This window comes from Dipteris shenzhenensis, chromosome 7 (genome assembly GCF_047967505.1).
Source record: "Dipteris shenzhenensis isolate YYH24624 ecotype China chromosome 7, Dip_SZ_1.0, whole genome shotgun sequence".
Taxonomy (NCBI): domain Eukaryota; kingdom Viridiplantae; phylum Streptophyta; class Polypodiopsida; order Gleicheniales; family Dipteridaceae; genus Dipteris; species Dipteris shenzhenensis.
In genome coordinates, this window is record NC_141602.1 from 18,369,769 (window position 1) to 18,441,857 (window position 72,089).

The 72,089-nt window shown below is 40.0% G+C and overlaps 1 protein-coding gene across 2 annotated transcripts; it reads left to right on the forward strand.

Annotated features, from left to right (window-relative positions):
- The first annotated feature begins 35,872 nt into the window (after positions 1-35,872).
- Positions 35,873-58,129, forward strand: LOC147900040 (beta-amylase 2, chloroplastic-like). 2 transcript variants are annotated; one of them, XM_087376801.1, is made up of 12 exons: positions 35,873-36,250; positions 36,603-37,213; positions 38,734-39,012; positions 42,513-42,590; positions 52,114-52,317; positions 52,679-52,864; positions 53,331-53,495; positions 53,715-53,975; positions 54,114-54,332; positions 56,434-56,653; positions 57,371-57,664; positions 57,750-58,129. In XM_087376801.1, exons 2-11 carry the CDS (start codon positions 36,893-36,895, stop codon positions 57,385-57,387), a joined length of 1,950 nt encoding a protein of 649 aa, XP_087232927.1. In that variant the 5' UTR covers positions 35,873-36,250; positions 36,603-36,892; the 3' UTR covers positions 57,388-57,664; positions 57,750-58,129. The 2 variants fall into 2 exon arrangements, with proteins under 2 accessions (XP_087232927.1, XP_087232928.1); XM_087376802.1 differs by having other exon boundaries at positions 36,606-37,213.
- Positions 58,130-72,089: the final 13,960 nt, after the last annotated feature.

Consider the following 72,089-nt stretch of genomic DNA (forward strand, 5'->3'; position numbering starts at 1 on the left):
CACGGGACTAGCAAGGGAGTCGATTGCCTCAGGGCAAACCTTCACAAGTCCTGCAATCAGAGGAGAACCCACATTAATGTGAACGAACAATCCATTGATGAAGGAGGAGAAGTAATGATAGATGATTTCATACGGAAACAAAGAGAAATCAAAAGATCTGCAGACTTTTAACAAAAGCACCACTTTCTGTGTCCATGTATTTAGTTGAACCTTCCATTGCATGAAATGAGAACACGATGAATAGAGCACAAGAGTACGATCGATTGTACCCATCCTACCAATTTATAATGACCTCAGAAGATATTCGACTAAACGAGATATCCGTGATGAGATGGACACTTAATTGACAGGAAGCAATTTGCATGTTTCTTCGTTCGGTGCGATTATGTTTCTTCCTCAGTGGCACCGAACGAAATGCTGGAGCGGAACAAGACAAAATGGCGCCGCACATAATCCTTGCATTCAACACACGAATTTGGAAGATCCTTCAATTGAATGCAGAACGAAGAAAATCCATTTAATAGATGTCTCTCCAGTGCACAATAGAGGTCTCTCCAGCGCAATGCAAGCTGGGACGATGGAAAGAGTGTTCACAGAAAACTTGCAAACTATATACAATGAACCTCAAACTATATACAATGAACCTCCAACATTTTCATTTTTACCAGTAAAAAATATTTTCTCAATTTTGTAAAATCTGCAAAATTTTAGGTAATTTAGTTATATTTTAGCTTAAAAATCAGCAAATTCTCGAGAAAAATCTTCTAATTTTGAAACCCCAAGTTTTGTGATTTGTTGAGAAAAATGTTTTCTGTGAACACTGAATGGAAAGAAGAAGAGCTACCAAAATTAGGATTTAATACCACATGCAAACGAGGTGTCCACAAATAAGACCATACCACGTGGTCCAATCACAAAAATACCAAGAAAAATTCAAAAATTTTGCTTTCCCCAAATCAAAACGATACTTAGGCTACCCACACAAGGCAGGCCAAAAATGACTTGGCAAACAATGGTAGAATAGACACAAGGCTAAGCGATGAATGCCATATCTGATAGTCAACTGCAACAAAGGCAATGAAGGTAATTACACCGACTAGGTGACACAAAACATACAATTGCACACAGCAAGCAAAGAAATACATCTAGAAAGAGTAATCACATACGACCAATGCCTATAAAGCAAAGAAGCCCAATGCAAATGGATGCCCAAACTTCAAAACAATAAAAACCATGTAGTGCTAGTGCTGCATCGAGGCTGCATCTCCATCGATCACCATTGACCTCGAGCCTTCTCCAAAGATCTTTAAAGATAAAGTTTGAAGATTGGGTTAGTTAACACTGGATCTAGACTTAGCTACACAGTAGGTTGGCCACCTTAGCCACCTTACCCACAAATAGGGTCGCAAAGCATGATCTAAAGGAGGAGAGAACATTAAAAAGTGAAAACTCTTAGAAGGCATGTTGGTCTTGCTTATATTTCAAAGCTAAGGGTGATGAAAATGAGGCAATCGAGATTCAACACATATGAGGTGGGGAATAATCATTCAGAGTGGTAGGTAAGCAAATCTCGGTGAACAAAGAAATGGTGTTGGGAGGTAGCAAGCTAAGGGTGTCCACTTCCGGACCACTTACGGGGGAGTGTGACACCCCCTCAAGTGAAAATACAAAGGTTTTGCTTCGGTGTGAAATACCTCGATCGAGGTATCGTCTCCAATGAAATTCGCACACGAGGACAACTGAACCAAGCCAATACCTCGATCGAGGTCCTTCACTTTATTCCACCGAACCGAGCCTATACCTGATCGAGGTATCGTGGCAAGACACCTATACCTCGATCAAGGTATCGTGGCAAGTCCACATACCTTGATCAAGGTATCATGGATAGATGACATGGGTCATGTCGAATACCATGATCGAGGTATATGGCATCCGACATGGCAACTCACATACCTCTATCGAGGTACCATGGCAAGTCCACATACCTCGATCGTGGTATGCTCGATCGATGACATGGTTGCATGTCAAATACCACGATCGAGGTATGTGGCATCCAACATGTACTGTATTGGCAGCTGACATACCTCGATCGAGGTATCGTGGCAGGTCTATACCTCGATCGAGGTATGCTGGACCGATGTGTATGTGGCATGTCAAATACCACGATCGAGGTATGTGACATCTGACATGTACTATGCTGGCAGTTGAGATACCTCGATCGAGGTATCGTGGCATGTCTATACCTCAATCGAGGTATGATGGACTGATGTGTATATGGCATGTGAAATACCACGATTGAGGTATATGGCATCGCAAGTGGTATGCTGGATCGATGATGTATGTAGCATGTCCAATACCACGATCGAGGTACGTGGCATCCCAATACCTCGATCGTGGTATTAAATTTTCGTATATAAAGAGAGGGACCCCCTCATTCTTCAAACCTCGATCGAGCTCCTCCTCATCGAAATCAATGGAATTGCAGAAGCGACAGAGAAGGACCGATGGATAACGACGGAGCGATGGAGATGGACGGAGCAGGAGATTCCAAGTAAGGTTTTTTTAATGTAGCATTTTTTTTTTGTGAAAATTTATTTAAAATGTAGTTTATAGGAATGTCTAATTTAATTATAAAATATTTCAAAATTTAAAATGCATTTTAAAGTTTTTTAAAATTATTTTTTTAATTATGTAAGTTTTTATTTAAAATGTGAAAACGTATATATTTTGTTTTTTAAAATCATCTATTAAAAAAAGAGAGATTAAAGTAGTTTTTATGTTATTTTTCAAATTATAGATTTTTTTATTTAAATAAAAAAATGTTTAAATTTTATTTTTAAAAATCATCTTTTAAAAAAAAGAAAATAAGAGTTTAAAGTAGCTTTTATATTATTAAAGTTAGTGAAGTTTTTATTTAAATGTCAAAACGTATATATTTTGTTTTTTTAAATCATCTATTTAAAAAAAAAGAGATTAAAGTAGTTTTTATGTTATTTTTAAATTAGTGAAGTTTTGAATTAAATATAAAGACATTTATTTTTATTTTTTTTTAATCATCTTTAAAAAAAAGAAAATAAGAGTTTAAAGTAGCCTTTATATTATTTTTCAAGTTAGTGAAGTTTTTATTTAAATGTCAAAACGTATATATTTTGCTTTTTAAAATCATCTTTTTTGTTTATTTTAAAAAAGAGATTAAAGTAGTTTTTATATTATTATTCAAATTAGGGAAGTGTAGCATCTTTAACACAAAGTTTGAAATTTCTTTGAAAATGAAATAAGACCAAGGATGTACATCTAAATCCCTTTTTCAATAACACCATTAAATAACTATTGTGTGTGCATCTGCCATTGAAGAGTGGAGCAACTTAGAGCATGTAGGGAGTGCATGTGTTGCATTTGCAACATAGCACTGTTGTAGGCATAGCCACACATTTGGCCCATCTACCGTTAGGTGCATAGGATGATCCCAACGACATCCTACCTCATCAAGGAGTACGTGACTAAGTGTAATCAATCAAACAAATAGGATGATTTGAACAACACATTCGCCTACACATCATTTTCAAATCATATGGTGCGAGAGGTTGATGCAAGGAGAGGGTAGATCATGTGGCTAGCAATCCCTTTAGGTGGCACGTGAAACTATAGAAATAGGGAACTAGGGAAGGTTGTAGATCTATGTATGGATATAGTTACATAGACAAATACAAAGACTTATGTGATTCCATGAAACCTTGTCATGAGCTTTTGCAAAAATTCAATCAAAATTGGCTGGCTAAAAGTTTTCATTATGCAAATAGATTATTAAGTCCCATTGAATAGAATATTAATTTTATTTACCCAAATAGAATATTAATTTCCATGTGGCTTTTTGTGCATGCGCTAGCCACCACGTAGGTTCTGGCACCATTGTTCATATGCAGATAACGATTTTGAGAGCTGAGATGAGGGCACTGCAGGATGCTAGGGCACCCCCTCACTTGGTTGCGAATCTCGATTCAATCATTAATGCTCTAGGTCGATTCGACACAATTGAGGACGTTTTGGATACCTTTCAGGCACAGGCTGAGGCAGAGATCGGTGGTCATGGCTTGGATTGGAGAGCCATTCGAGAGTTGTTTGAGCGTGAGTCACCTCACAGGCAGGCCTTAGAGGATATGTTTTGGGATGGTCACAGTGAGGCGATGCGATCATAATCAGGGCATCCCTTTTATATTTTACGTTGTAGGTGCACCCCGTCATAGCAGCACACATTTATCCGAGGTATCTTGCTACGAATGGTGATCGATTGCCTCACAACCGTCAGATAGCTAGGTCATTTGCCATGCAACTATACACCGAGTTTGTGCTTGGTCATCGGGTAGACTACCTTAGTACCCGTCCAGGGTCAAGAGCAGGACATGGTAGGATGGGGCATCAGGAGCGTCAGACTGCAGGTGTTCGGCATCGACGCGAGGCAACAGAGCTGCACACTATCCCTGCACTGGCATTGTGAGCTGTTGGAGGATGGATTAGGGGGGATGTTCATTCAGTGGCCTCATCCTTGCACGACATGGTCTCTGCCCTATCAAGATCACTTTCGATTCCACCTCCCACATCTATGGAGCCTCCCACATCTACACCACCTCCCACATCTACACCGCCTCAGCATGAGTTGGATACTCGAGACACACGGATTGCAGAGTTGGAGGCATTGTTGGCTGAGTCTAGGGTCAAGGTTAATTATTCTGATTATTTTAGTTTATTTTTTTGTTGTGTGTTTTGAACTGAAGTTTTTTGGTTCATTCTCACCATGTATGCGACATGTTTGCTTGGCAAGCACATCTATTGCGATAGGATATGGAGTCTCATGTACGACAATTGGAGGCAGATTTGGAGGAGCATAGGATTCGGACATGCATAGCCTACCATCGAGCGGAGCACTATATTTTGTAGTTGAGACATATTAGTCGTGATCCATCTCGCCATAGGATCCACCCCAGTGTGGCCCGATACCCCGCTCCTCCTGTAAATGTGTCGACTAGGACACCCATAGATGCACCAGTCATAGCCAGGCTTCCTACCACCACTTGCATCCTTTACCATGAGGATTTTGACACCGTAGGGTGGTTTAGACTAGGGTGCAGCCACATTGCACATCTCCATTGCATGACCTACCACATGGTGGCATGATCAGAGATGGCAGCATTGGCTCGTGTAGCATGCCCTCCTCTTCATCAGGATAAGGCTGGCCCATTTGATCTAGGAGATGAGGCTGGCCCATCTGATCCGGCTTTGCCTGAGGGCACACAGCGGACGGTTGGGCAGCAGGTCATATAGGAGCCACGTCAGAGGATGACTAGAGGATCATATGTGGAGTTATCAGATTCTGATTCACGATGATTGTTTAGGCTTCACACATATCTTGTTTAGGGATGCACTTTTGCATGATGATGATGATGATGTACACATTCATTTTGGTACTTTCATGATGTTGTTCTTACTTTTATGATGTAAGAGCATTTTGGTACTTTCATGATGTTCTTCTTACTTTATTTATCTCAGTTTATAGTTTGTTCAAATATAAGATAAACATTTAAAATTAGGAGTATCATTTTGAATTTCAGATATCTCAATTCACACATCTAATACATAAGGTATTTTAAAAATAATGCCGTGGGAAGTAATTGTAAACATTAAGCATTGAAAAAGTGTTCAAGTATAAGGTCTCTCTCTCTCTCTCTCTCTCTCTCTCTCTCTCTCTCTCGTGCTATGAACTTTATCATTTTGAATATCATATTGAATTTCGTATATATCAATGCTTGCAATTATCACACTAATATTGTTACCCTTGCTTTTACTTTCCATAGGAAGGTGGAAGTATTTTTTCAAGAAGGTTGATTTCTTGTGGATGTACTCATGCAAATGAGGGTACTCATGGAAATGAGGATAAATGCCACTTTGATCAAACTAAGCTAGCATCCCTTCCCCATCACTCCGACCTTCCTTAAAGAAATGGGATAGAGTGTTGTATTTATTTTCTATGTCCCATTGATCAAGAATTGGGACAAGACTCCCACATGTACAGACTAAGTTCTTTTTTATAAAGAGCCATTAGTTGTTTATTAAGAGAGAAACTAAGACATGGCACTATAAACCAAGGTATCATTTTTTATATTCTTCTTATATAAAAAAGAAGGCCATTTACCAAACAAGGGGAGAGGATTGCCATGGTATTCCCCTTGCCTAGAAAGATGTAATCTAATTACTACGGGAGCTAAATTGTTGTTATCTTATATGATATAATACCACTTCACTCCTCCTTGACTATGGAGCAATAATCACTGGAAAAAAGCACAAATATGATACTTTGATATTTTGTGACTTAAATTTTAAAATTGATTGAAAAACTCTTCTACCTTTAAGGGAGAGAGTAGGGCATAATTATTAAAGCTATGGCTCAAGGGGAGCCGGCATGACCAAAATATTTGTTACATCCCTCATGATGGATCAAGGTAGCAGTCACTAATATGATCCTAAACAATTTTGTGACTTTGTCTCCTTAGTTAGAACTAGTTCTATTGATAGTTTGTGATGGTAAGCTCTTGAGTAAACCAGTGGGTTAGATCTCGAGTAGAACTTTTTGCCCAACCTTAGTGCAAGTGTCATGGATTACTAAGCCTACCCTAAGGAAGGATTATATAAATGAGATTGGGGGTCTTTAAATACTTCTTATTCAATCCACCATATAGTAATATATTCATTCTAATGTTTTGCCCTTTGTATATCATAATTTACTTGCATATAGTTGATCTGACCTATTTCATCTGAGAGAGTTTGTAGCAAGTGGCATGCCCATTGACAATATTTGGGAAGGGAGAATATAAGAGCCACTAAGTTATTTGGTTTAGAAAGTATAACATAAAATGATACATCACTCAAATTATTTTAAAATAGGGGAGTTATAGCCCCCTATTTTTTTAAAGTATATATATAAATTGAGCATGTTTGATGTATCACAAAGTAAAAGGCGCCAACATCCATAGGATTTACGAACTGCCACCCACCAAAAGTGGAGATAATGAGCCATTAAAAAGCAATATGTGGTGCATAACTAAGGCAACAAGATTCTACATTCATAAGATCGAGGAGAGGAGAAGCCATCTCACTTGCTATCAAACTTCAAAAAAACATGTGCCAAGCAGAGATTTTTACCAGGTGACTACCTTGGAAGTGGAGAACATGCAACTCAAAATACTTTGGATTCTTCAAACAAACATTGGTTTCTAATTTTATATTTCCAAAGCTTGAGCATGCCCTCAGTGGTAGGTCAAAATGGCACTAAAGAAAATTATATGATTTTGGGAAATCAATGGAGCCTCAAGTGTGATACTTGTGATTGCCCTTACTTTGTGCATTATTTTTTTCTCTAAACTTGGCTGTTTACAATATGCATGGGATATAGAGGATCCTTGCAAATAGATTGTCCCCTTCACTTTTGTCTTTTGACACCTCTTTAGAGAATTCTGGCTCTAGGATCGCCTTTTGAATGGCAGCCCATACTAAGTGCCAGAAAAAGGCACCATGATCTACTGTTAATGCTATATAATACTAGATGATTTGATGTTGTGACGAGCTTGAGTAATGTAGCTCAAGAAATAGTTTTTGTTACCTTTAGATGGAGCTAAGCCACCAATGCGGGTCACAACGCACTCCATATATCCTATACCCAACATATCAGGAACTCTCAAAAGTTTTGTATGATAGTTGAATCATTATATCCTCCAAGGAGATTGGATGACCCCAACTCTTCTACCAACAATAAGCATGATAATGCACTACTCTGTTAGGAAGCTGGAGGTCATATGTTGTTTAATACTTGTAGTCACTCCTAACATTTTGCTAGATCATCAAGGCTGTCATTCTTGTATAGCAGCCCTCCTTGTGCATGGGGTGTGCTGCCCCGGCAAGATTAGCTGAATGGCATTTATGCTAGCATGTTTTGAAAGGAATTTTGAAAACAAGAAGGAGCTCAAACTAGTCCTTGAATATGCTAATCATTGTCTATTTAGCTACATCTATGCTTCTGGCATCTTGATGAAGTGTTGGAACCTCAGAATTAGGAGACAATATGTTCATTGCATGGAAGGACTCGCTAGCAACTGACTAGGAACATATGTTTCCTCACCTTAATCTTGGAATCCTTCTACCCCGATTTACTAGAAGTGTATTGGGATAAGGTTGACTCTATCTTTTGTTACAAAATGCGACATGCTCGGGTACTACATATTGGGAAGAGTTTGACTTTGACATTCAAATAGCATATGCTTGCCAGGGTAACATAGAAGGATGTTAATGTCCGCCTGAGACTTGAGGTGAACCCCCAAGTAATGTTGACACTTGAGTAGTGTGTTGTCTTTTGAAGATATTATGTGACCTCTACTCTTTATGGCCAAGTATAGCAGATTGTTGGGACAATCAATATTTTAATCATTGTGGGTTGCAGCAATGAAAGATGTCACTACAGGAGTAACAACTCTAAAAAGTTAGTCATTAAATGTACTTGTTAAAACTTTGTTATACAATTGTGCTGATTGACAATCAATCTACTACTACATAGGGACCTGGCATTGTATTAGACTTCCAATTTCATTTCATTGTATTTAAATTTTAAGACAAGACTCTTTACTTGCTTGCACCCGTGATGCTTATTTGCTAGATGTTAGATGTTGAGCACCCTGGTGCTTCTTTACATTATGAGACAATGTCTATTGTTTCTTTTTGGTTGCCCATCATCTCTTTCACTTTCTTGCTTATGTTGTGATCTCCATCCCCAAACTCCAGGCACCCCAATCCTTTCTTTATATATTGGATACTTCCTTCCTTTGGTATAAAAGAAGAGTTTGTTTTAGTTAAAAGCAATCATGTTAGCCTCCTTCTTAACTGTGAAGGGTATTAATTTATAGCCCAAGCAATATTGGAGTCCATTTGTATAATTAAACTTTTCTTATGATTGCATTACTCAAGATGAGGTGACTAGTAAATATCCATAGATTTAAGTAGATTCAGGTTTGCTTACCTTAATTGTATTTGACTATATAACTTATGACCACTTTTTTTAGATTATACCACAACCTATGTCTAGCATGCAAATCTATAAAGTTTTTCACTATAAATGGTGTTTTTACTTGATAGAAGAGCTTCATAGAATATCATTATATATTCAAGATGAGCTTGGGTTACTTGTCCTTTCAATTTTATTACATGGTCTTGGGCAACACTTTTATTTAAGTATGTGAAGTGCACACATGTGTTTGTTATCAAATTAGAAATGGAATGGCTCTAACAAATACTTAATGGGATGCAAGAAAAGATAGATCACTGTGACATTTTAAGCCCTTCCTAGTTTTCTCATGTCATAAGGCTTAATGGAAAAAGGGACATTTTATGGTAAAATTTACAATCTCTCAAGGATTCTACTTCATTCTATTTTTAAATTAGTCTTACTAATGAAAAATTGAGAATGCCAACCTTTAATTAAGCTAAAAGTAAGAATAGAAATACCAAGATTTGAACAAGGTTATTCTAATTTTTTCATGTAATAAGACTTAAAAGGGTCTTTTTAGCACCAAAAAATTTTAGCCTTTAAAGTATCTATCTTATTTCTTATTTCACTAGACCTTAGATTCATTTTGAAAAATTATAAATGTCAACTTTTGATTACCTTTGGAATATAAGAATGTCAAGATTTTATGAATGTTGATCTATATAGAGTGGCAATGATAACAACTCTGTGCGAGCGTTGATGCTTGACTTCCACAACTTAAATGAATTGTTTTAACTTTCATTTGGTGGTGATGGTGTCAAGTGAGTTGGTAGATTTCTTCTTCAGATTTTCAAATTAGAATTTGTGTCATGGTATTGTTGATCATATCAAATGGTGTTGGCAACTTTGAGGATAACTTTTTGGTGGATTTCCTATGATATCCCTTGATAAGAGATTTTTTTTATAATCCAAGAGATTTTGAGGATTGACTTTTCTAGATGGAAGTCCTAATTACTTTGGGATAATCATATGCGATAAAGCATCTTCATAAGTCTTTTTTAGGATTCTTGTATATAGCCCTTGATTTCTCCAAGGAACTATTACAGTTTATGATTCCAATAATATGGAGCTTTGTGTGACAACCAATAATATATAGTTTAACCTTGTCTGATGAAACTAGACTAATCTTACACTTAAAGTATATGGAAGGCTTCTACATATGCTTGAATGACTTAGAACAAGAAGTTTTTTGATAATTTTTTGATGGTCATATTCATATGTATACTTTTTTAAGGCAATTTTATTTGAAGACTATACATGCAGTCAAAAATTGGTTATCCTTGCCTATGGTAAATGGATGGAATATGAAACTGGGAAGTTTGAAATACCTTAAGCTTTTATAGTTATATTACTAATTTTATAGCATTTGTAGGAGCTACTTTTAGAATTAATATGTTTTGATACTTATATGGAATTGATTATTTTATGAAAAGTTATAGCAGGTTGATCGTTTTTTATGTTTTTGCAAGGGCTTTCTCTCAGACATTGTAATGAACTATTTGATTTAATTTTAACTCAGACAAATTTTATTTTTAAATATAGAATGGTGATGAAGTAGTGTTTTAAGGTGAACACACAATTGTATTACTATTATGAGGTGAGAAAATTCTTATAATTGATAATTATGCTTGCTTATGTTGAATAGACTTTTTTATGGCACCAAGATTTTAAAGCTCTTGATTACTCAAATCCGTTGCCAACACCTTCATTTGGTTGCCAGGCTATCATGTCAATTTTTAGTAAGAAAATTCATAAGATAATTATACCTATGGATAGCAAGAGTTAAAGGATCACCTTGAGTCGAATAAGTTGTTGGTTATGCAGCTTTCTATGAATGACTAATGCAAGATATTGGTGATTAGAAGGAGAAAAGTTGACAAAGCCTAGGAAGTTATCTATTAGTTGGCTCTCTCTCTTGATTAACTAATGGAAGATGATAATGTTGCCCTTCTAAAGTTTGCTGAAAATCCCTTGACACGATCAAAAATTTATATGTTTATTCCAATCTCCCCCTCCTGCTGGGTCACTATCCTCAAATAATTTGGGCTTGAAATGTTTTTCTATTCTAGAAAGTTCTTTCTCGAACATCATGCAACATAGCTATTGTGATCTAAAGGGGTTGCAACTCCAATGAGATACAACAGACTATATTTGCAGACCAGTTGATGACTACCATGATAACCCAAGAGAAAGCTCTTCCCAAACAAGATTGTAATCTTTTATTTCGTCCTCAAGCTTTGAAAGCTAAACTTCTTGCTCACAATAATAAAGTATGGAAGCTTCATGACATGAAGCTACTTTCCTCATTTGCATAAGAAAGATTGATTTTTATAGCTCTTTTGGATTCTTTAAAGATAGTCAAAACTGAAGCAAAAAGATAGGTTCTGAATTGAATAGCATTGTTTACAAATGAATTTAAGGGTGCAATCCTTTTAATATGACTATGCAATATGGTATATGGCTAATAAGTGACCGGTATTCTTTTTTAATAAGCCATGAAAAGTTGCTTTTAACTCTTTTCTCTTATTCATGAAGTCAATTAATATGATCCAGTTTCGTAAGGCATCTCTTAGTTTTTTCTATATGAGAGAAGGAATCTACACTAACGATAAGGAGAACCAACATTGAAAATATCATTTAGATACTTTAGTGTCTTTTCTTCATCTTGAATATATGATTTTAACACCTTCCAAAGGTGCCCATCGGGGAAAGGGCACCTCTTGGTGGTAAAAAGGACATTAAAAAAGAAATTAGATAAAGTAAATTGTAAATAATGCTAATATTAAAATTTGTGCCTATTTTCTTGCTTCAGCTTTGACTATCTTTGAAGAATCTACAAGATTAGCAATAAAAATTCAGGTTTTTGGTGCAAATGAGGTAAGTAAGTTCATGTCATGAAGCTCCCTTACTTTATATTATGAGCATGAACTTCATCTTCTAAAACACAAGGAGTGAAGAAAGGATTAGTATATGTTTGGGCGAAGCTTTTCTTTAGGGTTAGTGTTGTAGTCATCATCAGTCTTTTGCACCTCATTGGATAACCCCTCTAGATAGCATTATCATCTTCCATTAGTTGATCATGAGAGAGAGCCAATTGATTAATAATTTCCAAGGCTTTGTCAACTTTTCCCCTATCAATCGCCAATATCTTACACTAGTCATCTATAGAAAGCTACATAACCGACAGCGTATTTGACTTAGGCTGATCCTTCAACCCGTGAATATCCATGGCTATAATTGTCTCATGAATTTTCTTATTGAACATTGACATGATGGCCTGGCAACCAAGTGAAAGAGCTGACAATGAGTCTGAGCATTTGAGAGCTTTCAAATCTTGGTGTCATAAAGAGGCATGTTATAACTATCAGTTATAAGAATTTCTTATCTTATAAAAGTATGTGTTTATTTTAAAGCACTACTTATCACCTTTCTATATTGCAAAACAACATCTATCTCAATTCATATTAAATTAACAATTCACTACTACAAAGTTTGAGAAAAAGCTCTTATAGGAATGTAGGAAAGGATCAACCTGGTATAACTTTCTCCAAAAATATATATATATGTATAAATATCAAAGCATAATAGTTTTAAATAAACATTGTACAATTAGGAATAGAAAAATCTCAAGGGGTTTTGAATTGCTTAGTTTCATATTCCATCCATTTACCATCGGCAAAGATAACCAATTTTAGATTGCATGAATAATCTTGGAACAAAACTTTCTTGAAAAGCCCTCATACAAATATGACCATCAAAATACTATAAAAAAGCTTCTTGTTCTAAGTCACTCAAGCCTTCCATAAATTTAAGTGTTAGAATAGTCCAAGTTCATTATATGAGGTTAAACTATACAAAAGCTCCATATCGTTGAAATGATAAACTACAAAATGGTTTCTTACAGAAGATAAGAGCTATATGTTATAAACCCAAAAAAAGACTTATGAAGATGCTTTATCCCATCTCATTATCCCAAAGTGACTAGCACTTCCATTTGGAAATGTCAATCCTCAAAATCTCTTGATCATCAAAAAAATCTCTTATCAAAGGCTATAATAGGAAATCCACCAAGAAGGAATCCTCAAAGTTGCCAACACCATTTGATTTGATAGACAATCTGATGGCAAAGATTCTACTGTATAAATATGAAGGAGAATTGTACCAACTCACATGGCAGCATCACAACCAATTGAAGGCTAAAACTTTTAAGTTGTGAAAGCTCTACTTCAATGCTAGTACACAGTTTTTTAATATCTATGGAAAACAAGTCTGCCAAGCTTTGATTAATGCTAATTTTGATACAGTGGTATTTAAAATTTCTCAAAATGAATCTAAGGTATATGTGAATAGAAAGTAAGATAGACACTTTTAAAGGCTAAAGCTTTCTAGTCCTAAAAAGGCTATCTTAAGTCTTATCACATTAAAAAACAAGAATAGCAGTGTTCAAAATTTGTATTTATATTTGAACAAGACTATATTAAAAATTTCTCAAAATGAATCTAAGGTATATTTGAATAGAAAGTAAGATAGACACTTTTAAAGGCTAAAGCTTTCTAGTCCTAAAAAGGCTATTTTAAGTCTCATCACATTTAAAAAAAAGAATAGCCTTGTTCAAAATTTTGTATTTATATTTTGGAAAATAAGATTGCCAAGCTTTGATTAATGCTAATTTTGATAGAGTGGCATTTAAAATTTCTCAAAATGAATCTAAGGTATATTTGAATAGAAAGTAAGATAGACACTTTTAAAGGCTAAAGCTTTCTAGTCCTAAAAAGGTTATTTTAAGTCTTATCACATTAAAAAACAAAACTACCCTTGTTCAAAATTTTGTATTTATATTCTTACTTTTAGCTTAATTAAAAGTCGGCATTCAAGTTCCAAGCTAGGGCTTATGAGAAAGCAGAAATAAACTACAATCCTTAAAAGATCACCCCTTTTTCATTAAGCTTTATGACATGAGAAAATTAAAAAAGCCTTAAAACATTGCAATGATCTATCTTTTCTTGCATCCCATCAACTCTTTGTTAGAACCAATCCATCTCTAGTTTGATAATAATAACTATGGATATATGTGGATACTCTGACAACAACAAGCATGATAACACACTAGTCTATTGAAAGTAGAGGTCATATGCTACTCAATACTTGTAGTTATCCCTAAATTTTCCTTAGAGTATCAAAATCATCATACTTGTAGTATTTCTCCTTGTGTAGGGGGTGTGCTGCCAGCAAGAATGGATCAATGGCATCTATGTTAGTACATTGTGGAAGGAATTTTGAAAAAATGAAAGAAGCTCAAACTACCGCATGAACATGCTAATCACTTTCTGTTTATCACATCTATAATGGAGATATCTTGATCAAGTTTTTCACTTAAAGGTCGATATGCTCAAACAACAAATAGTAAGGGACAATACCTTTGCTGCATGGAAGGGATCGCTAGCATCTCACTAGCCAGATATGTCTCCTTACTAAGCAGCCTTGAACTTTCTACCCTAAAGGGTTTAGTAGACATGTAGTTGACTATCTATTTCTTTACTTTTATTAGAAGATGAGGCCTTCAAAAATATTTCATAATGGGAAGAGTTTGACTTGATGTTAAATAGTATATATGTGCTATTACAATAATATAGAAAGAAGAACGATGTTAATCTCCGAGTATTGAGGTGGACCCCCAAGTAATATTGACACTTTAGTAGTAGGTTTCCTTTAAAGACATTCTATGACTTCTACTCTTTATGGCCGAGTGTAATGGATTATTGGAATGATCACTACTTAATCATTATGGGTTATAGCAATGAAATATGTCACTACAAGAAGTCACAGCTCTTATCGGTTATTCAATCATTAAATATATTTGTTAAATTTCATTGTGCAATTGTGCCAATTTATAGTCAATCTACACCTGTGTTGGGACCTGGCATTATATTAGACTTTGTCCCCCTTGCTTTATGACTATTATGAAAATAATGACATGTTTGCAGTTGATCTAACAAAGGATAGCATTGGGAGACAACTAAGCATCATATACTTCCTTACATTTCATTTCATTGCATTTAAATTTTAAGACAATACTCTTTAGCTTTCTTGCACCCATGATGCTTATCTGTGCTAAATGTTAGATGCAAAGCATCTTACTGCTTCTTTACATTATGAGACAATGTTTTGTGTTTCTTTTTGGTTGCTTATCACCTCTTTACTACTTTCTTTCTAGTATTGGGATTTCCATCCCTAGACTTAAGGCACCCTAGCCGTTTCTTTTGATATCAAATGCTCCCCTTCATTTAGTATGCAAGAAGAGTTTGTTTTGGTCGAAAGTAATGACATTAGCCTCCTTAACTCTAAAAAGAATATTATTTATAGCCTAAGTGATATTGAAGTCTATCTACATAATTAAGTGCATTGTACAGTGGTTGCAATAGAGACCAGGTTACTAGTAAATAGCCATAGATTCAAGTTAAATAGCCATAGATTCAAGTTTTCTTGCCTTAAACTATCTAGCTTGTGACCACTTTTTTGAGATTATCCCATGACTTATGTCTAGCATGCAAACCTATAAAGATTTTTGTTAGAAATGATCTTTTGACTTGATATAGAAGAGCTTAATCAAATATCATTCTACATTGAAGATAAGCTTGGGTTACTTGCCCTTTGAATTTTATTGCATGGGGTCTTGGGCAACAATTTTACTTAAGTATGTGGAGTGCCTGCATGTATTTGTTAATGGACTGGCTCTAACAAAGACTATATAGGATGCAAGAAAATATAGGTCATTGTAGCATTTTAAGCCTTTCCTTATTTTCTCATGTCATAAGGCTTGATGATAAAAGGGCCATTCTATAATAGAATTTTGTGTCTTTAAAAGATTCTATTTCATTTCTTCTTTCTTATAAGCCTTAGCCTAAATTCTAAAAGTTTGAGAATTCTAACTTTTAATTAAGGTAAAAGAAAAAATATAAATATGAAGATTTGAAGAAGGCCATGCTAATTTTTTTAACGTGATAAGGTTCAAAAGGCCTTTTAGGATCAAAAAATTTTAGCTTTTAAAAGTATATGATCGAGATAGAGTGATAAAGGTAACAACTGTGTGACAACATGGCTTCACAACCTAAATGAATTATTATAATTTTCATCTGGTTGTGATAGTCCCAGGTGAGTTGGACACTTCTCCTTTAGATTTTCAAAATAGAATCTTTGGCATGGTATTATAGATCAGATTGGATGCTATTGGCAACTTTAAGGATTACTTCTTGGTGGATTTCCTATGATAGCCTTTGATAAGAGATTTTTATGAGGATGGGACCTTGCGAGATGGAAGCCCTAGTTACTTTGGAATAATCATATCACATAAAGCATCTTCATAAGCCTTTTTTGGGTTTACTGTATATAGCTCTTGACTCCTCTAAGAAACTGTTGCAATCTATCATGCAAACAATATGGAGCTTTTTGTAAAAAATGAATAATATGTAGTTTAACCTTGTTTAATGGACGTGGAGTGATCTAACACTTAAAATGTATAGAAGGTTTATGTACATACACTTAACCGACTTAGAACAAGAAGCTTTTTTATAATATTTTGATGGTCATATTTATATGAGGACTTTTCTAAGGAAGTTTTGCTCCAAAACTATACATGCAATATAAAATTAGTTACCTTTGCGTGTGGGCAAATAGGTGGAATATGACAATGAGGACTTTGGAATACCTTGAGCTTTTCTGATTCTATTCCTAATTTTATAGCATTTGTAGAAGCTACTTTTGGAACCATTATGTTTTGATATTTATGTGGAACTAATTACTTTATGGAAAGTTATACCAAGTTGAATTTTTAGTGTATTTCTACAAGGGCTTTCACTCAAGATTTGTAGTTAACCATTTGAGTAAATATGAACCAAGATCTATTTTGTTTTGCAATATACAGAGGTGATAAAGTAGCGCTTTAGGATGAACATACATATATTGAGAGAGAGAGAGAGAGAGAGAGAGAGAGCTTTTAAAATCATTTGAAAAATCCCAACTAGCCAACAAATGACTCATCCAATGTCAAGCGAAGGATTAAATTAAGATGTATGACAATACAAGTCAAACCTGATACCAATTGATTTTCTTGTAGTGAGCAGCAAAGACGTGGTCACAATGTGACTACACACATGCACATGCACGCATGCGCACACACACACACACACACACACACACAAAGAGAGAGAGAGATAGAGAGAGAGAGAGAGAGACAGAGAGACAGAGACAGATGTATATCTACATCAGTAGACATTAGGACATGTAGGCATATTGGGACCTATTTTGTGCATTTTGAAATTACATGCAAATTTTCCACAATGAAAGTCTCATTTTAATAAGAGGGTAAATGCCTTCAAAATAGATATAAGGCAATGAGTCTTAGCATGTTCACACTTGAATGTGGATTATGTTTTAATAAGCTCGCACTTGAACAGGGGCTTTCAAATGTTTTCTCAATTCAACCAGCTTATTACAATTCATGGGGAATGTTTGTAAGGGGTTTCTTTTTTATTACAAAAGCTTCAAAGGATTCATCCTTGTTTCAATTTAAGCCATTGATAGGCACCAAATTGTGAGATTTAGAAAGAGGCTCATACTTGAACCCAAGCCTTGGAGAAAGAGTTGACAATCCATCATAAGCCGACATGAAACTTTCTCACATAGTGAGATTGTTGAAAGAAACTCCTCTTAGCATGCACAATCAATGCAACTAAGGTCACACAAGGGGGAAATGGATTCATGCTTTAAAGATATCTATATTTTCATTTGGTCTGTTGTAATAAAAGACACTTGTCTATTCATTTTTTAGAGTAATTACACACTAGGGTGCAAGATAAGACATGTTTTGTAAAAGATAGAAGGTTTAAGACATAGTGAGATTTTTTGCCAAAAAAGAAGAATTAAAAAAATTGTAGTAGGCAATAAGATTTTATAAACATTTGTGAAGAAATAGATCCAAGGGGCATACTATATTCTGCCATTCATCCCGAATCAGTGCGATGGATGCAATGCACGTATTTATTCTTCCAAAAGGTCAAATCTAGCAAGAGGACATTCTGATTGTTTCTTCTCAATCCAACACAGATACTCTCATAGCTTTGGCATTTGGTGGTTGTTGGGTTTATTGTTTAATTTTTGAAGCAAAGGTTGTGAAGGTTTCATCAAGAAGAAAATGGGAGCTTAAATTCATGAATTCATTAGGGCATTAAGTTTTAAATATCTAGAAATGAGATTGAAGGTTTACAGTGGAGATTCTCGATTTTTTGGGATGACAAGTTCATTAATATATTTTTGGACGTTAAAGGGATTCAATGTGCCATAGATAATAATTAATATGTCACATTAGAAGGTATTACACCATTTTCCTTGTCCATGTTTTTTGTGTAAGTTTTTATCAATAAACTTTCAATCTTCCTTTTCAAAGTGTTATGGAAAGTTGCTCTCTCAAATTAGATGAGGTAGAAATCATTAAGGGACAAAAGTTATTGGATTTATAAATCAAGCTTTTGATGAAATTATTACTACTAAAGACCTTCTCCATCAAATTATCACTTAGGCAAGTAGCCGCAAAGGATGTAGGTTCATGGAAAATAGTTCTAGATCCCCTCATTTGATCAAGAAGCGTGGCAGTATAACTACACATCTCTCATTCTTTCATGGGGCCCACAATGAGCATTGAGGTCTTTAATTTTTGCAATATAGTCTTTGAGGGACTCTGTTTCTTTTTGTTTCACCTCGTACGCCCAAAATAGAAGCTAGAAGTTTAACATGGAATGGGTGAACTTTGTGGCATCTAGCAAGCGATCTTAAAGCTCTTAAGTGTCTATATGGTTGTCATCTAGGTACAAATACAAAATTTGTACACCTATATTGCATGGTTAAGAAATAACTAGAGAAAGACTATACCTATAAATAGGTTTCTAATGCCACTAGATGCTATCAAAAGTGGTTCTATCAACAGAAAAAAAGCTTTCCCTTAGATGTTTGGGGTCATCTTGCAGGGCCTCCCTTTGCCTTCTCTTCTTAGGCCAGGGGAGCTAATGTTGGCATTGTGCCCAAAATCTATAATTCTTCACAGCTTTTTCATCAATTGCTTGTGTCTATCCCAATCCGATCCTCCCCCAAAGGCTCAACTCATGGGGTCTACATCTTGTGCTACCATCTGTCAATGTGAGGTGGTTTGTTTGCATGGCACTCTTACAATTGTTGACCCAAGTAAGGTGATGGATGAGAGGTGGCTCAACTAATACTATGAGGGCAGGCTCTCACCAGAATGCATTGTCTTGGAGTCCCGAACCCTCAACACTTTATCATGCCCCATCCAAGGCCTGAAGAAGGACTCCTCTGGTATTTTGGGCACTTTGCGACTACCCTGATCCAAGGAACCCCATCATCTGACAAAATTGAGGTTGCTATATGTGGGGACTTTAGAACTAAACCAAAATACCCTCTGATACTTTGGACATCAATAGCAAGTATCTATGACCCATGATACTTGCCTTCCTAGCATATACTGACTCATGTTGTTTGTGTTGGATGGTGGCAAGTACAACCCTAATTTTGAAGTAAACTGTGAAATGAACCTTCCTTAATAAAAACTTGAAATATTTAATTTTGTGGATTATTTTTAACACTGCTTAAGGTGGTAATAATATAATTCTTTTACTTGGGCATCTTTTTTACTGCATTTTTTGAACTAATTGCATCTAATGTTTAGGAATAATTCTATACGATTTGAAAGCACACACACACACTCACATCTATTTCTAGGAGTAATTCTATAGAATTTGAAAACACAAACACACACATGTGTGCAAGTGCATGTATGCACACACACATGTACACACGCATGCACATATGCACCCACACATGTGCTAGCATGGGTTCATGCATACACACATGCACCCATACTAACGTATGCACAAAATTGCACCTAGCCTGCACTAGCGTAGCACATCTGTGCATGCACACATGCATGCATTCACTCTCTCTCTCTCTCTCACTCACTCACTCACTCACACACACTTACTATCCCTTCCTCCATTGGTTTGGTCACTTGCTCATTAGATCTGCCCCCAACAACCCCCCCCCCCCAACTAACTCACTCACACACACACTTACTATCCCTTCCTCCATTGGTTTGGTCACTTGCTCATTAGATCTGCCCCCCCAACAACCCCCCCCCCCCCAACCCCTCTTTCAACTTCTCTCCCTAGTATTTCCCTCTTTTCACCCACTCTCCATTCATTTCCCTCACATTTCCCTTCTTAATTATTCCCTCATTTTCTTCTTTATTTATTCTTATTTCTCTTTATTTTCCTTATTAAAAGCCTTTTTAAAAATTTCTACCCTGTTCTTTCCTAATTTTCCTTTAAAATCCCATTATTACTTCCTATTTCTCTCTATATTCCTATTTTTAATTTTCTTTCTTAAATCATTCCTAATTTCTTCCTTAAATTGTCCTAATTATATCCCAAAAAAAATTTCCCTAATTCTTGTATTTTTTCTATACTTATCTACCTAACTACACTAACTATCTAAACCAAACCTCCGAACCACCCTTCACTCCCTAACTTCCCCTGCCAAACTGACTACACTTCTACCTAACTACACTAACTAACAAACTAGCCAAACTTCCTCTCTCTCTTTCTTCCCCACCGCCTTTCTCTCCCCCCCCCACTCCGACTATCTATTCTCCCCGACCCGCTAGTTTCTTCAACCCCCGACTTCTCTAACTACCTCACTCCCCTCACCTATTTAAGCCTCTCCCTTCCACCTCCTTCTCCCACTTGCTCGTACTCCCTCACAACCCCTCGGTTGTCCCGTGGCCCTGGCTATCACGCTACCCTCACCCCCGTGCACTCTTTATGGGTCTTTAACCCTCTGACTCTGGACCTCGGTGTTGTGGCACCAGCCCGCTTCTCCTCGCTATCCCCGCCCATGTCTTCTGGATCTTGGAGCTTTGGACCACTGCTACACGTATGCTGCGACCTTTACCTCCTTTGCTGTGGTACCCTCGTCGCTTGTGCCTTCCGTGCACAATCAGGGAGACTGCGCCCCCCTCCTTCTATGATCCCATGTTCTCTTGCCTCCGTAAACTCTCACATTAGTCGCATATCACCTATAGTATGGAGTCACTTCCGATTCTATTCACAAGTCTTTCTTTACTTTACAAACCGTTTTTTTGTCTCTTTTTCTTTGTTTCTTTATTCTTTGATTTACCCCCCCCCCCCCATTTTTTCCCCTTTATTTTCAAGACCGGTTTCTTTCTAATATTAGTCCCTTTCTTCCTCTTGACTTATATTTCCATCCCCCTTGATTTTTATTTCTATACCTTTCTTAACCTTTTTTTCGCTTTTCTTTACTAAAATTCTACCTTTTAATCTAGTATATGACTCTCACTTTTTCTATGAAACACTATTATTACCCTTTATTACTTATTATTGTTTCTTTATAAACACTCCTAACCTCCCTAACCCTTTATTTAGAAACTCTAAACTAGTCCTTCTTATTTGCCTTTTTTATTAATAAAACTTTTTAAACTTTCTTCCCTCCCCGTACTAATACTCCCTTCTCCTAATTGTTCTAACCATTCTAATAATTTTTACCCCAACTTCTGGAATAACTAATCTATTCTTTACCATACTCCATCCATAGTCTTAAAATTTCCACCTCGCATGCCTTTCTTATTCTCGCCCTTTTACTCCTAATTTGATTTTAATTTTTTCTACCCCATCCTTCTCCAAAATCCAATTCTCATAATTTTCCACATACCATCTTAGTGATTTCATTAAACCCTATTTTTTCCTGCATATCTCTTCTTTTTCTCTCCATATTTTTCCCAAATTCATTACCTTTGTCATACACTCTCACTGTCACCCCAAGCAATCCCTCAAAAGCTCCATCAAGCTTGTTAAGTCTAGGTTTAAGTTCACATTTTTATTATGACACCAATAACAAGGGAGGGGTGTTTATGACACGTGTCTTCCCAACTAAGGTTTAAGTGGGTTCTCACCACGTTTGTCTTGTTTGATGGTGGCAAGTAGGCAGACTCCCCTCTTCAATAAAAGTGATGCTTGCCAGGACTTATCCAAGCTCAACTTCTATACAGTTTTCACAAAGTCATTTCTACAAAAGGGCCCACTACTAGTTTCCTTTATAAATAGGGATTCACCGACTTGTACAAACTTTTCTATTAATGCAATTAGTCCTATTTCATTGTCTAGCTTCGCTCTTTTGTCTTTTCACTATGCAAAGGGGTGTTGTAAAATCTTCCACACACACACACACACATGCACGTGCGCACGCACGCACGCACGTGCACATGTACACGCACACATACACTCACATGCACATGTACACATGCACATGCATGCACACGTGCACACACACACACACACACACGAGAATCATATGAGTCATTGATTACGATGTAAGTTGATATAATATTTATCCTACCATTTTTGTTTCTATCATTGCTTGTTGTGGGTCTATTTCTCAAGTGGTCATTTTGCTTTTATTAGTTAAAGGACTATTATTCAAACCCAAAAAGAGTTGGCAATGCCATTGTCAATCATCTTCATGAAAATGGTGCATCATCCATTGACTTTAGCATATACAAGATGTCTTATGCCTTTGCTAAGTGGATAAAGGAAGAAGAACAAAATCAATTGGATGATTTCTTTAACCAAAATTTTGATAAAACACAAATGCCAATTTGTTGAATGAAGAATTAGAGTAGTCATACATAATGTTCAAACATGCTATTGAAGATTGTTTCTTTTAGTTCCTTGGTAAATTTTGGATGCATCTTCAAGGTCTTTGCAAGAACCGATAAATGAAAAAATAGCTGCACTAGTGTGTGTCAAATACCAACATTTGCATATAGAGCATGATGATGCAAATGATCATAGTGCAGGTAATATTTTTCAACAAATCAAGGAGGAGGAAAAGCTAATAGCCTTACAGTTCCAACATTCCAAATTAGACGCTACATAAAGGAAGACCTCCATCAACATGCAATAGAGTGTCTTCAAAAGGTGGACAAGATGCAAAGGGTAAATAATAAGAAAATAATGATAATAATTTTAGAATTTTGTAAAATTATTGTCTTACCCATGTACAAAAATAATATGCTGACTGCAAATGAGATTCATAATTTCTACCTGCAACATCAAAAAGGAGGGGGGGAAAAATGTGATTCGTCATTTTACACTACATAACCTTCTTCAAGGATGACCTAATTTTTGTCTTCCATTGACACTTCAATCCCTCGTTGATGGCTTTAAGAGCAATGTCTAGAGTGGTTATAGGTAGGACTATTGGTGATACTACCCAGAAATTGATTCTCATAAAGGGAAGATTCCTCTTAGCAATTGGTACTCATGTCAAAAAATCTAAATTTTTAGGTTACCAAAGAACTCTTGCATAATAGTTAAAATTAATTATAGACTTTCTACATTGGAGGTTGAATATTGTGAGTAGTTTTCCTAAAACTTTATAGACTTTCCACAACTAAAATATGAAGATTGCGAGTAGTTTTTCCATCTAAAGCCTTTTGAATGCAAGGAGACATGCTAAATTAGAAATCCTTTTGAAATGTGAACCAATACTTTTTGAATACATGTATATCAAAGATATGAATACTTTTTAGCAACATCATTTTATTCCATGGATAATATTCTCAAGCTACAAGTAGGAGCTTTAAGTACTTTGGCTCCAAATTGATTGTTCTATGTGCTCTTCGTCGTGGAGTATTTATTTCTTATAGAGTCCTCCAATATATATGCTTTAATCTAATGTTTATCAAACATGCTACCTCTATAAGAGGTCTCTTGTAACTACCTTTTCTTTCACATATATTTTTTCAAGGACGCCTTTGGAAAACAATCTAAATAATTCTTGAAGAACTAGACATCACCCTTTTATGAAAGCTCCTAGTGAGACCTTTTTATGAAAGCTCTTGGTGAGAATTTTCCATGGCGTGTGCATTCCAAAAAGCCAAGCTTCCATACTTCTTCATAAACCAAAATCCATGTTGAAAAACTATATGTTGCAAAAAAGTTTAAAGTCATAAAGCTATTCACGTAGAAACTTCAACTTCTCAAAAAGAGAAAGTGAGTAATGTACTGTGTACTAAGTGAAATGAGACTCTCCCCAAGCTAGTTTAGATGGAGTGCAATTCAAGATGATGATTAATGGCATGTACTAAGTGAAATGAGACTCTCCCCAAGCTAGTTTGGATGGAGTGTAATTCAAGTAGATGATCAATGGCAATAGACTCAAGCTCTATTATTACCACTCGCAACTCATATCCCAAATCCCCCCTAGTTAGAACTAGATTTTTCCATGCACACTCACTAGCATATGCACATTTTTGCACATATAGTTTGAATTAGGTTGTTGCACGTGCACTCATAAGCATATGTACGTTTTTGCACATATAGGTAGACCTAATCAATTTCAACCTAGGGCTCAGAGGTGATGATTGAGTCCTAGTTGCCCTATGAAATCCCACAAATAAGCATACGGTTAGTCCCTACCTAGTCGTTAGGTCATGTGCACTCACACGATTTTGAAGAGGCACATAGTATTTTGTATGATGGAGGAGTGGTTCAGACTGTAGGGGTAGGAGCTGTGGATCACACACAAACACATTGGTACTTTCTAACTACACAAGGCTATTTTCTAACAAGATTTCTCACAGCGGTAGTAGTACCTAAGGAGTAGCTTAATTAGATCGCATGTTAAACCAGTGCACCGGCTGGCTAGGTGTGGAGACATCTTTTCTAATGCCATGGTATTAAGGGTGGGGATAGAGCTACTCATGCCTTTAGTGCACAGTTGCATGGACTTGGATTGGTGAGTTGCAATGTGCACAGCCTTTATGATTGAGTAGGTCAGCAACAACCACAGAAGCAGATGATTCTTCGTCAAGAGTTGTGTCAGCAACAACCATAGAAGCAGATGATTCTTCGTCAAGAGTTGTAGAGGGTTATGATAGGATGGATGGTAGATGTCCTCTTGATTCAAGAGCACATTCAGCCACACACATTGCTGGATTCTCCTGCAAATAGAGGTTTGACCCCCATTGGGAAGGAGCAGGGGTGTTTGTACTTCAATAGCTCAAGTCTTTGGCCCTAGATGTGTTTGATTAAGGAGAGCTTATAGGAGGGTAGGTGGACTAGATTGGCCTTTGGATGGAAAATTTGAGGATCAACATCTTGCATGTTTATGGCCCCAGTTTTTGCTATCAAAGACCCTCTTTTCAAAGGTCATTTAAAAAGAGCCTCACAGATGTTAAATCTAGGATTGTCGGAGGAGATGAGGGAAAAAAGAGCCTCCCAGATGTTGAATCTTGGATTGTCAGAGGAGACTAGAGGGAGAGCCATAAGTATTTTGGCAAGGATGAGGGTGTCAAAACAATCCCATCAAGGACTCCCATAGAAGGGGGTTCATAGTCTTGATGCTTTGTTACAAGAGGAGGTGGTGTAGTAGAGTGATTTGGTGGCAATAGTAGTCAAATAGCCCCCCAAGATGGCTAAGCCAATTTGCTAGCAGATGGGATCTAAAATTTGCATGAGGAAAACCATGTTTCATATCGTATTCAATGTGAAAACAAAATGACCAAGACATGGGCTTTAAAAATAGGGCAATTTTTGGGGGCTAACCGATTGGTGAAGATACTTGTAGTCTGAGTAGTCAAATCCATTACAAGGACCAAGTGTTATAACTAGCTGACATGAAAATAATGCTAGCATGATCAATTAATCAGTCTCCATGTTGACAAATTCAAAAAGTTAAATATTAATGCATGCTTCAATGTTAAAAAGTAAGTTACAATGCATGCTTCAATGTGCAATGGAAATGATGATTGGCATTTATGGGCACTATGTGATGACATGGCATGTGCATGCATAAGTTGAGTTTACAAGTGTGCTTTTGTAGGATACTGTGCTCATAAGACATGAATGAGGTGGCATTGTGTGATTTGGTGGCAATGTATCACATCTCATGTCGAGGTGGCACTAACGTGGCCTTGCTATCTTGCCAAATGGCACTTGTGATTAGATTTCCCTCATGATAGTGATGACGTGCCACTATCACATGTCTACTAATATGGCAAATAAGGGTGAGGTAATAGTCATGTACCAAGTTGTTGGGTGAGCTTATCTAGTGGCCATGTATGAAAAAACCACATTTGCCTATGTTGCACAATGTGTAGTCAAAAAGAAAAAGAAGTTGACAATGAGGTGGTATGCTAGAGGAGGCTCTCAATTGAAGTGGTGCGCCAATGAAGGGGCGAGGTGGTTGCGAGGAGGGCATCAAATGATACCTCATTCTAGTGAATGTTGAGCCAATACTCAAGGAGGACTGACCCTCCTCAATCGCTATGTTCTGCTTTGATAGATCTTCCAGCCAATATGGCAATAATGCTCCTCACATGTGAGTTCCAAGGTTGCTCATCATAGCCATCTCCATAGACCTCACCATGGCTTTGGGCTTTTCAAGGCCTTGCACTTGAAAATATGAGCTAAGGTGCAACAAGGTGAAGGACATACCATCTGACATAGTTGTACAAGTAGCTACACAACTTATAAGGCACAAGGTAGTAGATTTGTTCTAAATTTGTGGACCACATGTTTGCTATGGAATTGTGTAGCTGGATACCTACTGCCATGTATAGGGTCCACTCCTTGGGTACTCCCTCAAAAGCCCCAAGGGACGGGATGAAATGCTCTTGAGAACCTCTAGCACTTATATGGTTGGGTCCCCTAATGTCACCCTTCTATAAGGTACTAACTCTCTTCTCCATTATCCATGTGTCAAGCCAGTGTGACTTACATTTTTGAGGTTCCAACATCCCTCCTTGAGCCACAATTGGCATTGGGCAGGTTCATGTGTTGAGAGTTGTGGTGCCATGGGCACTTGTAGAGCAAAGGTATGAGCAAAGGGTAAGCTGCCACATGGTATGGAGGAGATATCCCACATGTGAGCAAGCAAATGGATGTAAGTACCCTCACCTATAAAAGGGAGGTTCATTTGAAGTAATATCAATCAAGCACTTTGCACTATCTCAAGATTCTCTTTATGAGTCCAAGCTAATCTATCTTGGAACCTAATTGACTTGAGATACATGTCATGAGCACTCTCTTCATCATGTTTCCACACAGGTTCCATCCACCTTAGAGTGCTCCATAGATCCTGAGGCACACATGTTTTGTCATGGTATCAGAGCTTAGGTCTAGTCTCCTAGATTAGGTGTAGGCTTGCCTTAGGAGCACATGTTTTCTCCTAGGTTAGTTTTTAGTTTTTAGATTGAAAAATTTTCCGTCCATTGTTCTTTCTTTGTGTTTGAGAAAGAGATAGGAAGAGAAAGAAAGGTAGATTGAGAGAGATCTTTGTTCTAGAAATTGAAAGAGCGAGAGAGAGAGAGGTTATTGGCCATGTCTTGATAATCTAGACCTTTGGTGGAGATTGATAGTCTTTACAATACCTATTCCAAGAGAGCGAGACAAAGCATAGAGCTCACGAATGAGCGGTAGTGCCAGTAGCTCCGCTCTCAGCTCCAAGACTTCCAAGCAACCTTATTACCAAATCTCGGCTGTAGACCCGCACAGCAACAAAGGAGGCTCTACCTATGACCCTCAGGTGAAAGCTTCCTGAAGCAGCGTCTCAGAGTTCCAACGATCTCCGTCAGTGCAAGGAATGCGTAAGGGCTACTCCACCGACAATAAGGCAACGCCAACGCCTTCTTCAATGAGCAGGCAGCTCAAGGAACAACAGCTCCCTACAACCAGCCACCAATGCATGCCTACAGTTTACTATAGAGCTTTGAACAGCCTCTACAATACCTGAATAACTGTAGAAGGATAGCGTTCCATTCTGAGAAAACTAGAAGAAGATGATTGTTTCCATTGTGGCGTACTCATCAGAGCACACCTGCGATTCCCAGCCAACAAGCCTCTCCACACAGATGCGAGACTTCACATTCTGCACAACGACTCCAAGGCAGTTGTCCTGATGAACCAGTGCTCTGGCAAACGGCGACTCCAGCCCCCCACCGGTGCGCCATCTCCAACGCGCTCATGCAAAGCAACGACTCCCTGCAATGCCAAAAGCTCTCCAACGGGCCAGAACTACAGCACCAGAGACTCCTACGCTCCGTGACAACGAGATTGTTGCAAGCCGGCCGAGACCGAGCTGCGACTCCTTTGCAATCTCTCCTTCCTTCTCCAAGGTCTCTCCACAAACAACACGTGGTAGATAGGTATAGTCAAGGTAAGGTTGAGTTAAGTGAAGATAACCCGGGATTCAGAAGCTTGGTCAACTTCTTGACACATGGCAAGATAGAAACTAACCACGGTTAGGTGTATTTGACCTTGGGTCAACCAATGGATAAGGTTGGTCAAGCTAACCACGATCAGGTCAACCCAATATGCCATGGTTAAGTCAGAGTGAGGTTTAGTTAAGCCACATCAGCATGCACAGTCAGCAGTGCCTTCTAAGCACACAGTCTCTTGCTAAGCACAGCATGGAATTCAGCATGTGAATCCCTGTGCCACATCATCAAAGGTCCTCTTCTTCACAGAAACTTCGACAAGTCATAACTTGCAATCCAAGAAGAATTTGCACATGCTCTAAAAAGGAAAAGTGATCGTCTTTTCAAGCTCTACACGCTTGTCAGATCAGAATCATTGTATGCAATTAGACACTACCAATATTGAAAGAAATCAATTGGTAAGACCTTTGCAACAAATGGAAAAGCAAAGCATGAATGCGCACATTATTGTCATAAGCATGCCAAAAGCACAAGTGCATGAGATGACCATAGCACGTAGCATGGCATCCACACATAAAGCATCAAGGCACATGGAAAAACAAAGCATCATGCATCAAGTTATATCAAGCAAAGAAGCAAACGACGTCATCATCAAGCCATGAGCCAAAAGGTGACATCAATGGAATGTATTGAAAACAAAAACCTTGCCACCTTGCCTATATTTTGTAAATCAAGCCTGACCACCTGAGAGTAGCTATGAAAGCACCCAGAAGAGGTATTGACATGTAAAAGCCACACTTGACCACCTTAAGTAGCAATGCATGCACTAAGGGGAGGTGATGGAATGTAACTCACATCTGACCACCTTGCAGTAGCCAAAAGAATCATGGCACCAAGGGGAGGTGTTGAGAGTTGTGGTGCCATGGGCACTTGTAGAGCAAAGGTATGAGCAAAGGGTAAGCTGCCACATGGCATGGAGGAGATATCCCACATGTGAGCAAGCAAATGGATGTAAGTACCCTCACCTATAAAAGGGAGGTTCATTTGAAATAATATCAATCAAGCACTTTGCACTATCTCAAGATTCTCTTTATGAGTCCAAGCTAATCTATCTTGGAACCTAATTGACTTGAGATACATGTCATGAGCACTCTCTTCATCATGTTTCCACACAGGTTCCATCCACCTTAGAGTGCTCCATAGATCCTGAGGCACATATGTTTTGACATCATGTGGGTAGATGCCTTCTTGAGGGGTCAAACTATGCTCCTCATTCAATTGCCAAGTGTCTTCGTTTGACGAGGGGAGTGGGTCTAGTAACTACCACCACAAGCACATGACATGCATCCAATTGTGCATTGTGCTAGGTCAACTCTATTGAATGCATGTCATTTCAAGTTAGAATCTATATTCTACCAGCTGACTATTGGTATTTTGTGCGACAATGCTATCAATTATTATTTTCCCATCATCATTGCATGGTATGCATGTGTGGGTCTTCCTTCCTTTTGCTTTGTAGAAGCACACTCCAAAGTAGTGGTTTGGCCCACTGGTGAATGACCACCATGTGCACACAAATTGTGGGAACATTCTCAATATTCTCATTTATTAGGGCACCTACAATAAGCACTTTATATGATTCATGTAGAAAAAGCTTCTCTTGTTAGTAGGATTTCTCTTTCTAAATAACCTGCAACAACAAGCCTTCATGTAGAAACAGATTCCATCACTTATTCATGCTTTTGCCACTCGTCTCAAACCTCCCCACTATTTTTTGCATATTGGAATGCAAGTAGAAAATAATGATGGGATCTTTTTCTCTTAAGTTGTAGAGGTTGCAAAAGCTTGCAATTACATGCTCTCATCTCATAGCACTTCATATGGAAAAGCTTCCGAGTCTAATTATAAGGACTTTATCTTCTTTGTATGATCCCAACATACTCTTATCAAACTTAACCTATAATGGAGAAGCTTCTATATTAGTCTCCTCTTCTCCTCCTTGATATCACACATTTTCTTCTCCATTTCATTGCCCTTAATTATTTTTTACTAAAATAACCTAGGCATAAAGATAAATGAGAGGAATTTGTGGCATAAAGGAGTTTTTTTTTTCTCTCTTTAGAACATGGTGTCAAGTGGGAGTGGTAGCAATGTCAAGTATATGCAATTTTCTTAAGTAGCAAGGAGAAGTGCTTTGCAAACTCACTCCATGAGATAGATAAATAGAGAGAGAGAGAGAGAGAGAGAGAGAGAGAGAGAGAGGTAGGGAGGGTCTCTAAGTTCTAGGATTTAATTTGTTTGGTTGAAACGAAACCACATCTCATGGTTGTTAAGCTTACGAACATTGTAGCATGATCATCACAATGGTGACAAGGTTGTTCATCATTCCATTGATGAAGATGGCTGTTTAGTCTTGTGCATGAAAAGTAAGTAGTGACCACATAATTTAGAAGTGTTAAGTAATTTTGGCCACAACCATTATTTAAGACAAACTATGTGTTTGAGTGCTATATAAAGAATTCCCCATGCTTTAGGGAAGGACCTTTGACTTATCATAGAAAGAGTCCTCCAAAAAGGCACAAGAGAACTAGAATTTAGAAGCTATATTGGTACTAGAGGATGATTGAAAGATTGCAAAGACAGAAGTCAAACCTTCAATGGCACTCTAGAGTTGTGTAATTAATAATCTAGTTCCACTCTTCAATTGAAGACTTGATGGAGATCTAGAAGAGCCTAGTGTAAAAAATATGTGTTTCAAACTTAGGGTTCCAACTCAATATGTATTATGCTACTACCCTCATCCAAAATCTAGGGTATGGGGGGACAAGGCCTATATAGAATATGCATGGATCTCCTACAAATATCTTAAATATCGAAACAAAAATCTGAAAATCTAAGGCCCCCCCCATCCCACGAAGCATGTGATATATCCCTTTAAAAATATATAAGGTCTTAAGATTTTTGCAATATGCAAGACCCAAGAAGAGGGGTAAAACAAAACATATACTAAAATAAACCTACGTCCTCTCAAAATCATGTAACTTTTACAAAAAAAACAAATTTGAAGATGTAAACGCATTCTCAAAACTTTTTTAGTGTAGAACACAACCAACTTAATACGATTGATTTTATTCATGGCATCTTTTTAATACATTCCATACTCAACATTTTAATTGTTTTTCTTATTAAAGGGAGTTAGCATCCTAGGTACCAAACCTTCTTCGCTTGCTTGAGAATATTCATCTATCCTCTTGATGTTAGCCTGACCAAATAACTTGTCACACTAGTCTTAGAGGAAGTGCATTAGAGCCTTAATGAGCACAAGATTGGTCGCCCACAATATGCAAATTCTCATGTCCAACCTTGCTTCTTTGTCTCTTTGTTGGTTGTACAAAACAGGGAGATTCCATAGCAATGCTTTAACATGGTGTTCTTGAATTCATTATACTTGTTATACCACATTTATGTTTATGTCAATTTGACATTGGACCACATATTTTGTAGCTATTAATTGTTTCAAATATGACATAAAAGGCTTTTTACAAAACATCTGCAATCAATTTCCATGGTGATAGGATGCAAACATTAGAGGTTTTGAGAAAGACATTTTTGGAAGCAAAACTTTATCTCTTCTAAGTTGGTTGAGGGAACCTTTAGTCAATTGACATGGATGGTGGATAAGGTGGTTGAGTGAACAATTAATGAAAACATGCTTAAATGGTTGGAAGCAATCAATGCGATGGCTATTGCATGCTATTGACATGTATAAAGTAGCCCACAGAGATTTGTTTTCATGTGACCCACACAAATGGTGGGCTGAGGGGCTATAATATTTCACAATAGTTATGGATCTATTTAGCCACATTAGTGGTAGATTGAGTCACGAGCTACAAAACATGTAAAATTGGTTTTGTAAGAGGAGGTGGTGTCTCTAACCAATTAAACATATGTAGGGGGAGTGGGGATCTTTTGATATTTCCATAATATGGGCACATTGCATAAAAAAGGAGAAAAAGAAAGCAAAATAACTAGCAAGGATAAAAGATAATCACATACCGGTGTAGAAAGTGGACTACTGAAAGATGGTTGTAGAAGGGGCTCATTCTGCTACTTTTACCTAACACCAATCCAAGATTGTTTAAGTTAAGATTGAGTAAAGGCATTGTTATTGATAATTGTGTGTTAGCCACCCTTTGTGTTGAAGTTAAGGTTTGGTTAAATAGGGGGATGCCACATGAAGAAAGCATGAAATGTGTGCTTCAACTATGAGGAACACAATTACTTTTGCTGCCCCCATTCCCTCCAACCCCCCCAAAGTTATCACATACTTGAATGAGAAATGTGGGTGGAAAAGATGACGGTTGGAACTTAACAAGAGCTGAGAAGACACATAAAAGGTTTTTGAAAAACCTAAATGGTACTCAAAGCAGACATCTACTTGCAATTACTCAAGTGGGTGCAAGAAAAAAAGCTAGTCAAGCCCATTCAGACTAGGTTTTCTCGAGTGTCACGCCTAGGATAGGCTTGCATAGTGTGAAGAGCAATACATTTGGTTGGTATCGTGGGATGAAAGTAAAATGAATATAATATAGGGAAAAGCAAGCAATCACATGGGTTGAGATTTCAAGGGTGGATTTTTTGGAACCACCATGATGTGAAGCAACACGTATATACTATTGAAATGTATATTGTATTTCCAAAATAAAATCCAAGGGTGAGAAAGCCAAGACAATCGAGTGAAGAGCCTACCCTTTTCAAAATCTTTTGAATGAATATGCTTTAGGAGATCAAAATTCAAGCACAACAGTGGGTAGCAATTGCTTGCATGGTGTCACAAAAACTTATATAATAAATTTGCATTTTGAAATAAACATACTTAGGTTGCCAAACAAGGCTTTCTCGATTTCACAATCAAAGGATTTTGTATTATGTCTGAAAGCGAGTTGACATTTTAATTTACATTTTTTATCTCCATATAGTATAAATGGACTTACACAAAGATGAGGTGCAAACAATTTTGTCTTATTTAATTGGCTCCTCACTCACAATTTTTTGTCTCAAGCGAGAATTCAAGCATCAACCATGGGATTTAAAACTTGTCAACACCCATTACTATTCCACCTTCCTTTTCTAGGAGAATGGAAGTCATGCAAAATGGGTGGTGAGCGTTGGCATGCTTTATGAGTGAGTATGTGCATGACTAGCCAAGGGGGGAGTATGCCTTCCTATAGTTCTAGATGAGTACTCTTAGGATAGATGAGTACTCTCAGGAATCCATACGAAGGGGATGAGAGAAAACACCCATCCTAGGGATGGTTTGCCCTTTCTTAAGAGGTCCATAGTCATGTAAAGTGCTTTTTTGCTTGGGATGCAAGTAATAACAAAATATTTTTGTGTTTTCGCAATCGTGCAAAAATTAAGCCAAGGGGAAAGACCTTCTTTTTTTCTCTCTCAAATCTCGTATTGACACTTTTTTGAGGTTGGACCTTAGATATACGGGCTATTGGTAAGCCCTTGGAGTGAGTTATGGCACAAACCATATTTACACATATCATGTAGTGTTAATACATAAATATTTGATGATCAGCCTCACACCCACATATGAAACCTCACCTAGATGTCTTATGATCCTTGCACACGACACATGCAATGTGATATGTGTGTGTGTGCAAGGATATGATCCTTGCACACACACACATACATGCAATGCATGCCCTATACATATATGTCTATGGAGACACATGTATACTGGCACTCCCTCGAATGGCTTACCTACTTTTGCTATGCAAGATTTGTGAGCAGAAGGTTTATAGGAATGTAAGCCAAAGGTATTGAAATATGAAGAATTCATAATGGAAGACTTCTTGACATGGAAAAAGATGAGACATTTCTTCATTTTTTACTTGTGGCATTTCTTAATGATATGTGCCATCCAAGCAAGTCGCCGGCTTCCCACCACCCACCCATACAATTTACATGACTTGAGAGGGCAGGCTGACCATTCTTTGAGCATGAGGTTTTCTCTTTTCCCCCATCCCCCTTTGTATGCCACCCCAAGGGTACCCATTGGGAACTACACCACGTTAGGGACACTCCCCCCTAGGCTTGTCATTCCTATATTCACGTAAGTGGAGTACCATTGCTTACCCACCCATTTTAGGCCGAGTAAGAGAGGGTAAGCAAAGTTTTTTTCAATTTGGGGCATTGGGTGCTCCCAATAACCACGAGGACATATGTTACTCTAGGGGATTTAGGAGGGGGATGAGAACTTTGGAGACGTTGAGCCAGATGGCTAATTGTGTGTGGTAGGAGAGGGAATATGGAGGCACTTAATGCCCTTTGTGCAAGGCTACTATAAGAGCACACATGGGGGGAAAAAAGCTCAGCTAGTTTAGTGTTGAATGTCAATCAAACTTACAAAGTTGGAATTCCAACGGAGAATCGGTTGGCAATCTAACTAAAAAGTCTTAAATTTTAAGGAGTTGGTTTCCTATTGATTGACGATTTGTTTAGCCGTTTGAAATTTTAACCGGTTGGATGTCGAAGCGTGAGGGCGGTTACACCACGTAGCCACAATGATGTGGACTAATGGTGGACAATCTTTCTTTACATACACTTGGAGATGAAATGATAGATTACAACTACATATGGGCAGGCAATAGTTGGGTCGAGCAAGGAAGCATTCTTGGAGCAAGTAGAGATGATGGGAGAAGAAGGTTGCTCGCAACTTTCTGGCATGGGCTATGATTTTTTAGGCAAGCTGGCAAAGTGTTTTTAATTTATGAGTTATAAAAATAAAAATCACACGTGGCTTAAGGATGGAGAGCTTGAATTTCAATTGATGGATGGAACTATAGTGCTTGCCGTGACAAACTGGGGTCCACGTCCTACTTCAGCGTGGGCAAGGAAGCTTGGCTATCGAAGCTTGGGTGCCAATGATGGTGCTGGCGCTCAAGCTTGTGTTTGATAGAACGAGAGCGAGAAGAGCAAGATGTGGGGACGAGGAGGGGCATAGTGCACAACTAGTGCACGTGACACTGTGCTTTTTAAACAAGTTAAATACATTCAAAAGGCCTACCCTGGAAGCTGAGAGAGAGAACAAAGGCCTGCCTTGGACTCGAAGTTGAGAGAGAGAAGAAGAAGAAGAAGAAGAGAGAGAGAGAGAGAGAGAGAGAGAGAGAGAGAGAACAATAAGTGGAAATCGAAAAGAAAATAGCTCCAAAATCATTTTCGCTTCTCTAAGCTAGGCAAGGGGTCAATAAGGCTTCCACGTCAAACGTGGAAGGGGAAAAAAAAAAAAAAAACTATTTGTCTAGCAATGTTGTGGGAGGGGGGGATGGGATGGGGGGGACTAATTGTGCGTAAATAAAAATAAAAATAAAAACAAGGAAAAAGTTTGGGGGGACTTATAAGATGTTTAATAATTAAAAAAAAAGGGTTATACAAAAAGGAGGGGGGAGTCATCCCTTCCAAGCTGCCCAATTATGAAAGGCTACTAAATAATAAAGAAGATGAAGAAGAACTAAGAAGAAGAAGAAGAAGAAGAAGAATTCTAACAAAAAGCTCAGTTTTTCCTGGCTATGGCGATTTCTTCATCACCTTCCTTTGCCTCCCCCTCTCACAGATCCTCCTTCCCTTCCTTCCTGCCTCCTTCCCTCCCTTCTCTCTCTCCTTTCTCTTAGACATCCGCCTTCTCCACCCTTCCCTTCTTCGCCTCGCCTTTCCATTCATCTTTCCCAACTCCCAGACCTCTGCAAGCATGGCGAACGCACCTTTCCTGGCCGATCGCTGACAACGCGCGCTTCCCCATGGCGGGAGTGTACCGCCCAGCTGGAGCTTCTTCGCTTCGATCGCCGATCTGTGAGGTAGTGTAGCATTTTTAGGATGGATTTCGAGCATAGCTTCTCCGTGCTGGAGCTCAGGGGTGCGCAAATCAGGACTTTCGTAAATTTTTTTGTGTGTTTGCGAGCGAGATGTCTGTGCTACAGCTCGCAATTGCAAGAATCAGAGGGAAGTTCTGAAGTTACAGGCGAAAGCGGCTGCAATTTTCATCACTTGATTTATTGTCTGTATGTACGAGCGTGCACCCCGGGTTTAGCGTTCAGATGCCTGCGCGTTTGACTTTACAAAAGCACTCCTTTGGATTCTGGCTCGCATTAGCTCCTGTCCCTTTCGATTTGTTTCACCCTTTGTCTTACCCCATCTCTCATTTAACAGCAGGATCATCAGGAAACCAGCGGGCAATTCATTCTGCTGCAGTATTGTGAATTGTGCGACGAAGCTCATAAATTCCCACATCATGGAGCGACAAAAGATCTTGTAACCTTATGGCATGGGGCGCTTTAACTTTAGCCACTTCGGCTATCGATATTCAAGGCCTAGCTCTGCCGGATGTTCGATTTGTGACTGCACTTTACTGCGCTCGACACTTAAGTGTGGATAGTGGACACGTTCGTGGTGTACTTAAGTGATCATGTCAGAAGCTTTGAGATGAAGAAGGTTGTATCATGGGATCAGTTGTCAGAGAAATGGACGTAGAGGCTTGCGGAAGTGGAAGCAGTGGAGAAGCGGAGGATAAAGCAGATGTAGTGCAAACTATGGTCATCGAGCAAAAAGTAAAGAAGGAGAGGTCCAGGGAGAAGGAGAAAGAAAGAACAAAGTTAAGGGAAAGACACCGCCGTTCTATTACATCCAATATCTTGGCTGGGTTAAGACGTCATGGCAACTACAATTTACCTATTCGGGCTGATATCAATGATGTGATCAAGGCCCTTGCTCGTGAGGCAGGCTGGACGGTCGAAGCTGATGGGACAACCTTCCGCTCAAAGGTTCGTGAGAGCTCCCTACTTGTTTCGTGTTCTTGCTTGTTAACAAATAATTCTCTCAGCAAACTCCACGTGCATTTGTTTAACAAGCGCAAGCGAGCATTTCACAATAATTTCGGTAAACAGACTGGTCCTTTGCAAGAACCTGAAAAGAAAGCTAGAGTATCACAATTGCTCAACAATCGAGGTGTGAAGTCAAGCCTCCCACATGCATGTGGCCTTTGGAAGTTTTTTTTGGCATGTAGATGGATGATTCCTGTTTCTTGATGCATATAAGGTTTTCTTCCTAAAGGTTCCTACCACACGGTTGAAGTGGCTGCCTGTGGGGCACCGGGGAGACTGTAGGACGATGTATAGTGAAAAGCAAGAGCAAGTACTTTTTCTTGAAGTGATTCTGCATGTTGCTCACTATTCAAGTAAAGTACAAGGGGAGCAGGCCCTGTCAGGGGGCTTTAGCGTCAGTTTGGAGCTGTGCTTTCTTTCCACAATGCATAGGTGGCTATGTGTTGTTTAATTTGCTCAGCTGCCATTCCAAGACGTGCAAATCCTCAGGGACACGGACCCCACCATAACTATTGTCGGTAGGGGGCGCTTTCTGGCAAAGGTCATGCATCTTTTAGATGCTCTCAACATCAAGACAGATTACTACTCTGAGGTTGCCCACAAGTTTGTGATACAAGAACGCTTGCAGATGTTTTGATTTTGGAAAGCACAAAGCCATGATTTTGTGCTTATTTTCAGAGCTCATGTAGTGGTCATATCATGTGATGGCATTGATACTGGCCAGGTTTATGTGAACTTATAGAGGTCACTGAAGGGCAAATTCCTTTCTTGAAGCTCAAGATTGGATCCCAGTTGTCGTTATTAGCTTTTTTTGCGCGATGAAGTATAAAATGAAACAGGTATTGCACTTGCAAACAGTTAGATTGATTTTTTTAAACCAGCCTTCTCCCGAAGTGCTAGCCTTTGTCATGAGTGAGACATGGAGCTTGGATAGAACCTGAGCATGGAGCTCTTTGTGCAACTGTATGCTCATGAGTGTTAGGTGTATTGCCTTTTTTGATGAAATATATGGACATAAACCTTCGTGCCTAGGTACCTTTATTTGTCATGCACATGTTCTATTATGATATGTACAGAGTATGAAAATGAAATCATCTTGTCTTCCCTGCAAGCTGTTCCTCGGATGAAGAAGATGTTGGCTAACTTCCCCTTTTTCCTTTGAAGAAAGGTAAAAAAGTATTGGTTAGCCTTCTTTGAAAGTACCTTCCTTCATCCGTCCTGAGTTTAGCTTTCACCTCTGCAGTTCTAATAGGAACTCAGTTTGGATATCTTGGTATAGATCCATACTTGTGCGTGAGCATGTGTGCATGCATGAGGTCATGCGTAGTCTTAAAGTTTAGTAGCACTGGAGAGGTTAAAAAATGCACTTTGTGTTGCTTTTTATTGATTGTTTTGACTTTACTGCTGCTGTCAGGTTTCCCTCGGACACTAATTTGGAATACTTTTTTTCAAGCTTGTAGGTACAATATCCACCTGCAGCATGGGTTTCTCCTCCTGTCAGTGGGAGTGCATTCTCTGCTGGACAATTTAATGGCTCTCAGAAACAGCTGCTATCTGATCTTACTGGATGTGATCTTAAGGCTGCTGAACCAGTCAGGATGAAAGATAGTTTTATGTGCAAACCTCCAGGTCAAATAAACTCAAAAGCAGGTTCACCGCTGCTTTGCACTAGCGTTGAAAGAGTGGCCGGTGAGCACAAAGCAAACATGAATGGGAACACGTTTTTACAGGGAGACCAGGTGTGTTTTTTGAATTATTGAAACACTTCCTGGGTTTTGCTTGATGATGTCTGTGTTACAAACAAGATCTTTTTTCTTGTAAACCTGTTGTTGCCTACTTTGCAAGGATCTTTGAAGTCTTGTTGTTTTGTTCCTGAAGCAAGGGAACCAGCATTCTCCTGGAAGAGATTCAGAGTTACATTCAGATTATTAGCAGGTCTAGTCTAATTGGTTAACATTAAAGGAATATCATGTGGGGATTACAAAACATCAACTCAAAGGAAAATTATAGTCTACAATAGGTTGAGAATCCAGGATCCAAGCACGGTCCGTGAAGAAGCTTTTTAACTTAAATAGCAAAATTTTGTTTCCTTACTGAGTTTTTAGGATAGCAAATCTGCATCAAGAGAGGTGTGAGTAAACTTGTAAATAATTTAAGAATGGTTCTGGGTAGATTTAGTATTTAAATAGGCTAGCTTAGATGGAGATTATATGGGGTTTATAAGTATATTACCACGTAAAGTGTTCTCTCCGTAAAATAGATTATGGGTATGTAAACTCGAAGAGCAATTAATCAAGAAAAGGAGCCATGGGGCGGGCACACCCACATAGAAGCCCTCACTCCAGCTTTAGACAGGAGATGCCCCATATCTCAACAACTATATGCTTTTTGTGATTCAGACTAGGCAGGTGATTACGATTCCCAGTCCACCATTCCCAGCAGAGCCTTGCACCACTATGTATCCAATCCATTCATCTAGTTCATTAATGAATAAACCAAATAGAGTTGGAGAAACATTTATTTCCAACCCATCCCCAGCTTTTATTTTTCTTCCCATAGTTCTTCCTTGAGTGAGCTTGAGGAGGAGCTGAGAGCGTTCAAAAAGCTTGAGGCTGAGCTGTAGTGGGGCTGAGATCTTGAAGGACAACTGTACAAAGAAAGTGGCAGGCTGCAAATCCAGCTCCGAAAATGTTGCTGCAGTCATTTGCCATTCCAGCAGGGGAAGCCCGTTTGCTTGTCTTTGACTTCAGGGGAAATGCATTTCCTATGACTATGCTGTGAAGGGTAAGCCACTTTTCCCTGTTCACCTTTCAAAGCACTAAGTGGGCATGAACACCCATATGAATACAAAAGAAAACCCATAATCATGCTCATAATGGCACCAATACATAGAGACAAAACTCTCAGAGTTCATGGAAAGATGGGAGCTGGCGGGGGCAACCCTGAGAGGGAGGCGACGGCGTGTGAGGCTGCTGTGATGGAGCATTGGCGGCTGTCGACATGTGTGGCCCGCTGTGGTCTCCTGGCTATGACCCTGTGGTGAACAAGTGCTGTTGTCACTTGTGTAGGTCGTGTCTTCAGTCTGGTGAGCATGGAGGGAAGGCCCCCTAATATGATTTGTGCCTCAGTCCGCTGGGCGAGTCTGGTGTATCTCTAGGGTCCTCACATCCACTGTCTCTGCAAGTCCTGCTGGTTGGTGCCGTCTGGCTGAAAAACTCAGTGATCATGCTTTTTGGGAGTCTTGTTGTATACCCTTATCTCACCTATGTGCCTGGAGTAACTGCTCCCTATGTCGAACAGCCTCATGGATGAAGGCTGCTAGGCATCTCTGATCTGGGTAGGCCAGATTGGATAGGGGAGCGCAGCCACATCCCTGAAGTGGCAGTGATAGCGACCTCTGATCATAATACATAGGGCATTCGAAAGCGAAGTGCTCCTCTGACTTGATCTCCTGGTGATCACATAGGTGCATATGTGACCCTCTTTGGGTTTGCCCTCTGCCCGACCAATCTCAATACGAAGTCGGTGTGATGACATGCGGAACTACCCGATCGATATTCTTAAGGAGTGGGAGAGGTGGATTCGTGTGTATCTTTGTGGATCGATGAAGCCCTCTGCTAAAATCCGTAGGCAGTGGTCTCTAAAAGCTGAGCTTCACAGGGAGCTCACAAGGTGCCAACCAAGTCCTGAATGGGTGTAACTGTTATTGATCCTCTTGGACCTGGTATGTGAGGGGGATGGGGGCTATACTGGAAGGGAGGTAACCTGTCTACGTGGAGCCCCAGGCTCTCAAACCTTCTGCATGTGCGTGCATACCAACACCTCTGGTCACCCTCTGCCGCCAGTGCCATGGACGAGGAAAAGGCCAACCTGGAAGTTTGCGTCGCCTTGTGGTGCAGGAGCGATACTGTCTGATGCGGTAGAGATACGTGGTAACTTGAAATGCTGCATGTAGTGGGGATGCTATGAACTCATTTGATGTGGGACCAAAGGCTTATTGCGAATCATCCGTGAAAGCATGAGAGCCTGAAGCCTCTCAACTCAAGCCCAATCTATATCTGATATGTCTGGCCCCCAACAAGGGCTGCCTTACATACCTGTTGGTCGGACCAAAGAGTCAAAGAGAAGGGATTTGGTCTGGGGGTCATGGAAGTGAGAATGAAAGCACTGCCACTTGAGTCTGGCCAGTGTGGCATCCCTTTGCTCAATCGGGCCTGTAATGTTGGTCGCATCATGAAGATCGGGTCGGAGAAAAGGATCAAGTATGTGTAGGATGCAACCACGTCCACCGGCAACCCATTTATTCAAGAAAATAAAAATCTAAGTACACCACATCCAGCTCTTTGTAGTTGCAGTTTTTAGGCATTTGGTATATTGGTCTAGTCCAATCTATAAAATATTCTCAACTTACATATCAAAAGATCTCATGATTAACAAGCGATAAGGGATCAATCTTGGCAAGGTTTAGTCCATCAATCTTGGCACAACATGGAAAGAGCTCGTGGAGGATGAATAACACCTTGCAGCTCTTTAGAAGGTTTCTCCTAAAAACAAAGTCTCCATTCTCTTTCTTTGGAGGCTAATGCAGTCATGTGATGTTCGGGTAACATATTGAATTCTTGGCGGTTTCTTAGGACTGCTGGCATCACTTATCAGAGGGAGTTTTAGGTGTACTCTTCATAAAATGTGTCAGAAACTTTCAAATAATTTTGCTTCATCTACAGTTGGAGTGGAAATTGATGCTTTGAAAGATGGCCAAGTGCTTTACTTATGTTGTGTGAGGGTGAGAATGGCTTGTTAGGATATCGGAGATATTGTTATGACTCATCAATGCGAAACATCAAATTTGTTGTCATTGAAGTGCTTTTTAAACTTCTCTGTATCTCGCAGCCTATGCTAGCATGGATTAGGTTGTTTCTGTCTAGTGATGAGCATTTGTACAAATTTGAATCTGAAATCTTGGTTTATATCAGTTGATGTGTCATTTTGATCATATCTGCATGTTCGGGCATACTGTAAGAGAATCTCATGTGAAGATTAATATGAAATTTTCATTATAACAGGATTGCAGTAACCATCAATTAGTATATGTTTCAACATATTATAAATGAAGATTGTATGAGTAGGTTTTCAAATCTAGTTTTCTAGCATTGAGGATTGTGTCAATTTTGGTCATTGAGAATTCTTAATTACCTGGTCCTTTAGACAGCCAAATGATGCATCTGATAATGATATGCAGGTGAAACAATGGCCAAATGCAGAATGCAACAGAAACTACTCAGGAACCCCTTACATACCTGTTTATGTCACAATCCCTGTGAGTAGAATTTGTTTAATTCGAAATTGTTCTGGAGCACCTGGAATATTCTGAAGCTACTCTTAACTATTATGCTATGTAATAAGATCTAAAATGGTCCTTTGGCTAAACAATTGCAGTGCCTTTCGCATTATTTTGTGCTGATCATGTTTTGTCACAGTATCTATAGTGGGAAATATGATTATGTATCCAGAGTAGAAAGCTCAAATCTGTATACAGAACTCATGCGGTTGTCTGCTTTATGTATCCTTCATACTCCAGCAAGCTGCAAAGAGACTCCACTTTGTAGGCTGGCTTGGGATAATTGTAATGTGTTGGAGATCAGTTAAAGACTGGTTGATTCTTGGTTTTTTTTTGTTGGCAATGGGGCTAGACCTTCGTCAAAGACCGCCTTGCTATACGATCATAACTTGATTTCAGTTTCTTGTGGTGTGTGCAAGTTCTCAACCTACTTGATTTAGAGCTTAAAGAACAAAGATTAAATCCTTTCCTTCAATTTGAGGAAAAAAAGCTAGCACTACCAGTATTCTTTATTTTGTACAGCCCTGTAAAGCTCTTTTATACTTTTGTGCGTTCAAGCAACCATGTATAAATATTATCTTCATGCTATACATGGCAGAGTCTTTGATTTTGGGCTTGTGAATTTAATGCTATCATTTCATATACATTTCTGACCTTGGATTCACTTTTTCAAGCAAAATTTAAACTCAATTTTCAAAACTGTTTTCCTGGAAGTGTTGAATGCTTCTTGCTCCTACATTGAAACTGCCAATGCCTCCCAAAAGCGACAATCGGGAGCTGCGCATACGTACACTATCAATAAAGAGCTGATAGGTCTGTAGGGCTTTTATCAATAAGAATAATAGCCAAAGTTGGTAGGTTTTATTTTATAAACTTAGTGCTTTTTTAAGCATCTGAAGTCAAAAAACTTTGTTAGGAAGTAATGGGTGATCGCAATAAAAGTTGGTAGGTTTTATTTGATAAACTTAGTGCTTTTTTAAGCATCTGAAGTCAAAAAACTTTGTTAGGAAGTAATGGGTGATTGCAATAAATCGGGCTGCATTTTGGGTAGAGTTATTGGTGCAGAGCCTTTGCATTCATGATCAGATCAAGTGTTGAAAGACTATATCCACAGAGGGGCATCTCAAAGGCGAAATTGAAATATCTATGAAAGTAATATTCACTAGAATGTCTGTACAACTTTGTGTTTTGTTTTGTTCTTTTGTGCACATAGCACCACATCACGAATAAAAGGTTCATGATGCATTATTTGCGAACCGCTTGAAGACTTGTTACATGTTAGTACTCAAACTATTGAGCTTCTACTCTGTTTTAAGTGTGCATGTCTGCATATGAATTTCTTTACAAAAGTGAATTGGAGCCCAAAGAACATTCAGGATACTGAGTACATTATTTGAGAGTGTTAAAATTAGCATATGTGAGGCAATATTGTTCAAATGAGCATCTGTGAGTATAGTATTTTATTGTTGTTAGAATCAGCATATGTGAGGCAATACTGTTGGACAATAGGGTCCATTGTCCCACCTGCAAGCCCCCACATGAGGAGAGCACTGGTTCCAGAGCCCAAAGAACATTCAGGATACTGAGTACATTATTTGAGAGTTGTTAAAATTAGCATATGTGAGGCAATACTGTTGGAAAATAGGGTCCATTGTCCCACTGCAAGGCTCCATATGTGGAGAGCACTGGGACATGGTATCAAATGTAGCATTGGGGGGTTTGAGAGTCGGCTGTGTGCGCTTCAAGTTTAGATGTCACATGGGCAGGAGGGAATCATCCACAAGGCAAGCCTGTGAGCATCGCCACACAGTCCAAGACTTACGGCGGGCAGAGGACATACCTGTACGGATATTGCAGCAATAGGTACGGATGGTGGAGGCCTGCAGGCTGTGCAATCATTGTACTAATACTGTGGGGCTGCAGCAGCAGGTACGGCAGCCTGTACGGAATGTTTGCAGGGCCTGGAAGAGATAGCTGCACAGGTCCGCAGATGGTCACGGAAGGAGCAGCAGGACTGTGCTCAGTCATGTGGGTCAGAGAAGACTTCAACAGGTCTCCAGTTTTACAGACTAGTCCTGGACAGGTTGGCAGTAGGCCTTATAAGGCCTGGTCCAGTCAGGTCAGCACCCAGTCTGTGGCTGGTTGGCTGGATCTACAGATCCAGTCAACCAGTCTATGGGGGCCTGGAGCCTTCTATAAATGGCCCCATCGTGGGGGACATGTAGCAGTGGAACTGGAAGCAGCCCTTACCTTGAAGCGGATCTTGGTGCATACCTACAGCCACTAGGAGAACACATGTATGCGGGAGGGTGCTTTCCAAGGACCTCTACGGATGGTCACTGTGGAGCACACAAACTGAGGGGTGAAACGACAGAAGTAGCAGCAGTATTTGAGCTCACCAAAGAGCATCCAGGGCAGTGGATTGCTGCATGGTTTGGGCTCTTTGGTGGAGCTTTCTGTAAGGAATATTTGGCTTAGATTTTTTGCAATATATTCTTATCCTGAATTTGGTGCTTATGAGTTCTCTTTTGTGGATACAGAAAGACATTCCCTTCTCTCTCTGAAAGATGCATCCGCTGGACACACCTTATCCATTTCTACTTCGCTGCATAGAGAAACTAGCCAAGGGTCTAGGTTTTTCTAACAAATACAAGATGGTAGCAGGGAATTACAAACAGCTGGCCGTTGCTTGTACGATTTTCTTACTGCTTTTCCAAACCAGAGTGGAGGTGTGAAATATATGAGGTAGCAAGCAAGCCAGCCTAAAGTGCTTGGATTGGGACAAAACATGAGGGAAGAGAAAAGTTTATGGAGTTGTGTGAAGGTGGGGCAGTATTATCAAGCCTTGCAATGGTAGGGCTTCAGCATGCGATTACTATAGGTTAATAGAAGGCGTAGTCTTAACAAACAGGAATGTTGCAAAGGAATGTTTTGGGTTGGAGCCTTGTAAGGCTTTCTTAGTTTAAGGGCTAAATCGTGACCCCTCTTTGTTGGAGCGTGTCTCCCTTCCTTTGATCTCAGGAGGAGGACGAACAACAGGAAAGTATGAATCTTAGGGGTGAATAGAGCAAACATTGAAAGCTCCTTGTTGACGTGGAAAGGTAGAGACCGAAATAAATGTTTAAAAAGCTTCCTATTTCCTGTTGAGACGGGTAGTCTTCTGTCATTCTTGGAATTGAAGGCTAGGATTGAAACGAGAAAGGTCTGAAATGACAAGTAGAAAAGATGAGCCCTTGTCCAAATGAGAAAAGATTATCTTTATGAGGTGCATACCTCTTCTCTCACTTCGTATTTTTTCTTCAGTTCACTTGTATGCATGGCCTTCATTACATATGCATTCCTTGCTTTATCCCCCCTCTCCCCATGAAAAAAGTACCTTCTATCGAAACTTTTGAAAACAGTCAGCTAATCCTGATATGCTGAAGGAGGGTCTTGGGTACCTTGTAGCATGCTTCTCCAGATCCTAGCTCATTACCTATAGTAACCTGGTAGTAGGTGCTAACAACCAGTGTGGTGGGCTGTAGAACTAGTGTATTCCTTGATTTGTGAAATTATAGAAGGTACTTGCACGCCATGCCTTGCATAAGTGGCCATGCCGCTTGTTGGTCTTCTTGGACCCCCCCTTTTGTACGTTGTGTCCAAATGACACCTAAGGTGTACACAATATCTAGCAAATGTTGACAAGAGTTTTAGCTGGATGAACCTACTACCCCCCATCGGTATGCTCCAACATACCACTAAATGGTCCAAATAGTGATGTTGACAAGTCTCTTCCAAATAATATCCTTGGGAGAGAACTCAGGCTGTTGCCGGGAGGCTAAAGTCGCATATAAATCTCCTAGCTTGTCAGTCTTTCCATATACTTGGTATGGAGGGAGACTGTCTCCATAGAGAAGGCGTACTATCCTCTGTCACCCACACAACCATCCCCCATGTAGTAATTGTTGTCAAATCCATCAAACTTCTGCTTTGATCCTAAGCAGACGCTACCGGATTCTTTGTATTGCTGGACAAGTCCTTACAGGAGTGGGATTTTGTGTCTAGCTTCCGTGTTGTATAGTAGTGGTTGACTCCATCCCTCTGCATTTGCTCCAACTATGTGGGAAATATTTCACAGCTAGAGTCTTTATTGGGTCTAGAATGTGGGATCACCCTTGCAATACCTGTCGCTTTAAAGAGTGTCTCTATCTTGAGGGGTTCCAAGGGGAAGCAGCTAGCTTTAAATGCTTGCTAATGCGGGGGTATATGGGAGAAAAGGGATGACTCTCAAGGAGTGGCCCTTCCAAAGCTATAGCCTCCATAGAGCATATTCCTCTTTGCCTTGTTTAGGGTTGATGGTCCCGTGCTTCCCCAGACGTCCCGTGACTTTGATCCTTTACCACTTTAGGAATCTCGCACTTGATCACTCAAAGGGTCTTTGATAGCTACGAAGGGATAGACGTAGGGCCTTGCCCACACCAATACTTAAGAAACAAGTGGGGGCATGTCTCAGAGGATTGCCCTCTAACATCTGTAGTGATGGGCCATAAAACAGGTGTTCTGGTTGGATGCAATTATGTGCCAACTATGTGCTCAACTGAGCACCCACTCGGGATTTGAAGCATGACTCCCTATGAAGCATGGACAGGTTGTAAGCCCGTCGTTTCCACATGCAGGTGTTTGGGACTCTTGCGTATGTGCACGTACCCTCTCAGTTGAGGCATAAGCTTGATGATAAGGTTGTCAAATGCATCTTCATTGGCTACATCTCACAAATCAAAGGTTACAAGTTGTTTCAGCCTAGCACAGGCAAGGTGCTTGTCAGTAGGGACGTGGTTTTTGCTGAGCATGCCCCTTTACCTTTGGCTGGACTGTAAAACACAGCCTTTAGTGGAAGCTTCTGATGTGTTTGATTCTATTCCTCCTTTCATAGATACAGCTGACACAGTGTAGAGCTCCATGCCACTAGCAGCTCCAATCCTCCTCCCATTGCTCTTGCTCAGCCTGATTTTCCACTGCCAGATGGCGATGCTATCGAGCAAGCATTTTAAGAGGAAAGGGCTGTCATGAGACATCAAAAATCAGTCCCTTGTTGGCTTTTGGATAGACCCTCAGGGACAAGCAGCAGATTGAGCCTTTGCCTGCCCGTAGTAAGGTGTACACAAACAGATGCAAGGCAATTTTTTGGCTGTAGCTTTGATTGCCACTGCATCTATTGAGGAGCCTCTATGTCACAAAGATGCATTTGAAAGTCATGAATGGATGCAGACCATGAGAGCTGAACTTGATTCCATTCAAGCAAATGGCACATGGGACTTGTGTGATTTTCTTGTAGGCAAGCGTGCCATCGGCACAAAGTGGGTTTACAGAAGTGCAAAGCTGATGGCAGTGTTGATTGCTACAAAGCTCGCCTTGTTGCGAAAGGTTATACCCAGCAGCACGGTATTGACCTTGAAGAGACATTTGCTCCCACTTCACGCATCACGACCATTCGCTGTGTCATTGCTCTTGTATTTCACAAGCATTGGGAGGTCCATCAGTTGGACATCAAGACTGCCTTCCTTCACGGGGATTTAGTGGAAGAGGTCTATCTCACTCAGCCTCCAGGATTTGAACTTCCAGGTCTGAAACTAAGGTATACCGGCTTAAAAAGGCTCTTTATGGTTTGAAGCAGGCACCATGGGCATGGTATGCGAGAATCTATTCTTTTTTGCTGCACCTTGGGTTTTAGAACAGCCCTATGGAGGCTACTCTTTATGTCCGGAAGAGTGAATCAGAATTTCTGATTTTGATTCTATATGTGGATGACATGCTTATCATTGGGCCAGACTTGCAGAAAATTGCAGTTTCAAGGCAGCTTCAGAACAGCCCTATGGAGGCTATTCTTTATGTCCGAAAGAGTGAATCAGAATTTCTGATTTTGATTCTATATGTGGATGACATGCTTATCACTGGGCCAGCCTTGCAGATTTCAAGGCAGCTCTGCAAAAATATTTTGCCATGACAGATGTGGGCCGGTTGCACTATTACTTGGGCATCTAGGTTGCATACGTTGAAGGGGAAATAATGATGAGTCAGTCCAAGTACATTGGACAGCTCTTAGACCACTTCCAGTTTGAAGATTGCAAGCTTGTTTCTACACCATTGGAGCTTGGCTTTCCTTTCGCCTCTGAGGATGGTGGGAGTGCACCATTTGATGCCACCCTTTATCAGCAAGCTGTGGGCTGCCTTATTTATTTATGTCATACGAGGCCTGATCTACAATATGCCATGTCCAAAGGTGTAAAAAATTGGGTAAGAATCATGGTGTATGGCCTTAAAGAGGACTGTGAGTGCACTTCTCTCCTAGAGAACTAGTCGAATCATTGAGGAGGGTGCTCTGGATTAGGGGCCACCCTAAGCCCCTAGTACCATGATGTCGCGATGGCAGCATCAATGCCCACAATCGTGCCACATGAGCACCTCTCAAATGTGCCACTCCTTGGGACCGCTCATCCCCCAACGCAGGAAGGCTGTCCAAGGCTCGAAGGAGCAGATGGGTCCGTTGTCTCACTGTGCCCGATTGATTTGCATGCGGTGGCCCAACATGTGCCTGTGCCCATCCCGATCAGGGACCTCTAGATGTCAAATCAAGGGTTGGTTTTGGACTCATCCTTGTAGTGCAGGCTGGCCCGAATGAGGCGGGCTGAAAGGTGCTGCCATACCCACATCAAGATCCCATTAAAGGTGACCCCATTAAAGTTGCGGCCTATTGGTATTGCGATAATCCTTTCTATCTTAAATGGTGCGTTGCCCTACCAGCTAGATTTAAATTTAGATGCTTGTTTGGGAGAGACTAAAATGAAATCGTTTAGACTTCACAAGCAGTTGTAGCTTGAATGAAGAGATTTGGACTACTTTTTGATTAGCCTTCTCCTTTAGTGCTAGCCTTCGTCATGGCTGAGTTTGCCCTTCACCTCCGGAGTGCCGACAGAAACTCAGTACGAAGACTTTGTATAAGTGGATGCTCAAGTATGTGTGGGTATGTGGATTTGTATGTGTGAGAGCATACTTTTATACTATGGTCTACACCCATTGTTGGGCGTTGATGACGTCAGTGGGGATGTCATAGTAGCTAGTCCCTGCCATGCATGATGGAGTTTATGGTTCTCGATCTTATGAGTGACTCTCGTGAGATTGAAACTGCACTATGTTGTGTTTTTAGAGGATGAGTTTGGGAATGTTCTTGGATTCATCTAGGTATATGACCCCTTTCCCATGAGAGGCGCCTTTGAGAAAATCCACCTGTGAGACTGCTGCTACTGCCCTCCTGTGCAGGGAGAAGCCTCGGGTTGGTTACCTCCTCATCTGTGAGCCCCAAAATGAGGAGTGCATCGCGGGGGTGAACCAAAGGGCAAACCATGAAAGGATGGGTCTGCCACATGGGCAGCAAACAGGCTGCCATGTGGGCAGCACAAGGGAGCAAGTACCTGGCAGATGGAAGCCACCATGGAGGACAGCAAAGGCATGGCATTGCCACATGGCTGGAGGGGGCAGAACTGTGCAGGGAATCTAGCAAAGAAAAATGCAATTAAGTGCTGACATCAGCAACTGTCTGGGTGTCCACATCAGCAATATGGACGTTTGCAGCAGACTGTACGGAGGGTGTTGGAGCAGATCCAGAGGCTGGAAAATGACTGACAGGAGGCGGAACAGGTGCAGCAGTATGGGGCCAGAAAAGGCAGAGAAAAGGGCTGAAAAGGGCAGTCCCCTTGCCCTTATGTAGGGCCTGGGATGGCTGGTTGGCTGGCCAACCAGGTTGGCCAGCATACAGACCCATGGAGGGTCCCCACAGTCCCAAATATAGGGGCTCACAGACCAGCAGCAGGCCAGCCCACTAGTGTTGGCCAGTCGGCCCATTTTGGGGGTATCCAGTCCCTATAAAAAGATGCATTTGGAGCCTCATACCTCATTCACCAGTGCAGCAATTCAGGGAGCAGAAAGGAGCCGCAGAGCAGCCTTCCTTGGGCCTATATTCAGGAGGTGAAGGAAGCTGCAGACTTAGCTCAGCAAGGGGCTGACCCTAGGCTGTCTTCCAGGGCAGTAAGGTACGGTGATCATGGGTGGAGAATCTACAGAAGGTCAGAGAGGACCACACGGGCTCAGGGATCTAGAGGTGCCAAGGAGATAGTAGGAGAACTTTTGTTAAGGTCACAGGACCACGGTTTGGTGGGACTCTGAGCCTCTCTTTTGTATTGTGTCGTGTTGTTGGACGGAAATATACGATTCTGTATCTTCACTGCACACACTCATGGTTGTGAAGTACACATAAGGAAAAAAGTTTTGGATTCTGTAGTCAAACACTTCTGCATGCAATCCCTGGGACGCTCTGAAGTGTTCTGCTGAAGGATACTCTCTATATAGGTTTGTTGTTGGAGTAGGAGTTTCTAAGGCTTTGTGGTAGATATCAGCTTTGAAAAGAGTTGCTAATCTATCAGAACATCTTGCCATTTGGACTACTGTATTTGGTATATGTATTTATATCTTAAATAGTATGAGCTTCTACCTCACACAACTCAAGAGGTGCCTAAATAGTAAACACCAGACCCGAAGTCTTTTGAGCATTTTGCTTTAATCTGCTGCACGAGGACCATGAATGGTTTTCTGAAGAGGGGTCCCTCATGGATTCTTTTATGAATTTATACATTTAAGTGCTCATTGTATTGCTTGTTAATCTGGAGTGGCTTCCAGTTTCCAACATTAGCATCATAAAACAGCGATTGCTTTCCTAAAGCACTCTGGCCTAATGTTTTCTCTGAAACCTCTCTGCCCCTTGCCCCCTCTTCCTTTTCTTTATGTCCCCCTTATCAGGCTTCAGCTTGAATAAAGTTGTTAACCTGTAGGAGCATCTTACCATTTGGACTAGCATGTATATTCCTTGCATGACCTAATAAAATGTACAAGTTGCACTACTGTGTGAACAATATGTATGGCACACAATACCTATGTTGTCTTAAGTCTCATTTTTAACTTTCACACTAGATTTTCCAAATGTTGGCGCTTGCTATGCTGTGTCAAGAGGAGAACCTTGTGGATTTCATCGATTTTAGATGTTATTTGCATGCTTATGTGGATAACCTCCTTTTGTTAACATCAGCCTTATTTCTTTCCCTAAATCACTCTGGCTTTTGTGTCAGCCCCTCCCCCCCTTCCCTTGCTTTCCTTCCTGCCTACCCTAATACCCCTCCTCTTCTTTTTTTCCAGTTGACTGCTCTGGGCTATCTGCCAGAATTTGCAGGGCATGTACCAGGGGTTTAAGTTGTCAGGACTAAGAAGCATGTTACACGTTAAAAGTTTTAGGTTTCTAACAACATTATTGGATATTTACTTTTTATAGTTCTGTCTTAACAGATGATCAAAACCGAATGCTGTATTTCCGGGGTTCTTTAAAATTGGAAGCTGTTGAACATCAGGGCATAGAGATGCAAAGAAGTATATTACAATTTGCATTTATTAATGGAATCTGTGACTATTTCCATTGCAGCTCTGTATCTTCAAAGACCAAAACCAACTGGTGGACCCAAATGGGCTGAAACAGAATTTGATCGAACTGAAAACTGCAAATGTTGATGGTGTTATGGTGGAGTGTTGTTGGGGTCTTGTGGAGAGAGAGTATCCACAGCAATACGACTGGTCAGGCTATGGGAACCTCTTTCATATCGTTCGGGAGGCAGAGCTAAAATTACAGGTTTTCACTCTCTTCCAATTGCTTTATCTTGTATTTTGTAGTTGAGGGAGATTTATATTGCTTGGGGTTTAATCTCATCTCACTCATAAATACCATTTAACAATCAAGATGCTTTTATTATATGATCATTCATGTAGGGCGAAGTACCGATTTCTGAGTTGTTTTACTTCAAATATAGGCGTAAAACCTGTACTTATTCTCTGTTCAAGTACTAAAATGTGACTTACGGTGAGAAGTGTCTTGTTACTCCTTCTCGTGGAAGATAATTGGAAGATATGCTTTAATCACGATTCATTATGATTTATGCAGTCTATCAGTCTTGAATTTTGTTTTCGCTGATATTTGTGCATTATTGATACAGGTAGCTATGTCTTTTCATGAGTACAATGATAATGATGTTCATATTTCCCTTCCAACATGGGTATTGGAAGTTGGAAAAGAGAATCCCGACATCTTTTTCACAGATCAACAGGGTAGGCGAAATCAGGAGTGTCTAACTTGGGGGGTGGACAATGAACGTGTTTTGGGAGACAGAACTGCTCTGGAGGTAGTATGCGATGATCTATTCTTCTGCTGTCTTCTGACATTTCTGAAAATTCCACATATAGATTGAAGATCATTATCATTATCTTTCCCTTTGCAGATATCTTCCTTTCTTCTTTATTTCTTGTTTTCTTTCTCTTTTGTTTATTTGTTGTATTTTAGTAAGCACTGGGTTTGCCCAAGAGATTCCGCGGGTCTTTAGAAACCCAGTATAGCTGCTTATGCTTGGGCTTTGATGACGACATAAGTGTTGCTTTGCTTGCTAAGTATGTCTTCCTTTTTGTTTTTCATAAAAGTTGTTGTTTACCTCTTTTTCCTTCTCTTTCTTTTTCTCCCTCTTTTTTTTTCCCGCCTTTCCTTTTTCTCTTCTATTTTCTGTGTAGAATTGTGGTCTTTAGAACAACAAAAAATCTAAATTTTAATGATTGGACTTATCCTAGTCTTACAAAGGTATATCTTTCCCTTTGCAGATATATTATGATTTTATGAGAAGCTTTCGACAGAATTTTAAATGCTATATCGAGGATAAAACGATTGTATGTGTCGAAGTTGGCCTTGGAGCTCGAGGAGAACTTCAGTACCCTTCTCATCCCAGGGTTCATGGCTGGATTTATCCTGGCATCGGAGAGTTTCAGGTCTCTGCATTATGCCCTCCCAGCTAGTTTGGTTATTGACTTGCATATGTTTACATTGGCAAGTTATTTTTGGAATTGGAATTTTGTGCTGCAAGGATAGATGTCTTGAATATGTTTAGTTTGGCAAGTTTCTTAGAAATGCATAGTGATTTATGTGATTCCTTCAGGTTTTCTTTGTACAAAACTTCGTATATGCTGACTGCCCAAATAAATATGCAGTGCTTTGATAAGTACTTCCAGAAGAATCTGAAGCTAGCAGCTGAAGTTCGTGGGTGCCCACAATGGGCCAAGGCACCACAAAACATTGGACACTATAATTCCTCTCTCCAGGATGCTCCTTTTTTCTGTGATGGAGGCGAATATGATAGATATTATGGCCGCTTCTTCCTCCATTGGTATTCCCAAGTTTTGATTGAGCACGGAGAGCAAGTTCTGTCTGTGGCCAACATTATCTTCAAGGGTACCAAGCTAGCTGCAAAGGTATGTATTGTGGAGAAAGATCCATAACCGTGGTGATGTCAAATATGGAAAATTCTTTCTTGTTAGATGTCTCAGCAGTAGATAATACGTGCAGGAGAGCTGTGATCTGTTTGTGGGGGAAATGCAATTGTTGTGCAGATATCAGGTGTGCATTGGTCATACAAGACAGCCAGCCATGCTGCAGAATTGACAGCAGGGTTCTACAATTCTTCTAATCGGGATGGTTATGTTCCCATTGTTACTATGCTAGCGAGGCAAAATACATGCCTAAATTTTGTGACCGTAGAGCCAGGATCTGTTTCTCAGCAGGAAAGTTTTTTCAACGCGTTGGTCTGTCCTGAAGGTCTTCAATGGCAGGTACCTAAGTCTAGTAGTTTCTGACACTTTGACCCGTATTTTTTTGAAAGGGAAATAGTAGAATTTTATTAATTATTTCCTCAATGTAATTGTGAGGAGAGGACAAAATTAACATTGTGCTTGTGACAAAAATGCAGGTGGTTCGCACATCTTGTACCATCCTCAGTAGGGACTGTTTCTTTAATTGTCACTGTCTCTGATGTTCAGTTTGCTTTTGTGAGCATTTGGATTGGTACCTTGCATTCCTTGACCTGGCCTAAACTGAATTTTGTATTCTTCGACCTCATGTGGAACCCTCAACTTGGGGTTGGGAAGTTTTCTGTAACAGTAGTCTACTGCTTCTTGCAGACTCCTCTTTAGGTTGGTTGCTGATTGTAAATTCTCGGCCTAGTTAGGGTCTGGTATGGTAGTCTATGTGAACTTCCAAATTCTGCTTCCGAGGAAGGTTTGGAGGACAAGTCTGTGGATCTTTGTTTGGGTCTGAGACATGGTTTCTTGACCCTGAGAACTAGGAAGCTTCTCAGTGATCTTGGTGGCCTCCAACTCCAAGGTTCCTCCATGATAGGACCTTTGGTAAGGTGGTTGATAATGTCAACTTATTAAACACAGACGTGGAGCTGGTTCTTCTTTAATAGTGCTCTTTGTACTAGGTCGCATGGGAGGGATGCCCGCCGCATTCTTAGGCCCTTTTGAGGCTTACAAGTTTGCTTGGCCTTCAAGTGTAGCAATGTATCCATGATGGCATCCATATTGAATGTACAGGAAAGCGATCTAAAGGGTTGATGGATGCTTAATCACTTGCTTGCAATTGATACACCCAATGTGCCTTAATCAATTGAATTTTAGGATCCTTGTGGAAAGAGATTCAATTGAGACCCTCTTCCTGTCCAATCTCAATGCATAGTTGGTATGAGGGAAGATGGAACTGCCCGATCGAAATCCTCAATCAGTGGGGGAGGTGGATGCTGTCCATCAGCTCTGAGTCTGTGGAGCTCTGCAAACTAGCTAATCTGTGTATTGAGCACTGAGGCATCGATCTACTCATATGGCCCTGAGTTTTCTAGGTCATGGGGTCACCTGCCTTGTGAATGGGAGTGATGATGTTAAGGGTCCAGGTGTGGAGGAAACCAGTGTAGACAGCTTCGCTGAAACCTGGGGCCATAGTGTTGGTCACCTGCCCTCCTGTGAGCCCCCCAATGAGGATAGCATGGGGCAGGTGTACCAGCAGAGAGCTAGAGGTGCCCATGGGGCATAACTGACAGCATTTGCAGGGCTGTCACATGGGCAGCATGTTAGCTGCCATGTAGACAGCATACGCAGCAGCCACTGGTGGGCTGGACAACTCGATGCTTCAGCTGCGTTATCTATCTCAGGGTGCCTAGTGGGGCAGTGCGGGCTGCGAGCTTGCTTGGAGACACGTTGCAACCTAAATATTATAACCCATGCGGACCTTATCCAATCCATGGTGGGTAAATCCCAACAAATATTAGAAGATTTTTCTACGCAAGGGGTTGAGAATGTCAGCCCTCATTTAGAAAATAACCATAGCCTAATCCTAGGTTGGCAGGTTGAAACTTGAGCTAGTAGGAGCTGATGTCTAGGTATGCCAATCAATTATGTGTCAATAATGATAGGCAATTTACAGCTATGTCCTTGGAATTAGGAAAAAAACTCTTAATGTACTAAAGCAAGCTTATAGATATACGCATGGGACTCTTTGCAAGGGCATAGGGAAACTTTTCTGCAAGAGATAGGGTTGACATCGAAGTTGGTGATGTGATAAACTCTAATGTAAGCTTAGCTTGGACACTATCCATAGCTCAAGTATGAAACTCTAATTGAGGGTTCTTGAACATTAAGTAACCTGTACTACTAAACGTTTGGACTTGTACACCATATCCATCATATCAACAAACTACACTAGACTCTCAAAGTGAGCAGGGCTTTTTTTTGCTATGAATATATGATAACCATTTTCTGAAAAAGGTATTGGTTAGGAAGTATTGAAGAAAAGGAAAAAGGACAAAAGAAGACAGTGGTTTTCTGTTTCCTTTTTTGTGTTGTACGGCGGAAATTTATGTTCTTCGTGGATTTTGTGCAGGTTTTCAATGCATGCTGGGAAGCTGGGATAATTGTGTCAAGTGGGAACACGCGTATGAGCTTTGATAAAGCTTACTTTGCTAAGATTGTTGCAGATGCGAAACCCCTTGATGATCCAGATGGACATCATTTGGCATCTTTCACGTATTCAAAGCTCTCTTCTCCATTATTAGAAAGAGCAAGTTTCCATGAGTTCAAGCACTTCGTGGCATGTATGCATGGTATGCTACTAAGAATATTATTATTAGTCTTTGGTTGATTTTATGCATTCTTCAGCTTTAGTAGGAGTATGTGATAGAAAGTGTGGTGGAAATTTGTGTTTTTGCTCAGCCAGACAAGTATGTGCATTCCATATGATTTATCATAGAGGATTGTATTACCTACATTAGAGAATTTAGTGGGTAGCCGATGAGAGGAGGCTGGTGTGTGTGAACAGAAGCATTCAAGCCTTGGTGGGACTGAACTTTTCCTATTGCAGTGAAGGAATTGCTTTGGATAATACCATTGCAGGTGATCCATTTGAGAAAAGAGCAGATATTAACCTGCATAAATGATTTAAAAATGAGTGCAAGTGCAGAGGGTTTACAAATCCCCTTGATGATAATTACTACTGCTGGAGAATAAAATAGTCCGTTGAGATACCTTACTGTACGATGGGCTTATATGCTATGGAACCTTCTGTTTCTTGATGATGGTTCCAAATCGATTATTTAACAGATTGCATGCCAAGCATATACACTCCCTATAGTCCTCCTAGCTATTTTTACTTTGGGTCAGCAGTAAAGGTTTCTTTGTGTCAGAGCAACTAGACGACTTTGTGGTAGTTGGAGCATCTCCTTTGTGCTCACTCTGTAAAATGTGTTGAGGAGATTCCCAAGTGATAAAACTGAGGAATGGCTATTGAGCTATGCACTAAAATAACTCAATTTTGCTTGCAGGATTTGCTCTTAACTAGTCATGATTGTGATTTTACTGGGAAAGTTATCTTTGAAAGCTTCTCTGCACCAAAGGAGCATTAAAGATCCTGTTTATGAAGACTCGTTGAAAGCTTCTTGGCACCAAAGGAGCATTAAAAAATGAGTTTTTCAATGTCAATAGTACTCTTAAGAATAGGTAGTTTCAACAGGACTTTTTGTATTTTATGAGAGCTGGTGGCTGAATCTGGAGGGTTACAAAGCATAGTCCCAATCCTGCCACAAGGTATTCATCATCATGCTTCAGGAGCTTTACAGGTGGGTCCCAAGTCATGTTAAAATCTAAATTAGGGGTGCTTGCCAAATCATTATTTAGTATTTACAATCTTTCTTTTATGCGCAGGTTTAAAGCAAACTGTATTTTACAGAAGAGATTCAAGGTTTACAACGCCAGTAAGTTTTGGTCAAGGTAGCAGTGGCTGGCCGAAAGTGTACACAATTGGTTGCGTTTTCTCCCACATTGGATTCCAAGATACATCAGGTTTATGGGATTATAGTTTAGGGTTATTTTTGGCCACCATACAAGTCTTTATATGTATTGTTTAGAAAGCCAGACAATTCAGATCTGGTTTACAAGGTGACAATCATTAGTGTTGAAATTGTGTTTGCTCTATGTGGTGCCCAATGAAGGACAGTTCAGATGTCCGCATGTACAAGGGTGCAGTTAGCATTAGTTTCTTTGTAATCAGAATATTGTGGCTTCCTGTCTGGTCTTTCACAGCAGATATGGTCCCCTATCACTTAAGAGGCACATGCATATGCACATCCACAGATAATCTAGATGAGGGAAGTCTGTCAATTTTAGAGATTTCTTTGTTGATCATTTACAGGGTGACAATCATTAGTGTTGAAATTGTGTTTGCTCTATGTGGTGCCCAATGAAGGACAGTTCAGATGTCCGTATGTACAAGGGTGCAGTTAGCATTAGTTTCTTTGTAATCAGAATATTGTGCCTTCCTGTCTGGTCTTTCACAGCAGATATGGTCCCCTATCACTTAAGAGGCACATGCACATGCACATGCACATGCACATCCACAGATCATCTAGATGAGGTAAGTCTGTCAATATTTAGAGATCTTTGTTGATCATATACTATTTATAATATGCATTCTAAATTAACTAGAGAATATTTATGATGCGTCAGATTTTATTACAAAATGGATACTAACTACAATGCAAACTACCTGTAACATATAGAGTATGATATAGAGGAGATATACATGATGCAGCTTTTCATTATGCTGACAGAATTTTGAAAAGTTGCATCATGTTCCTACAGAGATATGTCTTCATTTTGAGGCAATCAGCTACTGTTGAGGCATGATGTTTTTGATCAACTTGGAATGTTTAATAAAAAATAGCTCCCTGCAGCAGCAGGAATATATCGTAAGTAATAAAAATTGAACAAGTTTTGCATTATTTGATTTTTCCATGAATTTAAGATTCAACAAATTCAAACATGGACCATATGATAACTCATGCCTTTATGTTGTAAGATGCACAATCACATCATTAGCGAGCTATCCACACCTCTTCCCACTAAGCTATAATTTCTTTGGGATGCATGTACCTCACAAAGATGGGTTTTCGCTAGTGTGTTGGTTGAAACTAAGAGTAACTTGTATACAAGCACAATCTCATAAGTGAAAACAAGAGCGCACATGTCGCAAAGGCGCTAGCTTAAGAGTACAAGGAATTTAAGCCTTAGAAAGTTGTTAGGGGCATGAAGCCAAGGCTCTTTTTTTTTTTTTTCCTTTTTTGTAAATTTCATTGAGAAGCAAGGTGGGTCATTGTGGTTGTTCATGGGCTTAGGTTGCAGCACCGTGCAAGAAACCCAATCCCTTGCTACTAGTTCCATCACTTGCATTGGAACGAATCGTTGAATTAGTCAATCTTTCTATAATTGTATCCGAGGAACTATAAACAAATATTTTTCTAATAATACTAGTGACATTAGTTAGGACATGGAGTTCGCTAAAATACTAACCACGGGAAAGCATAAACTAGCTAGCCGCTCTCAATGAAAGGATGCAAAGCAATTGTGAAAGCCACGTGGAGTATTGGGCGGTAATGAGCCCTTGTTGTGTCTAGCAGCTATAGCTATGACATAGATGAAGCGATTAGTTTATTTCTTCTTCTAGAGAGCTGTGTCAACTGCTCTAAGGAGAAAGAGTTTTTGTAACCTTTGAGAAGTGGACACAGTGTAGGGTGCTTTTAATTTGCTCTAATGATGGCAATCGTGCTGGGAACTGATGGCAATGTAAATCGTCCAGTATGCTTAAGTTGTTCCAAAGTAATTGCTTGTTATGGGAGCATTTGTCCAAATATGGGCAATCTGAGATGCGTAAATCTCGTTGATGTCTTATTCAATAAATGCAGTTTATTTTGCTCCATGAACTTTGCTAATTGCGCTTGCTTTGGAGATTTAGTGAGCATGTCAATGTTTAAATCTCCTAGGACAAATGTCGGGTAATCAAGTCCTTTTTGGTCTAGTATTTATGCCAGGTGTTGCAAGAAGATGTCAAGGGTACATGCTTCAGTCCAATATATTGCTACCACAATCATTGATTGCCTTGGATTTGGTTGAAAATATGCCATGACTATTTCAAGTCTAGTTTGTTGTGACTACACCCTTCAAAGTCAAGAAATTTTACGCCTATACAATAGCAATGTGCCTATCTTATCAAATGATGTGATTGTAGAGAATCTCTTCATGTTGACGTGTTTGGAGGAGTCTATTGTCCCAGTTTCATAAAGTAAATTTGATGCCTGGCAATTGTAATGGGCATATACTTATGCAAAATGCAATTATAGAGAGCATGTGTTCAATCACTGTATGATGATGTGTGTTCAAGACCATCTCTGTAGGCATGGCACATGAAATTCCCAAGTTATAGAAGTAAAGAACCTATCCATTTTAGCTGCCACAATTGGATCTACATGAAAATGCCTATTGCTGAATGGATTTAAAAGATAAGGCTTTCTTTAGCACGTAATCTTGAAAGTGTTGTGTATGTGATTCCATGGTGTGGTCAACCAGTGGGGTCAAAACACATTGCTTCTAGTATTAAGTCTTTGAGCACGGTGTATTGTTCTTGCTATGCTACCTAGACTAGGTACTATGCTCGAGAGACTATGTAGTTGGTGTTGCTCCCTATTTGTATTTCCGTGGTAATTGGAAGTATTACGGTCCAGCATTGTTCAATATGACCTTCGTACAAATGTCTCATGTGGTAACACGTGCGTGTTCCTATGTTATGGTTAGAGAATTGTATCCACATAATCATAAGCGAATCATACTTTGTTATAGTCTTGAATTGTCCATTAGATCCATTTACAAGACGCCTCGTATCATAGTTTTCTGCACACAACTCAATGACTACACCATGTTTTAATTTTCTCTCCCTATAAAGTCCACCAGTCTTACTAGGATCATTTGGCAATGTAAGTGTGCTGGTAATTGTGATGCCTCTTGTCTATGGCATGGAAAAAGTAAGTCTCATCTTTTGTACACTAGAATATAGAATCATTATGTGCAAAACGTAAGAACAAGTGAGGCAATGTTAAGTCTAATGGTGGATTATGACAATATATAAAATTGATTGTGTTAATGTCTTGATGTTCTTGTGCATTTGTTCTAAAGTTGTTTAGGATATTAGTAAATAGCAAATCATCCTGGTGCATCACAATCACGAGATAATAGCACTTGATTTGTTCTTTCCAAAAGCTTTGCTTCAATGGATTTTGTTGTTGGAAAACCCACTTGTCATTTATAAGAGACACTTGGTATAAGTCTCATGTTATTATAAAATCTATGCCTCCAAATGGAATGTTAGGGACATGCTTAATAGCTTGCAATCACCTATCGACAAAGTTAAATATCCTTTTTCAATAAGTGAAATCTTATCCAAAATAATAGTTTGAACATCCATGTGAGCTTGTCTAGTTTGTCAGCTGCTAATTCATGCATATTCTTGCAATTTATTGGTATGGCTAATGTGGAATGGGGGGTTGTACCATTCATATTGTATGCATCTTTCTCTATGTGTGCCATTTTCAATATTTTTTTCTTTAGTTGAGCCAAAGTTGGAGTCTTTGTTATATAGACCCAAACAAGAGTGCATACAATTATTGTTCTACTAGTTCCAGCACCCTTGTAAGAAATTTGGCTGCCTTGAATTGTTTTTCTTTTCCCAACTTATGTCATTGAATATATGTCTTTGCTCAGCATTTAGCATTCGTACTTGCAAGTAGTGTTTACCCAAAATAGTACTTCTTATGTTGGTTGCAAGCCATTCCTTTTTCTTGGTTGTCTCTTGTTTGAAAGAATGGAATGTCTATTGGTTGATCCTCTGAGCAATCGTGATGCGTCACATCTAATATATTATATGGGTCCATTAAAATAGCAGCCTCAGCACATTGTTATTTGCATTTGTAGCCATCTCATTCACTTGTTACTCAAAATTTTACCAAGCTTCAGCATTTTGGTCATTTGAATTTATGCTAGAGTTGAATTTCTTGCACACTTTAGTAATTTGGGCCAGATTCCTAAGGTCAGCTTATTGCCATGTCTTGGTTACTTGTTTAAATCTCTGTTCTGATCCTTGGAAGGAGACATAAAGCATTAGTTATTCTCTCTAATAGTTTTATGGGTCATGATGCTGATCAAAGTGTGAGTATCGGATTATTTTTGGCTTCCTTTTTTTCTACAGGTCCTTTTGTTATACTCAGATACAAACTCAATAAACTCAACAAGGTCCTTTTGTTATACTCAGATACAAACTCAACAAGAAATATTAGGTCAAGTATCTTTGACTGCACTATGTAACGGTCAACATACTATAAGTAATCATAATATCTTCAGCTGCACTATGTAACGGTCATTACTCAAAGCACGCATAATATCGCTCGAATCGTGTGGTGGCGATTTCAATATCATGTTAGGATTTAATAATGCTACACGTTCATGAAAGGGCAATGTATTTGTAAACTGCATTGCTTTACGAGCATGGTGCAATGAGCAACAAAACTATTGTATAGACTGCCTGCTATGTCGACATTTATTGCATGCAACCCCTGATGGAGAGGAGGCCTTATCAGAGAGCAACAAAGAAAGAAAGGGAGAACACCGAAAATTGTGGGTGCTAACTCACCCAGATCAAGGTAAGCTCTTATTATGTATGTATGGTACAAAGGGGTATATACTAGGCCATTGGCCTTTACCCCAACAACCTCCCACTTAAAGGACAATGCGCCTTTAAGGGAGAAGATAGGCATCCTAATGTCATCCGACACCCATCAATACTCTGCAATGTGCAAACCGCTCTGAGGAAAGACTCTTTGTAAGAAGATCTGCAAGGTTCTCATTTGTGTGAACCTTGATAAGCTGGATGTGCTTGTCCTCAATCACCTCTCTGATGAAGTGATACTTCACATCAATATGCTTTGTCTTCGCATGGAAGATAGGATTCCGTGCCAACTGGATGGCACTCTGACTATCATAGTGCAAAACTGGAATCTCTCCTGCAATGCTCAAGTCTCCTACTAGACAAGTAAGCCATATAGCTTCCTTGCATGCCTCAGTGGCTACAACATACTCTGCCTCAGTGGTAGACAAAGCCGTACATGGCTGCAAATGAGAGACCCATGAAACTGCACCTCCAGTGAATGAGAAAACATATCCTATAGTAGACCTCTTGGTGTCTACATTCCTTGCAAAATCAGCATCTACATATCCAACAGCAGATGTGTCCTTCCTTCCAAAGAAAATGCACATGTTCTTTGTACCATTCAAGTATCTCATGATACCTTTCACTGCCTCCCAATGCTTCTTGCCAGGATTTGCCATATACCTGCGAACAGCTCCCACTGTAAAAGCAATATCTGGACATGTAGCAACCATGGCATATATCAAGCTTCCTACTGCAGATGCATAAGGTATCTTTGCCATTTCAGCCCGCTCCTCATTTGACTTAGGGTTGTCCGCTTGGCTGACTTTCACATATGGAGGCAATGGAGTACTTATGGACTTCCCCCTCTCCATATTGAAACGCTCAAGTACCTTGCTAATATACTCTTTCTGTGACAAATGAAGGAGTTTCTTGTTCCTATCCCGAACAATCCTCATGCCAAGTACGTGATTGGCATCACCCAGATCCTTCATGTCAAAGGTCTCATGCAACCTTTTCTTCAAGGCATTCACATCCAAAGTAGATTTCCAGCAATAAGCATGTCATCAACATATAAAATCAAAATAAGAAGGCTGCCATCTGATGCCTTCTTTGTGTAGAGGCAATGATCTGTGTCTCACTCCGTGTGTATCCTTGGGATTGCATAAATGCATCAAACTTATGGTACCACTCCCTAGGAGCTTGCTTCAGCCTATAAAGACTTTTCTGAAGCTTGCATACCATCTGTTCTTTGCCCTGCACAACAAACCCCTCTGGCTACTGCATATAGATGTTCTCATGAAGATCTCCATGTAGAAAAGCTGTTTTTACATCCATTTGGACAAGCTCCATGTCCTCTCTGGCAACCAATGCAAGTACTATACGAAGGGTAGTCATCTTCACCACTGGGAAAAGATCTCATCAAAGTCAATACCCTTCTCCTGCTTAAAACCCTTGGCTACCAACCTTGCCTTATACTTAGGGAATGCATCTGTTGGAGACATCTTCAGCTTGTAAACCCATTTGCATGGCAATGCATGCTTTCCTTTGGGCAAATAAACCAAATCCCAAGTAGCATTCTTCATCAAAGAATCCATCTCTGACTGCATAGCCTTCTCCTACTTATGCTTGTCATTCCTAGACATAGCATCCTCAAAGCATGAAGGCTCACCATAATCTGTCAACATGACATAATCTAGAGATGGAGCATATCTCTGTGGAGGTCGTGAGACTCTAGTGGAACGTCTCAACACTTGCTCACCATGAGCATCTTGCTGTCCCAACTGATTTTCCTGCATAACCTGAGGTTGTCCACCTAGATGTAGCTCTCCCACCTCACGATCTATGGGCTGTCCATGCCCTGCATCATGTGGAACACGTTGTGCATGCCTCTCATATGGTGGTTGTCCATCCTCTTGAAACACCACTCTGCGTATCTCAACAGTCTTTTCTAGCTTCTTGTGCATCTTGTCCTCATTAAAGATAATATCATGGCTGTGTACTATCTTCCTGGCCTCTGGATCCCACAATCGGTATCCCATCTCGCCTGAATCACCATATCTAAGAAAAATGCACTTCCTTGACTTTGGATCAAGCTTACTACGTTTTTTCTTAGGGATATAAACATAAGCTTCATAGCCAAATACACAAAGATGCCCATAAGATGGTGGCTTGCTTGACCAAACCTCTTCTGGCACTTTTCCATCTAGTGCCTTGCTAGGCAATCTATTGATAAGATGTATTGCTGTCTTGATAGACTCAGCCCAAAAGCCATGAGGTAGACCGGAATTAGAAAGCATGCTTATATTCCTTTCTTGAATAGTTCTATTCATCTTCTCAGCAACCCCATTTTGAGAAGGATTCTTAGGAGTAGTCAACTCCCGCTTGATGCCACGTAGCTCACAAAAATTCTTAAATGCATGAGAGGTATACTCTCCTCCATTATTAGTGCGCAAGCATTTGAGCTTCTTGCCCGACTGATTTTCAGCAAATGCTAAGAACTTTTGAAATGCATCAAGACATCACTCTTCTTCCAAAGAGGATAGACCCACACTTTCCGTGTAGCATCATCAATGAAAGTAGCAAAGTAAGACGCACCACCCAATGAGACAGTAGGCATAGGTCCACACACATCACTGTGAACCAACTCCAATGGTTCAAGCCTCTTCTTGCCCAAAGATTTTTTATGTGAAGATCGTGTTTACTTTCTACATGTGTCCCAATGGACGATGCCACAAAGAGATCGATGGCTGCTCGGTCACATTGATTACATTATCTCTTATGCCTGACACATGCATTGAGTACAAAGTTCCATGCTTGGAACCTCTAGCAATCATGTGTGACCCTTTGCTAATTTTCTATGTATTGTTGTCCAAAAACACATAATAGCCAATCATCAAGTTGTCCTGTACTTATCAAGCTCTTTTTCAAATTTGGAACATGCCTAGCATTCTTGAGTACAAATGTAGAACCACTAGGAAGAGACAAGTGGATATCTCCCACTCCAACAATGTCACATGGATAATCATTTCCAAGTCTCACGGTTCCTTTCCTTCCTGCATCATAAATGGTAAACCACTCAAACATAGAGGCATAAAGAATGCCACCCTCATCACTATTGTTACTTATGGCATTCACTTCCTCTACATTGACTGTGGATTTCTCTTTCTTCTTGGGCTGCACATTAGCTTTGCCTTTGCCTTTATCGTTCTTCCATTTGTAGCAATCCTTTTTGAAATGGCCTTTCTTCCCATAGTATAAGCATTCCAAATCCTTTTTGGCATGGGACTTTCCTCTAGATTTGCTTCTAGACTTGCTTGTATTTCTATCATGGTATTTCCCCCTGGAATATGACTTTCCTCTCACATTGAGAGCACTTGAACTTTTAGTTCCAGCATTGTTCTTTCTATTTACCTCCTCAGTGAGAAGGCTACTCTCAACATCACTGCTTGTCAGGCCTCCTGCACGAGCTGAATTGCTTATAGCAGTCCTAAAAGTGTCCCAACTTTTAGGAAGGGTGACCAATAAGAACATTGCCTTAACTGAGTCATCAAAGGCAATTTCGTGAGCTGAAAGTTGACTGAAAATTGTTTAAACTCATGTAAATGGCTAGACATTAAAGTCCCTTCTTCCATGCAAAGATCTATGAGTTTCTTCAGCCAATACACTTGACAAGCGGTACTCTGCTTCTCATAAAAATCATGCAACTTTGTCCACACACCATAAGCACCACCTACAGTATCTTTCACATTGAAATACACCGATTTTGAAAGTGTGAGCATGATCGTGGAGCATGCGAGTGTTGAGATATCGAGCTCCACTCGCGAGATATGCCAGGGTGACCGTTGTGTACTTATGTCACCGACTTGTTAGCTGGAGATGCGGTTGGTACACCGCCCACGAATAATAGCTGGATGATAGCTATCCTTATCTACACTAGTTCGTGGCTCAGTTAGTATGCCACCTTAGTTAGTTGAGTTTGGTTTGAGACCCACATATAGGGTTCTTCTATTTCTTTATACTAGAGTTCTTTTGGCTTTCACAACTAAGAAGAGAAAAACTATTTTCAGCCTCCACCTTTGTGTGTATTCCCCCATTGTGCATGTGAGAAAGCCGCAAGTGAGACTCCTTCCCTCTCTCCCACAATCTTCACATGGTATCAGAGCCTTGTTCGTGGTAAGGAGCTCAAGAAAGCAAGCCAAGTTCATGGTGTCCTGGTAAGAGGACCAGTGTTGCTTTCCTATTTCGAGTTTGGGAGCAAATCTCTGTAGGTAGCACAGCCAGAAGTGCAGGAGTGCACTGTTTCAGATTGAGACGCCCTTCACGGTGTGGCGAGAGCGCAGTATATGCTGCGAGAGAGGGCGAAACCCTCAGTGACTTTATTTTTCTGATTTGAGGCCATTTCGGGGCCCATTTTGAAGGCGGAAGTTCTTCGCAGACACTCAAAAAAAGGCCCAGTTTTTTGCTGTGCGACCACTGCGCGGCTAGTCGGTGGAAAGGTGCCGCAGAAATTGCATCATATGCCTGTGTGCAGAGATATTGGGAGTTGCAGATTCATGCCTGTTGCCTGTTGATGCAAAATCGTCACTAGGAAGTGACTGTGTGGTGAAATACCACTTTCGTCAGTTTTGCAGATCTGCCCATGTGAGGCAAAAGCTGTGTTTTTTTGCAGTGACAGAATATTTTGCAGTGTTCTGTAATGGCATCTGATTCTCTTTCACAGATTGTCACTGAAAAGCTTGACAAGATCAACTTCCAGGCATGGAAGTTTAGAATGACGAATTTCTTGATGGGAAAACGCTATTGGGAATTCATTACAGGAAATGAAGAAGAACCTGTTCTTCCTAATGTTCCCAGTCAACAGGAAATGCAGGCATTTAAAGGATGGCATGAGAGAGCCAGGAAAGTTATGTACTGGCTGTCTATCAGTATTTCGGACTCCATGATTGTGCATATTCAGGATGCAAATACGCCAAAGGAGGCATGGGATACTTTGGCAAAAATGTATAGCACAAATACGCAAGCCAGGAAAATGCAACTCAAACAGGAGTTGCACAATGTGCAGAGAGAAAATTTGAGCATAAATGACTACCACATGAAAGTGAAGAAAATTGCAGATGCACTTGCTTCCATTGGGTCGCCAGTGGATGATGATGATTTGGTTTCTGTGACCTTGAATGGTCTAGGAAAGGATTATGCACAGTTCCGGACATCCATTGCTGTCCGTGAAAAATTTCCTGTTTTTGAGGAGTTGATTGCTCTTCTAATTTCTGAAGAGCAGAGAAATGGGGGTGCATCTTCTTCAGCAGGAACTTCAAAAGAAACTGTCTTCTACTCAAATGCTAGCAGAGGTAGAGGCAGAGGTAGAGGAGGCTGGCGATCTGCAGGCCGTGGTAGAAATCAGAATATGCAGCAAACGCAAGAAAACCAGTCCTATGCAGGAGGACGTGGTAACTCTAGAGGCAGGGGGAGCCAAAGAGGCCGTGGTGGATGGCAGAGAAGCCAAAATGCAAACAGCAATGTTGAATGCTACTATTGTGGCAAAATGGGTCATATGGCTAAGGACTGCTACAAAAAGCAGAATGACATTATGAATGGAAAATTGCAGCAAGGCAATTATGCATCTTCTAGCAAGCAGGGTGATGACAAAAATGAGCATCTTTTTATGGTGCAGCATATGACCAATTCTGTGACAAGTGCAGAAGAACAAAATGATGTGTGGTATGTTGACTCAGGTGCGTCAAACCACATGACAGGTCATGCAGAATGGATGCAAGATGCAAGGAAGATGGAAAAACCAGGATTTGTGGAGACTGGTGATGATACTGCACATCCTATTGTGCAGATTGGCAAAATTCCTTTGTCTATGCAGGATGGGAAAAAGAAATACTTGTTTGATGTATTTCATGTCCCGAACATCACCAAGAACCTGGTTTCTGTTGGTCAGATGGTTGAGCAGGGCTTGCAGGTCAGATTTAATCCTCATGGATGCTTTGTTGAGGATATGAAAAATAATGGTCGCTTGATAGCAAAAGGAAAGAAGAAGGGCAGAATGTTTACGTTGGATGCAGACATGCCTGAATTGAGTGCAGCAATGTTTGCACATGGGACCGGTGTAGTTGCAGATATTGATATCTGGCACAAACGCATTAGTCATGTTAATATACAATGACTTAAATCAATGCAAGCCCAAAATATTGTTGCAAGATTGCCTAAATTCAAGGTTGCAGAAATGCACAAGGTTTGTGAAGCCTGTCAATTTGGGAAACAGGTAAGGAAACCTTTTCCTAGGCATGTTCAAGAGAGTAAAAAGCCATTGGAATTAATCCACTCTGATGTGTGGACTACAAAAGCTGCATCTATTGGAGGCTGTCACTATTTTGTCACATTTATTGATGACTTCAGCAGAAAACTGTGGGTGTATTTTATGAAAAAGAAAAGTGAAGTGTTTGGGCACTTCAAAGCTTTCAAAGCTATGGTTGAAAAAGAAACAGGCCTGCAAATAAAATGTCTAAGGTCAGATGGAGGGGGAGAGTACCTCTCAAATGAGTTTGCAAGGTTCTTGCAGGAGCATGGTATAAAGCAGCAATATTCATGCAGCCATACCCCACAGCAAAATGGAATTGCAGAAAGAAAAAACAGGCATATTGGAGAGGTATCTCGGGCTATGCTAAATGAAAAAGATCTACCAGATTATTATTGGGCTGAAGCAGTTGCTACAGTAGTCTATATAATGAACAGGACTCCCACTGCAACAATACATGGCATGACGCCAGAGGAGATGTATACTGGTAGGAAACCAGATATTTCTCATTTGAAGATTTTTGGTTGCATTGCCTATGTCCATGTGCCACATGAGTTGAGGTCCAAGTTGGATCCAAAAGCTGAGAAGTGCATCTTTATTGGTTATTCTCTGCAGCAGAAAGGGTATAGATGCTATAACCCTTCTACACGTAAGTTCACAGTGAGCAGAGATGTTGTTTTTGATGAGATGAGCAGCTGGTATAAACCAGTAAATGTGATGATTGATGTAGATGCACAAAATGGTAATGCTGCACAGAATGCACAGCAGCAATCACAAAATATCAGTGGACCTGGAGTGTCCTCTACCAGTGGTTCACATACTTCGCCATGGACAGGTAGATTGAGATCAGGAGAATCCCTTCAAAGCAATGCAGAGAGTGGTATGCAGGTATCACGAAAAGGAAAAGAGAAGGTAGATCAGCCCACGTATGATGTGAATGCAGGTCACTCTTGTGTGGATGGTGAATCCAGTGGCTCAGAACAGAGCATTGATGATGAGTTGGGTATTCCTTCTGTCGTTACACCTGGAGTAAGGAAGACCAGGGATGTTTTGAGAGCACCTGCAAGTGAGCCTATTTTGCGCAGGTCAACCAGGGTTAGGTATCCTGTGGATAGGCTGAAATATGATGGATTTACAGCCATTCACTATGCCTATATGGTCAAAGTGATACAGGAACTAGAACCCACTTCTTTTGAGCAAGCCATGGGAAATGAAAAATGGGAGAATGCCATGGATGAAGAAATGGATGCCTTGGATGCTAATGCTACATGGGAATTGGTGCCTTTGCCTAAAGCCAAGAATGCAATTGGCTGTAAATGGGTTTATAAGATCAAGCACAATGCAGATGGTTCTGTGAATAGATACAAGGCAAGATTAGTTGTCAAGGGGTATGCACAGACATATGGCATTGATTATGAAGAAACTTTCAGCCCGGTTGCAAGGATGGCAACCGTAAGAGTAGCCATTGCTATGGCTGCATCAAAGGGATGGTCTTTACATCAGATGGATGTAAAGAATGCCTTCTTGCATGGTGATTTGCAAGAAGAGGTCTTTATGGAGCAGCCAGCAGGTTATGTTCATGCTACTCATCCTGAGTTTGTTTGCAGGTTGAAGAAAGCCTTGTATGGCTTGAAGCAAGCACCTAGAGCATGGTCTGACAAGATAGGACAGTATCTTGTCACTATTGGCTTTCAGATTTCCAAGGCAGATTTCTCACTCTATGTGAGAAAAACAGAGAAAGGGATTATGCTGCTGGTCATTTATGTTGATGATTTGATCATCACAGGTGATAGTGATGAAGATATCCTTCATGTGAAAATGCTATTGAGGCAGAAGTTTGAGATGAAGGATTTGGGAGAGCTGCGTTATTTCTTGGGCATTGAGGTGATTAGATCACCAAGTGGGATACAGCTCTTGCAGAGGCAGTATGGATTGGACATGCTGTCCAAATATGGGATGACAGGCTGTAAGCCTATTTCAGTTCCTTTGGAGCAGAATGTGAAGCTGAGCGCAGATGCAGGTGAGCTTCTGGAGGACCCTACTATGTACAGACGCATAGTAGGAAGTTTGATTTACATGACTATTACCAGGCCAGATTTGAGCTATGCTGTTGGGTTGGTAAGTCAGTTTATGCAGGCTCCAAGGAAACCGCATTTGGATGTGGCTAGACACATACTCAGGTATGTGAAGTCCACATTGCAGTATGGACTATTTTATGAGGCTGGGGTTCAGATACAGTTGCATGGATACACTGATGCTGATTGGGTTGGTAGCATTTCAGATAGACGATCTACCAGTGGATATGTGTTCTCTTTTGGGAGTGCTGCAGTCACTTGGAGCAGCAAGAAACAGCCTACAGTTGCCTTGTCGAGCACAGAGGCTGAGTACAGGGGTACAGCAATGGCTGCATGTGAGGTAGCTTGGTTGCATAAGCTACTCTATGATATGCATCAGTCTACAGATGAGCCAGTTGTCATTTATTGTGACAACATGAGTAGTATACATTTGGCAAAGAACCCAGTCTTTCATGCCAGAACAAAGCACATTGAGGTGCATTATCACTATGTGCAGGAGAAGGTTTTACTAGGTCTTATTATCTAGTTTATGTCAGCACAGAGGATCAGGTAGCTGACATCTTCACGAAAGCATTGGGCGCAGAGAAGCTGCGCAAGTTCAGAGACCTGCTTGGTATGCAGGAATTGGGATTGAGCTCGAGGGGGAGTGTTGAGATATCGAGCTCCACTCGCGATATGCCAGGGTGACCGTTGTGTACTTATGTCACCGACTTGTTAGCTGGAGATGCGGTTGGTACACCGCCCACGAATAATAGCTGGATGATAGCTATCCTTACCTACACTAGTTCGTGGCTCAGTTAGTATGCCACCTTAGTTAGTTGAGTTTGGTTTGAGACCCACATATAGGGTTCTTCTATTTCTTTGTACTAGAGTTCTTTTGGCTTTCACAACTAAGAAGAGAAAAACTATTTTCAGCCTCCACCTTTGTGTGTATTCCCCCATTGTGCATGTGAGAAAGCCGCAAGTGAGACTCCTTCCCTCTCTCCCACAATCTTCACAGTGAGCTCATCTAATTCCTTCCACTCTTCATCATCTTTCCAATCCTCTGGCTTTATGCCTTTGCATTTTATAGGCTTTACTTGCTTCTTCTGCACTAGAACATTATAGATTTGCTCCTTCCAATAAGAGAAGTTTGT

Coding starts and splice junctions, on each gene's coding strand:
- LOC147900040 (XM_087376801.1), top strand. CDS start 36,893: ATGGGATCAGTTGTCAGAGAAATGGACGTAGAGGCTTGCGGAAGTGGA. Junction 39,013..42,512: donor CGTTTTTACAGGGAGACCAG/GTGTGTTTTTTG, acceptor AATGATATGCAG/GTGAAACAATGGCCAAATGC. Junction 52,865..53,330: donor GAGACAGAACTGCTCTGGAG/GTAGTATGCGAT, acceptor TTCCCTTTGCAG/ATATATTATGATTTTATGAG.